Raw genomic sequence first — 72,089 nt, 5'->3', positions numbered from 1 at the left:
GGTGGGCTGTTTGAGCAGCCCGGGCCCTCCACTCTCTGTTAGAGTGGCCGGGCCTGGCACAACTGTAAACAGGGCACCCCCTTGATGGCGGCCCTGCCCAGCACTCTCTTTTAATAAAGAATCTGGGCAGGCGGTGAGTACCAATAGACTGCAATCTTATGAATCATGTGACAGGTGCACTTTAAAACTGCTATACCTGGCAATAAAGCAGTTTCTGCATCAAGCATGGAATATAGCTGCAGGTTCATTTTAGTATTTTTGTTCTATAAACACATTTTATGAAAGGCTCTTTATTTATACAATTGCCAGCTAAATATTATGTGTCAATGAAATATGTACATTGGGTTGTGTCTCTGCATGATCTTAACACAACGATACATAATCAGGCAAGCACTTCAGTGTAGGCTGAAAGACAAATTGTGGTAACGTGCTATTCTCACATTCACCGAGAGGCCACTGGCAATTGGACACCATGCTAACAGGAATTCATGTCAAAGCCTTTTAATGTGAGCTTCGGATTGTGGTAAAACCCGGTGTCTGTGTACTGTTCCCAAGTGTCCTATAATTCTGTGCTAGTCAGAAAACAGAATGTTCATAACACATGATGTCAAATAATATTTATTACACTGCTATGAAGCTGTAGGAGAGGGAAGCAAGATACTGACTAGAAGAAAAGTCTTCAATGCAGGGGCATAACCAGAACTTTGTGGGCCCCATAGCAACATATTGAAGGGGCCCCTGTCCCATTAATTCTTGACAGTCATCTCTCTGCAGAAGTTAATTGTATGCCCCATAATAGTGCCCTAGTTAATTTTTTGAACCGTAGTAATGTCCTAGTTAATGTTATGCCCCATAGTAGTGCCCTAGTTTATTTTGTGAACCATCGTAGTTCCCTAGTTTATGTCACATTGTAGAGCTGCCAGTACATATTATGCAACACAGTACCCCCAATTCACATTATGACATACAGTTTCCCCAGTTCATATTATGCCACATTACAGTACCCTCCAGTTGAAATGATGCCACGTTACAGTGCCCCAGTTCATATTATGCCGCACTATAATGCCCCCATTTCATATTGTGCCACATTACTTGGCTCCAGTTCTTTAATGTAACATTATGGTGCCCTCCACTGTACAATGAGCAGATCCGATTATGTTACAGTGCAGTGTTGAAGGAATAGGTCAGGCTGTATGGATTTGTATCACCAGACACTAGTCAGTTGGTAGTAAAGAAGAATAACTACCCCAGCCAATCCACCTGAGTATTCTTCTGTCCTGGGGCAATGAAAGAGGCTTGGGTATCATTTTAGACACTACTCTTCAACCTCCACCCAATACACCTTCAAATACACAGGCAATCCTATTTGCTCTACTGCTAGGTGGCTGCAGCTTGCCCTTCACGTCAAGAGCAGTGTGAGGTGGGATATACCTCCAAACTGTCCATGCAGTGGTACATAGGTCCTGACTGAGAGGAGCGGTAAAAAGCCCAATATGGGGGCTGGCTATAGCAGTTGGCAGACTGACCCTCTCTCTCCTTCGTGTACTTGAAGATTTGCCCCTGCTTGTCTGGATCCTGGAATGTTGGGGGCTTATACACTTAGAAAAAGAAGTAGTATATTGGTGCACTTCTTCTGAATGTCTAAGTATACACCTGGTAGTAGGACCTCTCCATTATTGCTACAATTTGGATTATATACTATATTGGAGAGAGTGTAAATTAGAACCGGGGTGGAATGTTGGGGGTCTGTATGGAAAAACGGGATTTGTGCATGAAATATGAAAGGCTAGCAGTGAATGACCACTCTAAGAGGCTTACACGGTTGGTCTCCTTTGTCCACCCCAGCCCTGATGTGAAATCAACAGCACCCATATTTTATAAAAGTCCACACTACCTGCAACCAGCTGGCAACTTAAAATTAATAGCATTCAAATTAAATAAATAAACCCATGTGCCCAACCAAAAATCCCCAGGGAAAACATAAACCCACTTGTCATCGTCCATAGACCATCAACGGTTGCAAACTAACGTTGATCAACTGCCATCCCTATGCCAAGGTGCAAAGTTACTTGTTTTGGGGGGGATTTCTTTGCTTTGTTCCCAACTCAGTCAGCTCCATGTCTTGTCTTTGGAGAGTGTTTTGACACAGAATAGATGATTAGGGATCTGCCCCCAGGAGAGGTCCTAAGTAAGGAAAGATCTCTTGTACCTAGTATATTGCTGGTGCATCACTGATGCAACTAGTGATGATGATTACGGATATCAAACCAAGCATACAGATAGGGTGAGTGCAGCCACAAAGATGTGCACAACTTTGGGGTGAATAATCCTTACTTAGTTCCGCCATGCTGGTCCAACTGTGGCTGGCTTGCATGCTACTCTGCATTGGCCCTACAGTGTAAAATGGCTATTCCATGGAATTGCAAAGCAAACGTTCAAAGACTATCATTGGAACTATACACCAGCTTAGCTCATATGAAGTGAGCGCACATACAGTATGTGTTTTTTGTGCATCTTACGAATTTATCTGGGGTGTGTTCTGGTTAGTTCAGAATTGAAATTTCTGTGGCTGGCAATCTTCTGCTCAAACAATTCAATGACAGAACTCAAGAGTTGTGATATGCATTGGCCAATAGCATTTGCGCAATAGACGACTATCAGTCAAAGAAAAAGTGTTTATTATGGATAAGTAAACTTCCTAGTAAGTGTCCTTTTTCAGCCTAAAAAAATCTGGAAGGGTTTACATTTTGTTGCTTATTTTTAGTATACTGAAATAGCTTTAAAAAAGTTTGAGTAAAAAGAACAATTTAAACATACTCTTTGTAATTAAGACGTATTATTTTTCTGTAAGAGTACAGTAAAGCAACCCTATATTTTATTCTATACATCAGAATATCTTATCCCAGGACAGGTTTAGTCTTCCATATCCGTAATTCTGTTATCTGAAATATTCTGAAAATTAGAATAATTTGGAGTGTCCTGAAGTCACAAGTGTCAATGACCAATGACTGGGGACGTTGGCAAGGCTTTGCAGCCATTACCCCATCAAGAACTGCTTTTAAATCTCAACCACCCTGCTAGATCCCCAACCCCCGCAACACATTGGACCCCTTGCAACACACACCAGATCCCCTGCAGACCCGTTGGACCCTCCAGCAACACCCGTTGGACCCTCCAGCAACACCCGTTGAACCACCGGAGCACACATTGGACCCTTCTGCAATACCTACCGGCCCCCTTCCCCTTGACACCCTGCAAAAGGTATTCCACAAACCGATAAACTCCAATATCTGAAATGCTTCAGGTCCTGAGTATTTCTGATATGGGAGCCTCAACCCAAATGGCCTAGCAGCTAACCCGACTACGCTCGGGCAAATAGAGCCAGCAGGTATGCACTTGGACCCAATATCTCAGCCCAGTAATCATACAAATAGCACCAGGCAATATCAGCTATTGGGATGGACTTGTCAGTATCTTAATCAGATGGTGAAATCCATAGTGGAATTGCAGCTTAACGGACAAAGCTATTGGTAATATTACCTCCTTCAAACAGGAGGGCGTGGCACCTGGGGGGCAATGCTGGGTCCTCTTAACACAACATTTAAGATGCTTCTGAGACGTCCTTCATCTACATGATGTTGATGGCTCCACACTCCCAGTATCCAGTGGCAGTGAGACTGAGCTACAGGACAGAGGAGAGACGCTACCAGATACTGGAAGGAGGAGAGCTGGCATAGCTAGCCAGCTCTTCAGTGTGGGCGCTCTACACTCCCAGCGCCCAACGGCAGTGAGACTGAAGGTGGGGGTAAGAGTGAGAGGAGAGCCGCATTCCTACAAAGCAGACCAGTGCTGTGATTCCAGCTCTCTCTGCTCCCTGCCCTGACCATACTGCAGCCCCGTGCGAGAAGACTTGGGGCCGGATGTAATGACGCCCGCGTTCGGTGGCCGTGCAGGATGCCGGACGAACTCGGATGATGTTTTAAAGGGGCAATCACTTACAAGGCATGGTTTAGCTTTGTAAGTGATTTCCCCTTTAAAAAAAAAGTCTGAGGGGGTAATTCCAAGTTGATCGCAGCAGGAATTCTGGTAGCAATTGGGCAAAACCATGTGCACTGCAGGGGGGGCAGATATAACATGTGCAGAGAGCGTTAGATTTGGGTGTGGTGTGTTCAATCTGCAATCTAATTTGCAGTGTAAAAATAAAGCAGCCAGTATTTACCCTGCACAGAAACAAAATAACCCACCCAAATCTAACTCTCTCTGCACATGTTATATCTGCCCCCCCCCCCCCCCCCTGCAGTGCACATGGTTTTGCCCAAATGCTAAAAACTTTCCTGCTGCGATCAACTTGGAATTACCCCCTGAGTTCGGCCAGCATCTTGCACGGCCGCTGTACTTGGGCGACATTTCATCCGGCCCAATGTGAGGGCACTGCTGTTTTTGGCTCCATCAGTAGGGAAAAGCAGGGACAGCTGTAGAACCTGCCTGATTCCCCATTACAGTATGAGTCAGGCCCATCACATCCCTTCGGAATGGAGCTATATACATTATACACATTTACTATTTATTTTTAATTGGTTTTTGGGTTTTTTTTTATTAGTTTTTATATTTATTTCTTTATTATTTTTATTTGTTTTTGTGTGCAACTTACTGTGTGCATATGCTTGTGAGTCTACATTAATTGCTGCTGTTCGAGCATACGTTGGTTTTATTTGCTGTCTCACTATATAGCACTTTATTGTCTAACTTATGATGTTGGTGGCAGCTGCTGGCTTTACAAGCTGCAGCTGCTGCTATCTTCAAGATTTGCCCCTACAGATCTGCTCTTTCAGGTCCAGGACAGGCTGGCCACACAGTACTGACAGTCACATGATTGACATGTCAGGCACTGTGATGCAACCAGTGCTGCTTCTGCAGCTGGACCTTGCTGTTTAATGATGAGAGTATATGTTTGTCACAAAAATGTTCTCTGTATTGTCTGGCGGGTCACAGAAATGCTCGGTTTTGTCTAGCAGCCACAAAAAATACTATCTATATTGTCTGGCATCCACAATAATGCTAAGTGTATGCCAGCTGTTAATATTGTGGGGCAGTCACTAAAATGCTGTCACTATTGTATGGTGGTCAAAGTAATGCTCTACATATTCTCTGGTGTTCAATAATTTGCTCTCTGTATTGTCTGGTGTTTACTTAAAAGCTCTCTGTATTGTCTGACGGTCACTGAAATGTTCTCTGTATTGTCTGTCGGTCACTAAAATACTCTTCATATTGATTAGCAGTCACTAAAACGCTCTCCATATTGATTGACAGTTCCTTAAATGTTCTCCATATTGTGTGGCGGTTATTAAAATGCTCTTAGTATTACACAATGCTCTTCCAGAGAGTATTAATGTTTCTGTTGCTGTTAATATTTTTATATTTATCTTGTTCATAAATCTAAAAATGAATATTATATTTAAAAAGTAAATTATGTGAGTGGCTGGGCAAGGGTATTGGGGTGAGCAGGGGCAGTATTGTGTATGTTTGCCTAGGGTGTTTAGGAACCTTGCACCAGCCCTGGGTAAGCCTATGTATGGTCAACTCTGAATCAGGCACTTTGTGACTGTAGGACAGAGGTTCCCAAATGCGGTCCTCAAGCCAACCTAATGGTCCAGGTTTAAAATATATCCATGCTTGGCCACAGGATACTTAATTAGTACCTCAGTCAGTTAGATTTAGCCATCTGTGCTGAGCCATTGATAACTTTAAAACCTGGACCATTAGGGTGCCTTGAGGATCGCGTTTGGGGACCACTGCTGTAGGGTCTCACTCTTTACCACTATCATGACTCATCTAGTTTTTGAGGTTGAGTTTGTTTCATTGGATACATTTTTATTTATCAAAGGTTTTTTTAAAAGCCACTGTCTGAGATTGAATACATTTTGGAATAAATATTTTTTTAGTCTGTTACAGAAGGAAAATGGGGAAATGTACTAAATTTTCAATTCTCTGCTTTGTGTATCTTTTATAGTTAGTGTAAGCAGATTAGGCCAAAATGTTATTAGCTGTCTCTCTCAAGTATAACTATGCAAAAAATAGGATATTAAGTGCTAATAAGTAATTAGATGGAAACTATATATAGTTTTATTGTATTCTTTTTTTTCTAAAATGTTATTATATATTTTTTTATTATTATTCTTACCTTTAATGTGTTGATCCCCTTATATATTTGATAGGTCTCCTGAGGCCAGCTGATGAGGGTCCAGTGTAACGTGAATTTGACACTCTAGTTTCCATTAGCTCCAGTTTACATAAATGTAATAGTCCGAGTTCATATGAGAAAGTAGACCACAGATGTTAGTTTGAACATTATGGGGGAAATGTATCAAACCTCAGAGAAATATAAAGTGCAGAGAGATAAAGGGGCATATGTACTAAGGCTGGGTGCATACTGGAGTGACGAGCATTCATTCCGACATTGGAACAAATGGCCTTGAGTGGGGATTGACCATATACTTTACGAGTTTAATGAAGTACAGAATGATCATGATCCATTCTTCATTAGCACAAAGGTAGCTAGCGATATTGCTGGGTTTGATGTGCAGGATATAAAACCTAGCCACCGTCTCCCGTACGAACTGAGCGATGTAGACAATTATTCATTACAAAACAGCAAATTGGTCCAACATCTCTCCAGTGTGTTCCCAGCTATAGCCTTGGAGAGAGATAAGGTGGAGAAATAAAATACCAGCCAATCAACTCCTAACTGCCATGTTGCAGGTTGTGTTTGAAAAATGAAGGAGCTGATTGCCTGGTACTGCATTTCTCTTCACTTTATCTCTCTCTCCAACATTTAATACTGTACTGTATATCTCCCGCTATGTGCTGCGACTGAACGTGAGAGTGCCGTCAGGGCAGAAGGCTGATACTCTGCCTTATCAAAGAGTAGAGTGAGACCCAAAAAAAAGGTCCATGTCCTCACCCATTATTGTACCGGCAGTGGGCTAAGGAAGAAAGGAGATGAACCAGTTCCTAGTGCCAGGAGAGATGATCCTACACTTACTGTATCTGCTCTAAATGAACCTGTATCTCCAGGGATTTAGTGCTTATTCGCCCATCAAAGCTTCAGGTGAGAAACACTGAGCTCAAGGCTGGTGGTAGATCTGTTCCACAGGTACTGTAGGCTCTATGGAGAACTCTACCAACTTACACAAAATATAAAGCTGGAGTAAGGATAGGTCCAGGGTCGGGAGAGGAAATAGGAAACGGACCATTTGAATAATTTTGTTGGCACTGTCGAGAAGTGTGACATTCTGGCATTAATAAAAGACACAATGGCTAACGTGGCTCTGTTGAGCTGGGGTGACAGTGTTTTTTTTAACAGATTAATTTACTTTATTTTTAAAGGAAACCTTATGACAAGATCAAGCAATATTAGAGTAGTTGAGGCAGCTCAGAAGTGCTGTTTCCCATAGCAGCATCATGGGTCAGATATGGTGAGGGTGAGAGAGAAGTGAATGAAGTGGAGAGCCTGTCGTGGGGGCAGGAACTAGGCAGAAAGATTCTGAGAATGAGTTCTGTGTCAAGATAGACCAAAATGGAGACAGCAGTTCTGAAAAGATAGAGTACGGAACAGAAGTTTCCGTGACCAAAATTCTAAAGATAAGATTTTTCAAACCTTCTAAAGAGGACAAATGGAGGCGCTTACCCATAGCAATCAGATTCTATCTATCATTTATCTAGTATTGTAAATAAAACAGCTAAAGTCTGATTGGTTGCTATAAGCAACACCTCTATTTGGCATCATTAGAAGGGGTAATATATCTGTTGTACAGAGAGATGAGACAGAGAGTGATGCCAGCTTATGGTAAGAGTAGTACCAGGGTCCGCTGTACAGAGAGATGAAACAGAGAGCGATACCAGCGTATGGTAATAGAACCAGAGTCGGCTGTACAGAGAGATGAGACACAAAGCGATGCCAGCCTATGGTAAGAGTAGTACCAGAGTCTGCTGTACAGAGAGATGAGAAAGAAAGCCATACAAACCTATGGCAAGAGTAGTACCAGAGTCTGTGTATGGTAAGAGTAGTACCAGAGTCTGTGTATGGTAAGAGTAAGGCAGATACTGTAATAACCCATTCCAAGGTTATAGTAGGCCATAAGTTAGGTGTGAATTTTTACCCCAAGGGAAATATGCTGCTGTATCTACTGTACATGCATATAGATTTATATGCCTATACAGGTTGAGTATCCCATATCCAAATATTCCGAAATACGGACTTTTTTGAGTGAGAGTGAGATAGTGAAACCTTTGTTTTCTGATGGCTCAGTGTACACAAACTTTGTTTAATACACAAAGTTATTAAAAATATTGTATTAAATGACCTTCAGGCTGTGTGTATAAAGGCCCTCTTTCCGAGTTGTTCGCTCGCAAGCGGATTTTAGCAGATTTGCTCATGCTAAGCCGCCGCCTACTGGGAGTGAACTTGGCATCTTAAAATTGCGAACGATGTATTCGCAATATTGCGATTACACACCTCGTAGCAGTTTCTGAGTAGCTCCAGACTTACTCGGCATCTGCGATCAGTTCAGTGCTTGTCGTTCCTGGTTTGACGTCACAAATACACCCAGCGTTCGCCCAGACACTCCTCCGTTTCTCCGGCCACTCCTGCGTTCTTTCCGGAAACGGTAGCGTTTTTCCCCACACGCCCATAAAACGGCCTGTTTCCGCCCAGTAACACCCATTTCCTGTCAATCACATTACGATCGCCAGAACGATGAAAAAGCCGTGAGTAAAAATCCTAACTGCATAGCAAATTTACTTGGCGCAGTCGCAGTGCGGACATTGCGCATGCGCATTAAGCGGAAAATCGCTGCGATGCAAAGATTTTTACCGAGCGAACAACTCGGAATGAGGGCCAAGGTGTATATGAAACATAAATGAATTGTGTGAATGTACACACACTTTGTTTAATGCATAAAGTTATAAAAAATATTGGCTAAAATTACCTTCAGGCTGTGTGTATAAGGTGTATATGTAACATACATGCATTCTGTGCTTAGATTTAGGTCCCATCACCATGATATCTCATTATGGTATGCAATTATTCCAAAATACGGAAAAATCCCATATCCAAAATACCTCTGGTCCCAAGCATTTTGGATAAGGGAGACTCAACCTGTATTATTTATATGTCTGGCAGAAACAGAATTTGACGTCAGATAAGAACCACTTGGCCCATCTAGTCTGCCCCTTTATTTACCATAGTTTTATCTCAAACCTTATTTAATCATCTCTTTGTAAAGATATCATTATGTCTATCACATGCATGTTTAAATTGCTCTACTGTCTTAGCCTCTACCACCTCTAATGGGAGGCTGTTCCACTTGTCCACCACCCTTTCTGTGAAGTAATTTTTTCTCAAATTTCCCCTGAACCTACCTCCTTCCAGTTTCAGTGAATGTCCTCGTGTTCGAATACTCCTCTTTATTTGAAGAATGTTTCACCCCTGGACTTTGTTAAAACCCTTGATATATTTGTTAGTTTCTATCATGTTCCCACTTTCCCTTCTCTGCTCCAAACTATACATATTAAGATTGTTTTAGTCTTTCTGGGTAAGTTGTGTGATGTAGGGCATGCACCATTTTAATTGCCCTTCCTAGGACAGTCTCTAATGCAGTTGTTCTCAAACTTTTTTGAATCACAGCGCATTAGATTATCAGTATTTTTTTCACAGCACCCCTAGGCCATATGTTTCTTACTGAGAAATGTAGAAATAAACACAATTTACTTAATTTAATATTTCTATGTCATCCTCAGGTTCAGTTACATGGTGGAGGACAAGATTTGCTTCTGTTTGTCCACATATTTTATAAATAGCAGCCACCAGCACTGTTAAAGCAGCAAATCTTGGTTTGTGTTTATTGTGTTGCTTGTCCTAGGTTAGAGCACACTAATAGCGGATATATTGCTAGGAGTCTCAGCCCATGCACAGCTTTGTGCTGTACCAGCGCATCATTTTCATATAATTTTCTACTAATCACTTTTTTAATTACACTTTTCATGTGTATCTTCTTTTATATATAGCCTATGCTTCCTAATATTCACTTACACGTTAGCCTCACACTGATGTGCTGCCCTGGGGTGTCTGGCCCTTGCCGGTTTGTGGGGTGTCGCTCCCCGGACTTAGGGGGACATTTACTAAGCAGTGATAAGAGCGGAGATGTGAGCCAGTCGAGTAGTGCCCATGGCAACCAATCAGCACTGAAGTAATATTTATAATTTGCATACTATAAAATGATACAGAGCTGTTGATTGGTTGATGGGGCCACTTCTCCACTGGCTCACTTCTCTGCTCTTATCACTGCTTAGTAATACCCCTTTTCCACTAGCGTAGCACGGGTCGCAGCCGTGTCACAGCCCCCTGCAGACAGCGCTCACCAACCCAGCAATTGCCAGGTTGGTGACGCGCTAGTGACGCGGCAGGGGCGGCGCTGGGAGATCACATGATCTCCCAGCGCCGCCGTCCCTATGCACTGTGAATGGGAGCCGTGTCGCCTCGACACGGCACCCGTGCACACTAGACAGCTAGCCGGGTTGAACACGTGTTCAACCCGGCTAGCTACCAGGGTAGGATTCCCGGATCACTTGATCCGGGAATTTGCCGGGGGACCCGTTTCCACTAGGGAAAAACACAGATAAATGCGCGCCCCCGCGTATTTACCCGTTTTTAAAAGAGCTAGTGGAAAAGGGGTATAAATGTCCCTCTTTGACTTGTGTTAGATACCCCCAGTACTCATGGACACCTTCTAGTGTGAGATCTCTGAAATTTCTACCACCATGTAGTTATCCAGTCCTGTTGCTGATGTCATCCAGTGTGCTGGGGATACTAGTGTTTCTTGTACAGAATAACCCTCTACCTTTCATGCACCTGGATAACATGACTAATTGGATAGGAGAAGTTACCAAACTTCTTGTTGCTAATCATACATAGGAACCAGCATTCTATGTGTGTGTGTGTGTGCGTGCGTGCGTGCGTGCGTGCTCAAGCACTGTCGTAGGCCTGTGGTACAGGTGTAGGGTGACCAGACTATCCCTTTAACCTGGGACACTCATGAATTACACAGGTTCTGTGGCTGCTTAAAACCAGGTGAAATGCAGGCTTGTAATCAGCCAGCCACAGAACCTGTGTAATTCATGAGTATCCCAGGTTAAAGGGATAGTCTGGTCACCCTACCAGATGTGTCCTCATACATCTTTGCTGCTGTCGTGCCAAACAGCCTCTCTTGGCACGCCAGGTCTCATGAGACTCTGCTAGTGTCGGGCATATTTTTTTTGCGTCTTTTTGCCAACAAATGTGTCTTAGAAGCAATGCAATGCAGCTAGAACACTCCAGGAGACTATACTGATTAACTTGCTATTTAACACTTGTATATCTGTGTGCAACTGGTCTCTGAATCTGCATATGAAATGCTACGATGCAGCGGCTGTGACTTTTTTCTATGTCAATTTCAGTCGCACACAGATATAAAAGTGTCGCATATCAATAAACTAAGGATCAAATAGGGTTGAGGTTACCTAAAGGATAAAAAAGGGGCAGACTACATGGGCCAATTGGTTCTTATCTGCCATCAAATTCTTTGTTTCTATGTTTCAAATAATCAGCACAGTCTCCTGGTGCATCCTAGATGCAATGCGTTGTGTGTAAGACGCATTTTCAGCAAAATATACACAGAAGCTAGCGGAGTTGCATGGCAAAGCATCTAACGCTGTGTGACGTATTGAGGCTAGATGGATGAACACACATCTGTAGTTTTAATTCACTACTGATGCAATGTTTTTTTGTTTGTTTTTCATTTACAATGTGATTATTGCATGTAAAATGCCTAAATCTATGTTATGCCTTCTGGTTTGACACTTCAAAATAAAAAATTAGAACAATACAGTCTAATTTACTGCACATTAAACATGGATTGTTTTCAGTCTTTTTTTTTTTTTTTTCGTTTATGTACTCTGAAACCTATAGTATGAATGCATTTTTTTTTAACGAAAAACAAAAATACATGCCTTTTTCTGGAAGAATGAAAACATAACTTTGTGCCCAATTACGCATAGCAGAACACTTTTAAATAAATATTTATTTTTTCTATGCTTATTGCTTAAAAAATATTACAATTTTTTTTATTATTATTTTCAAAATGTACCACACATTTCAAACTTGCCTCTGAAAGATCCAGTATTTGTGATGTGCAGACAATTTTAGAAACATAAAACCAAAAAATGAAGAAAGAAAAAAGACAAGAAAGAAAAAAAAGAATAAAAAAAAAAAAAAGATAAATTAAAAAGTATAATACTTTTCCCCTTGTCAATATTCGTAAAGATTTATTAGGTTTATTTTGCAAGTTATTGTTTGAAAAGAAAGATTAGGGTGCTAATAATGTTTTATGACAGTTCACGCCGAAAGCAATTTCCATAAGACAGATCTTACATTGACCCCTAGAAAGGTTGCATTTTCTGGTAGAGAGATACTGGGTACACAATTAGACATTTTTACATACAAGAGTTTAACCCGTTAACCTGGGTCTTGCATTATAATATCCACCACATGTTATTTAAGCTTTAGCAAGAATATGGGGCAATCTATAGCTGCTGTGTGACATCCATTAGCCCCATAGACATTTCCTATATAGCTGTGAAAAAAAGGCACCTACATTTGATTTTACTGCACAGAGCCTTTAACTATAACAAAAACATGAGATTATTATATCGTGCTCCTTGGAAATTTTCTAACAAATAGAAAAAAAATTTGTAAAATAAAACGACAATAATTTACCATCTGTTCTGTAATATGTAATAAACAGGTAGATTATATATATATATATTATATATGAATATATAGTAAACCTTTAGGTGCCTCTCAACAGCAGGTAAGTTTGAAGATGGTGGAGCAATATAAGCCACTTATTGGAAAGGAGCTTTCCTTTAAGGTTACAGCATCAAAATTGGAAGCCCGGATCTGTCTAACATGATCAATGGAGTTTAACATTTGTGCAAGTGAATACTCGAGGGATGGAAGAAATAACTCTCAGCACAGGGTAGGCCCCCAATGTACTGTAAGATCCTCCATGCTGAAAGTTAATTTAAAAAAAATATATATAAAAAAATTCCAGTCTCGCTTAAAAAACAAAAAAAACAGCCATGGGTTACAATTTGAGAAAACAAAAAGTGCAAATGTGGGTTCGCACAGTCCTTGTGTAACTCATGGCTGTTGAAGGATATGAGCGACAAATTAACAGCGAGACCAATAGCGGCTTATTCAGTAACTGTAAATCAGCGGATTCCACCTGTCACTGGGCCCAATGATATTTTTGTTTTTATCCACATGCTTAAAGATCAGCTGATTTAAAGTTACTAGAATAAGCCCATAGGATGTCTTACAATGTGGCTGCACTTTAACAGAGTAATGGACACAGAGTAGATTGTCACCTTGAGGGTCATTAGTTGTTTTTTTTTTCTCTTTAATCCATGCACCTTAATAATAAACTTGCATGAATTTACCACAGGTTCATAATGGCCTTGAACAGATAATGCTTACAGAGCCTAAAGCTTCGAAAATGCCTATCTGGCCTGTACATATTTCATTAAAAATAAACTCTATATAATAAATAAATATATAAAATAAATATAATGTTGCCTTTGGAATTTCTATAAATAAATTTAAGGTTTTTTTGTATTGTTTGTTTTTTTAGTTTTTTTTTAAACTTTTGTTTCTTTATTTTCTTTTCCTTTTTTTTCTCTTCACTAAGAGGTCTTTGATTTAGGAACGGTGGGATGGCACCTCAATGAGCAATTAACCGAAAAGTTTTTTTTTTTTTTTTTTAGTAAGACTGCACCCATCCATGCCTTGGTAAATGAGCGTACAACTTGAGCAGGCCTTCAGCCAAAAATCCTGATGAACCGAAGTATGGCAGTTGATATACGATGACTTAAGGGGTGATCAAAAATTTAAAAGCTTGTCTATTTCCCAGCATGCATCAGGCCTCATTCCTCCTTGCTTTTGCTTCTAGGATTTTTTTTTAATGTATTTATTTATTTATTTTGCTCTTTGCCTTGTAATAAATCAAGCACGAGTGGGCACAGACTTTCCTTCAGGAGAACAGTCCTGTAAGTGCAGAACAGAATCAGCATGTTCGATCCAAGCCTCCATCATATATTATGCATGCGACAAAGTTTGGCAATAGTGCAGCTGATGTGATGAGCCTGCTAACCAATAGGAACCCACCGGTGAAACTTTTTGATTTAATATAGTGGTTACTTTTTAAGGGCTTGAGTGAAGGAACTGTCTTTGTCAACTTTGGCTTAGAATATCTTTATAAAGTTCAGGTACTTTTTCTGGGTCCACTGGTCTAGGTAAAAAATGTGTAAATTTCTGATGCCGTTTAGTCCTATTGCCTTCTCTTGGAGTACCATCTTTATTTAATGCTACATAGTATCGACGTCCTGTATCCACGTGTTTATAGAGGTTCGATGAATACGTGTTGTACCAATTTTCTTCAAACTGCTCTCGGAACACACACTCCTGGGTCAACTTTTCCTGCAAGGAATAGACAACAAGCATCCATCAATGACTTTGGTCATACATAAAAATAACATAAACTATACAGTATCACTTCAGTGTTCAGACCCACAATGGTTCCTGGTGCTAGCACGCAAAGCAGCATCTTGCCTAAACTGTAATGCAGCTATGCATACTCTGTATTTCCATAGCTAACAACAGGTAGTGGTTTGCAGGCCAAACACAGGTTTTTACAGATTTAGCCTGGAACGGTTTAACCTGTCCTTTGATATTGACCAATTGATCAGTGCTACTTCTGATATGTCATCTGGTGAGCGCAACTCAAGGTCAGCAGATCATTTATTCATACAAATTATAATTTCTTCATGTACATATACTTCTGATCAGGGGTGCTTCCACCATGAGGAGTTAAGAACAAAGTGCTAGGAGCCGCAGGCAAAAGGACATTCCACACAACCAAAAATAACTGCCCAACTTTTGGACACAATCTTTCCACCTTCACAGAAAAATCATCATCATTACTCTATATCTACTGTACACTGTTTTCCAAACAATGGGTGGTGCCACCGTATAAATGGGGCAATGTCGCCAATATAAGCAATAGCATCACCCCAACATTATAAAGACAGACACTGTGCCAGTATAGTCAATATGGGGCAAAATGTATCAATGTGGTAAGATCTGGTATAATTAATGAGTGTCTGACAGTATGCTCAATTGCGCAGTTATGTATAATCCGGATAAAAAGCGGCTGCTTGAGTTAGATGAGGCGGTCTGTTATATACCACACTTATGTTTTTCGAAAATTGCCAAGATTACATCACACTTTTCACATACATTACAAGACTCTGACTGCACAACTCTACATAAATTATGCAATGTGCCAATTTCACATCCTAATTAATTATAGAACATCTGCTGTTTGCGTGAATTCCTTTTACTTCAATTTATGAGATTGTAAAACGAAAAAATTCCTTTATGGGTTTTTTTTTTTTTAAACATTAAATAACTTTCCCCCCACATTACTGAAGCTAAGTGACTCACATGTTTACATTGAGGTTTGCTATTTTGGTGAATTGCTCTAAATGTGCTAATTTTGCATCGGTGTGCAGATTTATTTATGTGTGAAGAACACAGCTAGCGATTTCCGTGCTACTTACAGACGTGGGAACTAGCTATAAAGCCTCGTTACAACCCCAAATTGTAAGTATTACACTGCAAAAACGAAAAACCATGTTTCTCAGCAAAAATCCATATAAATATCTCACATCCATAGTTTTTTTTTTGTATTGTTCAACAAGATTATAACATCTTGTTTTGCATAGTAAGTGACAACTTAAAGCCACAAACCCAGGCTTACAATTACAGGTTGGGGTATCTGTTATCCGGATATCCGTTAACCGAAAACCGGCATATTTTGGCGCAGTAGTGATGTCACTCCACGGACCTCCGCGCCAACATGTCGGCCGCCCGCTGATGTGCCAGATCGTAAAACAAGCACACACCTCCCCCCCCTCATTTATGTTATATAATAAAAGGCTAACACTACCCCTCACCTCTAAGGGGGGAATTCAAGTGTTTTGTGCACTGACATTACTTTTAGGCTGTTCCGTCAATTTGATGGGCTGGTAACTAGTAAGGCTATTAAAAAACCCAAAAAACCTACAGCTGGCGAAAACTGGAGTTTTGGAGCAGCAGGGCTTCTGGCCTTGCAATAAATCTGCCGCTTACTCTCTTGTAATATAAGTGCTTTTGTTTGTAAAAAAAAAAAATACAAACTGCCTTATATAAGATTATGTATTTAGGGTATGTGGGTAAAAGTTGGTCTCTAGGGAGGGGAGTTATGGGAGAAATCTTACGTTCAATCAATGTGTATTTGAAACTTAGAGGTCCTTTAAAACCTGCAAATATCAGGTACAATAAATGAATTCCGCGAGATAAATTAAAAAGGAGTGCCAAGACTCAGGGGATGTTTATAAAATCTCTAGAACAGAATAATTAATTCTTATATGCAGCAACCAGACAGTTCTAATCCAATAAATTACAATCATTTCCACAAATTATGGTTATCAGGATATTCAATTGATGCCACTACAAACAGTGTGGCATGATTTGTAACGTTGCTTTTATAGATGACTGTGATGTCAAAAAGGGATGAAGCTTAATGTAAGAAACAACAAAGCCACAAATCGCAAATGAGCTCTGGATACCAATGACCATTACACCTTGAATCTGTTATTTACAGTCCGACGCTGTGCAAGCTGTATGGGCTCTTTAATAACTCCTGCTCCTGAGGCTTTTATAATGTGTACTGATCAGAGGACTATTTCAGACTTTTAATTATTTATCTGTGTGGATGGTAAAATGCATTATTTAATATCACCCGAGGAATCTCTTAACTGGGAGTGACATGTACAGTGCTTGGAAGGCAAACAAAGAGCCCATGCACTCTAATACCCCCCCCCGTACAGACCTGACTTCAGTTGTCCTACAAAATAATGGTCTGTTTGAGGACGTGTTCCATACTATCCCAAGTAAAGGCTACTAATGTGTGGTAAAACCTGTTGCATGCATATCCTGTAGGGTACGATGAGCAAGACTTCAAATCTGGAGCGCAGGATTTTCTCTCATCACTGAGGCAGAATTTCATCCGTTTCTCCGACGAAATTTCCCTTCGTCATTTTTTTCCACCTGGACTATTCCCTCGTTTTACACCAGGCACAACATAGTCCAGAATGAGTTGACACGGTCACACTTCCAGTTCTATTTATTCAGCAAAAATCCCTGCCGCTAACGTTCCTGAGCAGGAGATCTCTGTACAATGAGGGCTACTGTATTTCCTCCGCATTCTCTGGGTACACGCTGGGGCAACTTGTCCTCTGACCCACTGTTGTGCCGACAGAGCAGCCGATTAGGTAAGCTATACACACTTACCAATCAGCCACTTAATATGTCAGTCCAGACATCACAGTTGGGGCGTGATAGCCCATACACACAACCAGATGTGCCGATAGATCTACAGATACACCGGCTGTGCTGCAGGTCCAACGTCTTATGTCTATGAACGACGTCTACTTCGCCGTACAGAGGAGAAGGACTGCATAGAGTCTGCACATGGGCCAACTCCTCTATTAAACTGCCCCTGCATGGGTGGAGTTTTCTTGAAAATAACGAGTAACATATTTCTATATAAACAGAAAGGTACTAAAAAGAAGGAAATGAAAACAATGAAATAACGTTTTATAACAAGATCGGTGCAAATGTAAAATATATGTAAGTGTAATGGATCATTCTCTGCTCACTGGACCTTCTAAGTGAAGAACACATGGGTGGGAAAATAAAAAAAAAATTTTTTTTCCCTCTTCTATTTGTGACAAGTAGAACTTTGCTGGCTGACACAATGGAACGTTTAATGTAGTGTCTGCGGCACAATCTAGTTATTGTTTTGATTTTGGAACACTGAAGAGATGCTTGAAATTGCTAGGCCCCTTACTAGACTAGAAATAGTGACACGTCCCGAATGTCAAATAATTTACTAACATAGCGCTCTGTTTGTTACCCTTTGTTTACTGTTCCTACGTTCTTGCTTTTATATTATTTTCTGCAGTATATTAGATTACTATAAAATACTCAATATGGTTTGTCACCAATAAAACGGCTACATGCCTTTACAATACCAGACGATTTCTGGACTTCCAGACATATTTTGCATTAGTGCATGGACAATACTGTAAGTTTTAACTACGGGCATAATTCACAGTTGTATGTAAACCCGATGATTTGTGCACAACTCTGATTGTGGTTGTAGTACTGCTGATGCGCAAGACCCTACAGCAGCAGAAAACCTCCTATCCCCAGAGCCGCTGAGTAATGCTAGCTGGCAGGGGTAAGAGTACGCTTTCTGTTTCGCCAGCCCTGGATGCCAGTGCACATATGCGGCCAGACTTTGCCAGTTCGCAAGTGTGCAGTGGACATGGAACCCCTGCTTTGGGCTTACAATTTCACTTTCATCTTAAAAAAATAAATAAATTGTAAACTATACAAAGATATATAAAAAATATAAACAAAACACTTTGCCGCCATTCCGAACAGAAAAATACTTTATTTATATAGTGGTATATTCTTGCTATTGCCATCTGTATTGTCCAACTCAAATCAGACACTTCGTGTGGATACAAAATGAGGGACATATGTATTAAGCCTGGAGAAGTAATAAAGAAGTTATTTGCGGAAGGTGATAATGCCAGTCAGCTCCTAACTGTCAAGTTACAGGCCGGGTTTGAAAAATGACAGTTGAAAGCTGATTGGCTGGTGCATTATTACCTTCTATTTATCACTTCTTTGTAACTTCTCCAGGCTTAATACATCTGCCCCTTTAGTATGGATAATGCTTTATATGTGTATTTAGTATGGAGCCAACACTTTATGTTTATTTAGTATGGATCCGACACTTTATGAGTATTTAGTACAGAGCCGGCTTTTTATGTGTATTTACTGTAGTATACTGTAGATCCGGCACTTTATGTGTATTTAGTATGGATATGGCAGTTTATGTGTATTTATTATGGATCCGGCACTTTATGTGTATTTAGTATGGATCTGGCACTTTATGTTTATTTATTATGGATCCGGCACTTTAGGTGTATAATTATTTAGTATAGATCTGGCTTTTTATGTGTATTTACTATAGTATACTGTAGATCCGGCACTTTATGTGTATTTAGTGTGGATCCAGCACTTTATGTGTATTTAGTATGGATCCGGCACTTTATGTGTATTTAGTATGGATCTGGCACTTTATGTGTATTTAGTATGGATCCGGCACTTTATGTGTATTTAGTATGGATCCGGCACTTTATGTGTATATAGGGTGGGATGTACTAAGCGGAAAATGCGGTAAACCCCCTGTTTACTGCATTTTCTTGATGTACTATCCCCCGGCCGCCAGGTCAGCGCCGCGGCGGGGTACGCCAGCTTCAGCTGGCGATAGTCCATAGAAGCCTATGGGCTTCTCTCCGTGGCGCTGTGTGAGGGATCTGATCGGATCCCTCCCAGCATGCCCAGCGGCCGCCCCCGTCACCCCGCGCATGCGCAGACTGACTTCTTATCGGAAGAGCTGTCCTCCGCAATGCTGATCGCATATGTTAGTACATATGCGATCAGCAGGGCGGCGATGTACATTAGTACATCCCGCCCATAGTATGGATCCAGCACTTTATGTGTATTTAGTATGGATCCGGCACTTTATGTGTACTGTACTTAACATAGTACCGAAAGCCTTTTCTGTGTATGTAGTATTGAACCCTGTGTATATGCACACAAATAAAACGTAAACTGGGCTCTCTGGGACCCTGTATCCTATTAGCCCCTGAAAATTACCTTGGCACTTATTGGGAATTTACAGATGCCGGCACTTATTGGAGATTTTGTTTTGCTTGCCTCAGGTGGACGAAAACTAATTCTGCATTAAGAAGCCCTTTTTCCCCCAATCGCAGCCGTGAAAAAATACATAGGTCCATGAGCTGCGGCAGCCAGTCTGCATGACCTTCAGTGTTACTCACCCTGCGGATGGTGTCGCAGGTGATCTGCTTTTCGGGCGTAGCACTGGATCACACATTTATGCGCCTCCTGCTGCATTACCATATGTAATCCTTCCAAGGAAGCAGCAGCGATTCTTACTACAACCACATGTGACTCAGGACCAGTATCCGTACACACTCACAACTCACCTTGTCCCATTAGACTGCACACATTCAATGAAAAGCGGAACAGTGTCAGGAAATTGGCTCATACCGTACAATCATTTCCTCATGATTACTTTCTGCACAGATATGTGTTAAAGGCTCTTTACAGTAGGCCAACAACTATGTGTTGTTCTTTGTAACATTAAAAGCTCCATTTGCAAATGCTGTATTCAACAAGTTTACATGGCGGCAGGTTTGCTAAGTGATTTGTAGAGTACACAAATAGGTGTGTGAGAACTATTGTTCAGAGGTACCAATTCACACACACAGATGTGAACACTTCCTGGCCTCAGTGGGGGAAAGCTGTGTCTACAGTACACAAGGATGTGCCACCTTCTCCCAGGTGGGTCAGTGGGGACCAAAATATCTAGATGTCTGTATACAAAATACAGGCACATTGTTCTAAATGTGGTCTGAGGTAAACATGGTTTAAAGTTCATGTAATGGATTTTCTCATAGTCTATGCAGAATACTTACACAGCATCTTACTCTGGGCAGAGACTTTGTAATATAAATGGATGCTTTAATCACATTATTATTTACAATCTTATTATCCAAGTCGGAGCTACGGCACACAAAAAAAAAAATCTTAGGAAATATAATTCGGGTGGCGGCGGGATTCAATTATATTCAATGTGCTGGTAGGGATATAGTCTTAGGTCGACCACTATTGGTTGACATGCATTAGGTCGACATGTACTAGGTCGACAGTTCAAAAGGTCGACATGAGTTGTTGTTTTTTAAATAACATTTTTGAACTTTTTCATACTTTACGATCCACGTGGACTACAGTTGAGAATGGTAACCTTGCCCGAAGCATGGCGAGCAAAACGAGATATCTGAGGGGACACGGTGCACTAATTGGGGTTCCCCATCACTTTACGAAGAAAACAAAACAAAAAATGTAAAAAAACTCATGTCGACCATTTGACCTGTCGACCTACTACATGTCGACCTAAGTTGTGTCGACCCATACCCGTGCTGGTGGACATCATTACATACCACATATGATGGTAATCAACCGTTGATCATTTTCCTGTGCACCTCAATGGCGTGCAAGGAAAAGAGAGTGAAGATACATCACTGCGGAATCCATTCATCGCCATAATGGAGGCACTCCGCGACACATCAAGGTGAAGACTTTAATATAATGTGTTCTTTTATGTGTCAACTATTTCATCCAATGTTAAAGACAAAAATGCAGTGGAGCGTCAGAATTCACTAAATCAGGACTTTAATGTGTGTCTTTCGTACACGTGAAAATAAGTATTCTCATAATGCACATGGGGTAGATGTATCAAAGCTTGGAGAAAGATAAAGTACTAACCAAATGGCTCCTAACTGTCATTTTACAGACTTGTGGGGCAGATGTATTAACCTGGAGAAGGGATAAAGAAGTGATAAAGCAGTGATAAGTGGCAGGTGTAACGCACCAGCCTATCATTACAGATTTAAAAAATGATAGGAGATGATTGGCTGGCGCGTTATCACTTTGCACTTATCACTGCTTTATCACTTCCTTCTCCAGGCTTAATATATCTGCCCCTGTGTTTGAATAATGACAGGAGCTGATTGACTGGTACTTTATCTCTCCCTCTACTTTATCTCTCCCCCCCCCCCATGGTTTTGAAAAATACTGCCTTCTGGACTATGCATTCCTCATGGTTTGAACACTTTAAATGCACTATGGCCCTCATTCCGAGTCGTTCGCTCGGTAATTTTCTTCGCATCGCAGCGTTTTTCAGCTTAGTGCGCATGCGCAATGTTCGCACTGCGACTGCGCCAAGTAATTTTGCTATGAAGATAGTTTTTTTACTCACGGCTTTTTCTTCGCTCCGGCGATCGTAGTGTGATTGACAGGAAAAGGGTGTTACTGGGCGGAAACACGGCGTTTTATGGGCGTGTGGATAAAAACGCTACCGTTTCCGGAAAAAACGCGGGAGTGGCTGGAGAAACGGAGGAGTGTCTGGGCGAACGCTGGGTGTGTTTATGACGTCAAACCAGGAACGACAAGCAGTGAACTGATCGCAGATGCCGAGTAAGTCTGAAGCTACTCTGAAACTGCTAAGTAGTTTGTAATCGCAATATTGCGAATACATCGTTCGCAATTTTAAGAAGCTAAGATTCACTCCCAGTAGGCGGCGGCTTAGCGTGTGTAACTCTGCTAAAATCGCCTTGCGAGCGAACAACTCAGAATGAGGGCCTATATACATTAAAAGTCGGTTTCAGCCTACATTTTTTTATTTGTGTAATTGGGAGACGCAAAGATCCTTGTTTTCCTGAAAGACGTAGCTGCATCCGAGCCCCACTGAATACTGGGATGGGCTGAGAGTGCTATGTTTGCAAATCCCTTTCAGCAAGCCTGTGTGATCTCTGGCTGTGTCCCCTGACAGAAACGTTATGTCTGGTGCGTATTGCTGAAATGCTCAGGGTTGTCCTGTGTGGAGCTGTCCTCACTCACTTTGTTTTGAAAGCCCTCAGGTTACTTTATTATGCAAGTTCTGCTTCCCTTTCTGAGAAGGCCTTAAGCCGTCTCACCCGTAGGACATTATCAGATACATCAATGAAGATCTGTATAGACGGGGGACACCAGCAGGGGTCTGACAGGTTTGATTTATGGTGCTCTCCTTACAATGCGGAGTATTCTTGTACGTTTCAATTCGTTTTGAGTACTCATCTGACTTTTGTACATCTATCACACATTAACTCGTCCAGCGGCACAATCCTGTGGCTACCCCCTCAAACCCAGACATCATAATTTTCCTTTTCAATATGCCCAACAGTTTCACAAGTCTTTCATAGAGCAAACGGGCATCCAAACACATAATATCGGACATATACTCTTTACATAGTCATTTCTGTTATTTCTTTAATGAATATGTGATAGCCGTGTGTACAGCAGGTGTCACATGCAAAATTCTATACATGCATCCATAGACAGTAAAAGTCAGTTCTCTGTTTAGCCATGATACTGAAAATAAATATTCACCTATTTGCTAAACAAAAACACTGGACTACTGAGTTGTATGGCTAGCTACTGTGAGAAGTGTAGAGACTATTTGGCTTATTTACTTAAGGTGCATACACACTTGCAGAGAAAATGAACAACGTCACTCATTTTCACCCTTCCTGAGCAACGTCGTTCACTGTCGTGGCAAGTGTGTATGCCGGGGACGACGACTGATGCGTGGCCCTGTGGGTTGTTAATGACCCTCGCTATCGGCGGTGCATGTAGCTCAATCGTACAAGAGCTGCCTGCACGGCCCGGCCGGGCCTTGACGTCACTGAGCGATATGGTCATCATATCGCTCAGTGTGAATGGCCTGCAGTCGACCGCCCGGCCCAGGAGCGGGAAACACTCATAGAGCACGCCGTCTAGTGTGTACCCACCTTAAGCTTTGGAGAGAGAAAAAGTGGATGGAGATAAAGTACCAACCAATCTGTTCATAACTGTCAAATGCGGCCTGTAACAGGACAGTTAGGAACTGGTTGGTTGGTGCTTTATCTCTGTACACTTTATCTCTCTCCAAAGTAATAATTTGTAGCAGCATTATTGGTGGTTTTCTTTTATTAATCAATAAAAATAAAGAACATATAGACATATATTGCCAGCTGAGGCAGAGTTGAATGCAAGTGGTGGCTAATTGGATGCACCGAACTAAGTAGGAAATTTACTAAGCAGTGATAAGAGCGGAGAAGTGAGCCAGTGGAGAAGTTGCCCCATCAACCAATCAGCAGCTCTGTATAATTTTATTGTATGCAAATTATAGATGTTACTTCAGTGCTGATTGGTTGCTTCTCCACTGGCTCACTTCTCCACTCTTATCACTGCTTAGTAAATGTCCCCCTAAAAATGTTGCTACTCGCCTGTATGCGGAGATGTACGCATTACTGCGGCCGGACCACCCCTATCCGTGTGCATGCTTTCAAAGCCATCATTATCAGTGTCACTTCCAGCCTCCTTATCCTTTGCACAAAAGATACATCTGAAAACAGACGTACACACAGCCCGCGTTCTCAACGACGCATCCTGACTGAATTTAGCCTTTGCACCACTGCCGGGTTACACCACGCCCCTTGTAATTGCATACACTTGGCTCCAGATCATACTCAGGGGTAGACGTTTCAAGCCTTGGAGAGAAATAAAGTAGAGAAGTTGCACAAAGCAACCAATAATCAGCTTCTAACTGTCATTATCTGGCAAAGGGGTCTATGTACTATAAGCCTTGTAGAGAAATGAAGTACCAGCCAATCAGCTCCTAACTGCCATATTACAGGCTGTGTTTGAAAAATGACAGGAGCTGGTTGGTTGGTACTCTCCGTCCACTTTATCTTTCTCCGAGGCTTAGTACATAGACCCCACAATTTTTGAAATGACAGTTAGACACAGGTGAGTGCTTTGAGCTACTACGCCACTTTTTGCACGTGAAAGTGAGAGGATGGGATTGGTGAAATATGAACACATAAAAACCATTAAGAAATGTGGTGCAAAACGAAACTATTTGGTATAAGCTGTGACAGAAGCGCAATGTTCAGCGTGTGTGTCTGGGACATGTGCTGCTGCAAGTGGTGAAAGTTTAAAAACTTACCGACCCATACAGCTCCCCTTTCTCGTTCATTCCCAGGTACAGTCCACTCTCGACACCTCGAATGCTGACCAGGCCAACTGCTATACTAATAAATTCCAGGATTCCTAGAAACAGAAGAGACAAGTGATATAGCCAGGACTGATTTTTATACAAAGGAAACAACTCAGTATTACACAGTGCATTATTATTCCTGTTATTAAAGGGCACAACCCAATATTATTTGTAACAGTTTTACTGGACATTTAGACAGCACATAGGCCCTCATTCCGAGTTGTTCGCTCTGTAATTTTCTTCGCATCGCAGTGATTTTCCGCTAATTGCGCGTGCGCAATGTTCGCACTGCGACTGCGCCAAGTAAATTTGCTATGCAGTTAGGTATTTTACTCACGGCATTACGAGGTTTTTTCTTCGTTCTGGTGATCGTAATGTGATTGACAGGAAGTGGGTGTTTCTGGGCGGAAACTGGCCGTTTTATGGGTGTGTGTGAAAAAACGCTGCCGTTTCTGGGAAAAACGCGGGAGTGTCTGAAGAAACGGGGGAGTGTCTGGGCGAACGCTGGGAGTGTTTGTGACGTCAAACCAGGAACCAAACTGACTGAACTGATCGCAGTTGCCGAGTAAGTCTGGAGCTACTCAGAAACTGCTAAGAAGTGTCTATTCGCAATTCTGCTAATCTTTTGTTCGCAATTTTACTATGCTAAGATTCACTCCCAGTAGGCGGCGGCTTAGCTTGTGCAATGCTGCTAAAAGCAGCTTGCGAGCGAACAACTCGGAATGACCACCATAATACGGGTCACTACTGGGATTAAAGCATCCTGTCACACCAACAGAAGAAATACAATAACCAAGAAGAGAAGGTCATTCTGTTGCCAGAGGCCAAAATGTGCCATTTATATAATACTTACAAGTATATATAAACACTATAACACAAAAACACAGACAGCTGGGGGGGTCATTCCGACCCGATCCCACGCTGCACTTCCTTGCAGCGGTGCGATCGGGTCGGAACTGCGTATGCACGGCGTGCGCATTGGCCAAGCGTGACATTGCCGTCGCCGGGCAACGACGCCGAGAACGAGGAAAGCGGTCGCAGCGGCGACCGCAAGAATATTGACGGGAGGGAGGCGGGGCGTCAACTGACCGTTTTCCGGGAGAGGTCCAGCGAACGCAGGCATGTCCAGGCATTTTAAGGGCGGATGTCTGACGTCAAATGCGGGTCCTGCATTACTGGATCCGTTGCAAAGGGTAAGTAGGTACAGGGCTAGTCTTGTTTTGCTTGAAACTTTTTTAGCATAGCAGGGCTGCACAAGCGATCGCAGCCCTGCTATGCTAAAATACACTCCCCCATAGGCGGCGTCAAGTTGATCGCACGAGCAGCAAAAAGTTGCTACGTGCGATCAACTCAGAATGACCCCCTGTATCTTTATTACATTAACCAGCACTGTGCAATTTAAAATTATAGGATGAAATTATTGGCTGTTAATAAATGTATATTTTGGTACCTGAGGCACCTGCGTGAATATGCTCAGTGACTGTCTGTTATATGCGCATAGTCCACCTTGCATTAATAGTACAGTATTACCACCAAGAATAACCGATCCCTGTGAAAAATAAAATACAGGAAGTACCGCTCAATGGACCTTATTCAGCAGAATGTACAATCCTTTTGCTCGCATGCTGGGGGCTGTCCATCGCAGGGCAAGGCCGCCCAGCATGCAAACTCCCGCCCAGCGATGTGATCATGCTAAAACGGCGATTGAGCCGCAATTTCAGCGTGATGGCTGAAATTGTGGATGCCTCCTGCCGGCGCAGCCTGGCTAAAACGGCAGGAGGCCCGCTGTCATTTTTTACATTGCAGCCACCCCGATAACACCCACACCACGCCCCCCCCGTTCACACCGCCATGCCTCCGTATCACCAACGCCACCTTCACAACGCTCTATCTTGGAAATGGAGTGCTACTGCTCCGCAAACTCCTCTGCCTGTCAATCAGGCAGATGCGTTCGCAGTTAATGCAAACCATTAGCATCAACTGCACACGCATGCGCAGGACGGGACCTGCGCGTGCGCAGTGGGGGCCAACGGAGAAACTGCGGTTGGATCGCAATGTCTGCTCTTGTCTATTTCTCCAAATAGATCATGGATGTCTAACCATAATGGCCATGCCATTGCCATCCAATCAGGGCTATGGACACATTTGCACTGGTTGCTGTATATCCAGCCTACTGTACTTTTTCCACTAGGGTTTTCCCAGGCTGGTTCTTCCATATGCTCCGGAATCAAACATACGCATGGGGTTATCCTGAGCGTGTGCGGGGCGAAAAACAGGTAGGCCCCACAGCCCCAGTATGTCTAATATAGGCAAAACACTAGTAGAAAATTAAACTGTACAAGGCATTTAGGGGAAGAGATCAAATCCTTTGAAAGAGCTACAGATGTGTCCACTGACATCTCGCCTCTCTGCACGTTACACTCCCCTTCTAGTCACACACGCCACCGAGCATCGTTTTCATACGATTTAAATATGTCTTCGGGTCTGGTAAGTATGATTTTGTTTTTCTTCACAGTGATCAGTGATCACTGTGACCAGACACACATAGCTGATCTCATTGGCCTGATCCCTGTTCGCAGTGAGCCCTGTGATTGCGCTATCTGAAGCTGGCGTAATGATCACATGGCTCACTGCAGTGGGTTTTTTTGGTTTGTTTTTTTATTTTTCAGTAAATTCGTCCAGATCGCACTTCCCATTATAAGCATGGGAAATGTGATCTGTGTTACTGTAAAACTGAGAATTAAAGGGTTTGAGCAGTGTTTTTTTATTTTTAAACTGCTCCAAAAGTGATACTAAAATAATGTGAAAAGACCCTTTTACACATTATTATGCTAAAAACATTTTTAATTAATCTGCCCCTAAAGCTTCTACGTTTGGTGAATAGATTATACTGAGGAGCTAATCTTCCCCAGGACTTTCAGAGTGATGCATTGCAGATAGCAGCACAGTGCCTCAGCCAATGAACCAGCAGCTTCCCAGAAGCCCCTTCTTACCTCACGATGTGACTGTGCAGGAAAAGGCTTCTATTTTTAATCCCAGTGAATTAGCACATAATACATTAATACAACAGAATGTGTTTTATGTCCCAGGAACACAAATCGGGGGTAAGCAACCTGGGACAGCAGAACCAACAAGCCTGGGCATGCTGGCACTTACAGTTCAACAGAAGGAAAGACAAAGCTTGTTTTGAGCGTACTTGTTTTATTATTCACCTTTCCCAATCTAAAGGCTTTGTTTTATATAGAATAATGTCCAGTATTGAGTTTACTAACTCTTAATTTAAGTGGAAAATAGTAGAATTATAAACCGCTACATGCATGTTGCAAGTTGCGGAACCCTACAATTCAAGTTTAATAATGATATTAGGGTTAATAGATTAGTGATACTGAAGGTGAGGGTGTTCTGCTGAAATGTGAATTCACATCTCAAACTAATTATTAAAAAGCAATATATTTTCCTATGCCAATATTTATTTTATTTATGACCAGTTATTTATATAGCACACACATATTCCGCAGCGCTTTTACAGAGAATATTTATCCATTCACATAGGTCCCTGTCCCAGTGGAGCTTACAATCTATGGGCCTAGTTCAGACCTGGTCGCTGCAGCGGCAGCGTACGCATGCTGAAGACCAGTGAAGTGTGCGGCGGTGGTCCGGACAACGGACACGTGTCCAGACCGTTGCTGGGACGGGTCGCGGCGGCTGCGTGAGGTCACACGCTGCCGCTAAAAACATGGCGGGTAACCATCTGTCTTCGCAGCTAGGCAGGGAGCTACTCGGCAGGTGCGAAAGCATCGACTCCGTGCAATGCTTTTGCATGTCAGCAGGGAAGGGGGGGTCCGCACCCGGCATGTGGGGCGGACTTTGATCGTAGATGTGCATTTTTTGCGCACATCTACGATCAGGTCTGAATTAGGCCCTATATTTCCTACCACATCACACACATTAACGCAAGAGTTAATTTTCTCGGGAGCCAATTAACCTACAAGTATATTTCTCTTACGTCCTAGAGGATGCTGGGGACTCCGTAAGGACCATGGGGTATAGACGGGCTCCGCAGGAGACATGGGCACCTAAAAGAACTTTCTAGTATGGTGTGCACTGGCTCCTCCCTCTATGCCCCTCCTCCAGACCTCAGTTAGATCTTGTGCCCAGAGGAGATAGGGTGCATTACAGGGAGCTCTCCTGAGTTTTCTGTCAAAAGAATTTTGTTAGGTTTTTTATTTTCAGGGAGCACTGCTGGCAACAGACTCCCTGCATCGTGGGACTGAGGGGAGAGAAGCAGACCCACTTCTTAAGAGTTTAAGGGCTCTGCTTCTTAGGCTACTGGACACCATTAGCTCCAGAGGGAGTCGGAACACTGGTCTCACCCTGGGGTTCGTCCCGGAGCCGCGCCGCCATCCTCCTCACAGATGCTGGAAAAAAGAAGCCGGGTGAGTATTAGAAAAGAAAGAAGATGTCAGGCGGCAGAAGACTTCAGATCTTCCTGAGGTAAGCGCGCAGCAGTAAGCTGCGCGCCATTGCTCCCACATAACACACACACACATGGCACTGATGGGTGCAGGGCGCAGGGGGGGCGCCCTGGGCAGCAATAAACCTCCTTTTGGCACAAAAGGATGTTATTAGGCTGCTGAGGCAGTAAATAAATGATTCCCCGCCATTATTTTCAGATACAGAACGGGACCGAAGCCCGCCGCTGGAGGGGGCGGAGCTTGATCCCTAAGCACTAATCAGCGCCATTTTCTCCACAGAAGCTGCAGAGAACGCTGGCTCCCCGGACTCTCCCCTGCTGAAGAGCTCAGAGGGCTGAAAAAAGAGAGGGGGGCACATAATTGGCGCAGTGAGTGGGGGAAATCAATTTATATATATATATAAAAGCGCTGTCTGGGTTTTCCTGGGTCAGTTTTGCGCTGGTGTGTGCTGGCATACTCTCTCTCTGTCTCTCCAAAGGGCCTTCTTTAGGGAATTGTCCCCTTATAGTTATATCCCAGTGTGTGTGGGGTGTCGGTACGTGTGTGTCGGCATGTCTGAAGCGGAAGGCTTATCCAAAGAGGAGGTGGAACATATGAGTGGTGTGTCACAGTCGGCGGTGGATTGGATGGATATGTGGCATATGTTAAATGCAAGTGTAGCTTCACTACATAAAAGGCTGGACAAAGCAGAGTCCAGGGTGTCGACAGGTGTTCAATCTACGGATGGCACCAACTCACAGGACCCGTCGGGGTCTCAGAAACGTCCCTTCTCACAAATAGGGGACACAGATACCGACACGGACTCTGATTGCAGTGTCGACTATGATGAAGCAAGATTGCACCCCAGGGTGGCAAAAAGTATTCAGTGCATGATTATTGCAATAAAAGATGTTTTACATATCACTGATGAGCCCTCGGTGCCCGACACGAGGATACACATGTTTAAGGGAAGGAAACAGGTTATGAATTTTCCTCCTTCCCATGAACTAAATGAGTTATGTGAAAAAGCTTGATAAACTCCAGATAAGAAGCTGCAGATTCCCAAAAGGGTTCTTATGGCATACCCTTTCCCTACACAGGACAGGGTACGTTGGAAATCCTCTGTCACAGTGGACAAAGCCTTAACACGCCTTTCCAAGAGGCGCTACCGTCCCCTGACACAGCGGCCCTCAAGGACCCTGTGGACTGCAGGCAGGAGATAACATTAAAGTCTATTTACACACATACTGGTACTTTGCTTAGACCGGCAATTGCGTCGGCATGGGTATGTAGTGCAGTAGAAGCGTGGACACATACCCTGTCAGCTGACCTTGATACCCTTGATAGGGATACAGTTATGTTAACATTAGCTCATATTAAGGACGCAGTCTTATATATGAGGGACGCTCAAAGAGACATTGGATTACTGGGTTCGAGAGCCAATGCTATGGCTATTTCGGCAAGAAGAGCCTTATGGATCCACCAATGGACGGGGGATGCAGAATCAAAAAGGCATATGGAGGTTTTACCTTACAAAGGTGATGTATTGTTTGGGGACGGCCTTGCGGACTTGGTCTCCACAGCTACCGCGGATAAGTCTACCTTTGTACCTTTTGTTCCCCAACAGCAAAAGAAACCACCACAATATCAGATGCAGTCCTTTCGGTCGCATAGATCCAGAAGTGGTCGGGGCTCTTCTTTCCTCGCCAGCGGTAAGGGTAGAGGCAAGAGGACACCTGCTGCGGCTAGTTCCCAAGAGCAGAAGTCCTCCCCGGCTTCCGCTAAGTCCACCGCATGACGCTGGGGCTCCCCTGCGGGAGTCCGCACAGGTGAGAGCACGCCTTCGACTATTCAGCCAAGTCTGGGATCAGTCAGACGTGGACCCTTGGGTGATAGAAATAGTCTCCCAGGGTTACAAGCTGGAATTCGAAGAGGTGCCCCACGTCGATTTTTCAAGTCGGCCTTACCAGCTTCTACCCCAGAATGGGAAGTAGTGCTGGCTGCAATTCAAACGCTGTGTCAACAGCGAGTGGTTATCAGGGTTCCCCTGAGCCAACAGGGGAAAGGATATTATTCAACCCTATTTGTGGTCCCGAAGCCGGATGGTTCGGTCAGGCCCATTTTAAATCTAAAATCCCTAGACCTGTACTTGAAAAGATTCAAATTCAAGATGGAATCGTTCCGAGCGGTGATAGCCTGCCTGGAAGGGGGGATTTTATGGTGTCACTGGACATAAAGGATGCTTACCTTCCTGTCCCCATATATCCCTCTCATCAGGAGTACCTGAGATTCGCGGTACAGGATGGTCATTATCAGTTTCAGAAAATGATGGTGATCCTGCGCAAGCAAGGAGTCACGATTATCCCATACTTGGACGATCTCCTGATAAAAGCGAGGTCAAGACAACTACTGGAGAACGTGTCACTCTCTCAGAGAGTGCTTCAGCAACAGAGTTGGATTTTCAATCTGCGAAATTCACAGTTGGTTCCGACAACTCGACTGACGTTCCTAGGCATGATACTGGACATGGAACAAAAGAAAGCTTTCCTCACGTGGGAAAAGTCCAGGACCTCCAGAACATGGTCCGAGACCTGCTAAAGCCGAAAAGAGTGTCAGTTCATCAATGCACTTGGGGTCTGGGGAAAATGATGGCAACTTACGAGGCCATTCCCTTCAGCAGGATCCATGCAAGGACGTTTCAATGGGATCTTCTGGACAAATAGTCCGGGTCCCATCAAAAATAACACTGTCCCCCAGGGCCAGGGTGTCTCTTCTATGGTGGCTGCAAAGTGCTCACCTTCTAGAGGGTCGCAGGTTCGGCATTCAGGACTGGATCCTGGTAACCACGGACGCGAGCCTCCGAGGATGGAAAGCAGTAACCTTAGGCAGAAATTTTCAGGGACTGTGGTCAGACCAGGAGTTCTGTCTACACATCAACGTGTTGGAACTAAGGGCCATATACAACGACCTTCGACAAGCGGAGGGTCTTCTTCGCGACCTACCGGTTCTGATTAAATCGGACAATGTCACAGCAGTGGCAGTGAACCGCCAAGGTGGGACAAAAAGCACAGTCGCAATGGCGGAAGCCACCAGGATTCTTTGCAGGGCGGAAAATCACGTAAGTGCTCTGTCAGCAGTCTTCATTCCGGAGTAGACTTCCTCAGCAGACACGATCTCCATCCAGGAGAGTGAAGACTTCATCAAGAAGTCTTTGCAGACATAACGAGTCTCGGGGTAGTTCCTCAAATAGACATGATGGTGTCACGCCTCAACAAGAAGCTGCGGAGGTATTCTGCCAGGTCCCGGGACCCTCAGGCAATAGCAGTAGACACTCTGGTAACACCATGGGTATTCCAGTTGGTCTATGTGTTTCCTCCTCTTCCTCTCATCACAAAAGTGTTGAGGATCATAAGACGAAAAAGAGTTCAGACAATTCTCATTGTTCCAGACTGGCCTTGAATGGCCTGGTACTCAGATCTTCAGGAGATGCTCACAGAAGATCCTGGGCCTATTCCTCTGAGAGAGGACCTGTTACAGCAGGGGCCCTGTCTGTTCTAAGACTTACCGCGGTTACGTTTGACGGCATGGCGGTTGAACGCCGGATCCTAGCTGAGAAGGGTATTCCGGAGGAGGTCATACCTACTCTAATAAAGGCTAGGAAGGAGGATATGGCAAAACATTATCACCGTATCTGGCGGAAATATGCCTCTTGGTGTGAAACCAAGAATGCTCCTACGGAAGATTTCCATCTGGGTCGTTTTTCTCCACTTCCTACAGACAGGAGTGGATATGGGCCTAAACTTAGGATCTGTTAAAGTACGGATTTCGGCCCTGTCGATATTCTTTCAGAAGGAATTGGCTTCTCTTCCAGAACTCCAGATTTTTGTAAACGGAGTGCTACACTTCCTGCCTCCTTTTGTGCCCCCAGGGGCACCATGGGACCTAAACAGATCCTTAAATCACACTGATTTGAAACCCTTCAAACGGTGGAGTTGAAGTTCTCACCTGGAAGGTGGTCATGTTGTTAGCCTTGGCATCTGCAAGGCGTGTGTCAGAATTGGCGGCCTTGTCTCACAAGAGATTGTGAAAAAGAAATCTCACTTGATTTTTCATGTGGATAGAGCAGAAGTGAGGACTCGTCCTCAATTTTTACCTAAGGTGGTGTCTTCATTTCATATGAAACAACCTATAGTGGTGCCTGTGGCTACGAGTGATTTGGAGGATTCCAGGTCCCTGGATGTAGTCAGGGCCTTAAAGATTATGTGGCCAGGACGGCTAGAATTCGGAAAACAGAAGCATTGTTTGTCCTGTATTCTGCCAACAAGATTGGCACGCCTGCTTCGAAGCAGACTATTGCGCGCTGGATCTGTAACACGATTCAGCAGACTTATGTTACGGCTGGATTGCCGTTACCGCATTCAGTAAAGGCCCATTCCACTAGGAAGATGGGCTCTTCTTGGGCGGCTGCCCGGGGCGTCTCGGTATTACAGCTTTGCCGAGCAGCGACTTGGTCGGGTTCAAACACTTTTGCTAAATTCTACATGTTTGATACCCTGGCTGATGAGGACCTAGCATTTGCTCAATCGGTGCTTCAGAGTCATCGCACTCTCCCGCCCGATTGGGAGCTTTGGTATAAACCCCATGGTCCTTACGGAGTCCCCAGCATCCTCTAGGACGTAAGAGAAAATAAGATTTTAAACCTACCGGTAAATCTTTTTCTCCTAGTCCGTAGAGGATGCTGGGCGCCCGTCCCAGTGCGGAAAATCTGCAAGACTTGTATATAGTTATTGCTTACATAAGGGTTATGTTACAGTTAGAATCGGTCTTGGACCGATACTGTCGTTTGTTCATACTGTTAACTGGTTATGTGTATTCCAGGTTATATGGTATGATTGGTGTGGGCTGGTATGAATCTTGCCCTTAGATTAACAAAATCCTTTCCTCGTATTGTCCATCTCCTCTGGGCACAGTTCTCTAACGGAGGTCTGGAGGAGGGGCATAGAGGGAGGAGCCAGTGCACACCATACTAGAAAGTTCTTTTAGGTGCCCATGTCTCCTGCGGAGCCCGTCTATACCCCATGGTCCTTACGGAGTCCCCAGCATCCTCTACGGACTAGGAGAAAAAGATTTACCGGTAGGTTTAAAATCTTATTTTTTTGGATTATGGGAGGAAACCGGAGTACCCACAGCAAACCCACGCAAGCACAAGGGGAATATACAAACTCCACACAGTTAGGGCCATGGTGTGAATCAAACCTACGACCTCAGTGCTGTGAGGCAGTAATGTTAACCATTACGCCGTCGATGCTGCACATCATCTCTTAGCTGCACACAGGCAAGGTAGCCATCGAGTGGGCTGGAATTATATAGAAAAGAGTGCAGCCTTTAAATCCACTAAGCAATAATGATATCACAGAGGCCTCACTAGTCACTATTGGTTTAGACCAGAAATGGCTGTCTCAGCTCTACCTTGCATGACAGGGACACTTTAAGACATAAGACTATTTACCAGCACATAAACAAAAGGCACATATGATTAATACATAGTTAGCAGCAAATTACTAACAAGCAGACTGGCTTGTTAGTAATTGCTTTTTCCTGCCTTTTGCGCAATTTTTTCACAATGATTTTACTAATATAAAACAAATGTAAATCCTGGTGTATAAATCTCTATAAAGTAACAGAAGATAAGAAGAGACATGTAAATGAACACTGCTAGAAGCACAAGAAGAAGTAACACTAGAGAAATGCAAAAAAGAAATAAGAACAAATCAAGCATTGAGAAATTGGTGAGCCACGGGGGCTTGCAATCTAACTGCAATAACCTCTGGAGCCACAAATCCTTATAAAGACGCAATATACGCAAATGTTGTATTTTTCATCCAGTATAAAATGAGTAGCCTGCAGCCGGGATTGTTCTACAATGACAAAGGAAATGCACAACTGGGGCATGTTAGGTGTGTGACGTGTGGCCAATGTATTGACACAACTTGACCCTATTTGCCAAGAGCAATTTTAAATCTGACTCCGAAACACTTCAGAAACCTTTATTGTCAACACTTCACCTTTCGTTCCTGTTGTCTCATGAATGATTCATGTGCTTTGCACATTTTATCTAAGCGCTGGAGACACATCTCAACGGCTGGCTCTGCGATTCCAGACCCTTACACACAGGCTTCACATTCATTTTATCAGCACGGACTGGATATTGTGTCAAAGCTTCTGCACTTCAAGAGCCTAGCACCTAAAAGCCACCCAATGGCATTTACAGAGCCACATGGAGAGCTAAATTTAACCTGCATGTTGTACATTTATCTCACTAAGAATACGTGTGTTCTGGACAGAAACATGCACCAAAAATGAAAGAAAATCCCACAATCAGTATAATCATTGTATAGAAGTTAATATGTCAGAAAGAAAAAGGTTTGTAAAATAGAATGTGATATAGAGTATCCATGAAAAGCTGATCAGAGTATACTATACGTCATAGAAATGGTACCGTATAACAAAAGTTATAACATCACTGCCTGTATTGCTCGACACTGAGCAGTCTGGAAATTAAAGAGGTTAATGGAGAATATAATGAGAATACAGCTCTGCAGGGCTGCACTGAGATCTGCTGTTCAGTGCAACCCTGTATAATTGTTGCAGTTGTTTGTTTTTCCCCTAATGGGATTCTAACAGTATCAGAAACTGTTGTCTGTGCTGGATGTTAAGCTCAGTATCTGTTTTTCTTCTATAGATCTATGGATAATATAAGACTGCATACAAGACTAACATTTTTATGTTTTAAATCACTCATACCGTAAACATAAAAAGGAAATAGAGTCTAATACATAGGTAAATTAAATTATCCAAATATATGAGATTATTACGGGGTTGAATGGCAGAATCTTACCGTTAGTATGGCTTGGGATAATCGACAAACGTACAATGGATGGTCAGAGCTACAAATACAGCCCTTTTTGCCCAATAATTAAAAAATAGGGATTTACTGAATCCAAGATTGGGTATAGCATTCCGATGACTGTCAGCTGTTTCCATTACAATTCAAGTACAGTCAGAACCTTAGAATTCAGCCAAGTGAATTAGAATTCTGAATTACTTGCACTATCAGCAAGTGAAACACACAGCTACTACTTACAGCAGGCATTCCCAACCTCAGGACTCAAGGCACATTACCAGTGCAGGTTTTAGTGATATCCAGGCTTCAGCACAGATGGTTACATCAAAAAAACTGAGCTACTAATTTCACCTGTGCTCAAGAATGGATATCCCTAATACCTGGACTGTTGGTGTGTGTTGAGGACTGATGTTGGGAATACCTGGCTTACAGGAACTAAAGTTATCGATATATCGATAAAATAACATGTATCATTTAAATTAGATAAAACATATCACTTGGGCCCAAAAGACAATATTTTAATATGTAGACTAAGATCTGATTTAATTTTTGGAATGAACAGAATTTTTTTTCAGAACAGATCAGAATCTGGCTGAACAGTGAATTATGGATACAACACATCCTTATTAAAAATCCAGTAAATGAAAACATGTAACCAGGCTTGCCCTCATACTCTGTGTTCAGCCACGGTTTTCTCTTTACCCTTGAGCATTATGCAGCATCAGGCATTGCTTTGCCTGCAGATGAGCAATTTCACTTTTTATTGGAAGATGTAAACCACTTTTGGAGGATTTATCAATTTATAGAATTCCTCGGATTAAGAAGCAGCATATCTGTCCGGCAATTGCCACAGCTTGCAATCACATATTACAATCGAATTGCTCCCTTCAATATTACAGGGTCCACCGTCTCTCGAGCCTCATAAAAAAGCACTTACATGGATTTTTACACAATTAATTTTGAATCTCTTACAAAATAGACTATGTGCTAATCAATACCAGTCATGTGCTGTGTAAATCTAATAAAGGCACAGGTTAAATCCCCAGAGAAGAACATGTGCTGCTCAAAAAATGCAGAGATGAAATAGAGGGATGCATTCCTTAAATTGGTCGATGCATTATTCAGGGAGTGAATGGCCCGTGGTTAGCATTGCTTGACTGGAGACCACAGTCAGTGTATGACTTAGAACTGTATTCAATATTTCTACTAATGTAACTAGAAGTATTCAACACAAGAGATAGATAGATAGATAGATAGATAGATAGATAGATAGATAGATAGATAGATAGATAGATAGATAGATAGATAGATAGATAGAGGGTGTGACAAAAAAAAAAACTCCCAGATTTTAAAGGTTAGCAAAAAAGTGATGGTAAATTCTGTTAGTACATAATGTAAAAGTGCATGGAATACAGTTTATTTTCACTTGGTTTTGAATAGGATATTACAATTTCTTGGCATATAGCAGCCTTCAGTTCATTAATGGTTCTTGGCCGATGCCTGTAGACCTCAGCTGTCAGATGGCCGTTGGCTGTGTAGAGGTCTTTCATGAGGCCAGGTAGATAATTCTGCTTGTTAACGTGGCCAGACAAATGAAAGTGGGCTTCGGCAGGAACTTGCAGCGATAACACCGGAAATGACCCGCCGAGTAATGTGAAACTTCAGACTACAAATGTGTATTACGAATGAAGGCCGCCTTCTGGACAATATCGTATTTAAAGCCAGTAGAAAATAAACTGAATTCCATGCACCTTTAGCTTATGTACTAAGATTGTGAATAGCATTTTCCATGCCTTTTTTGTTTACCGTTAAAATCTGGGAATTTTTTATGCCTCACCCTGTAGGTAGATAGATAGATAGATAGATAGATAGATAGATAGATAGATAGAATCGGGCATCTGTATATACAAATCACAAATGTGACCATCCTGGTACACCAGTGTCAGTGTGAAAGTACCACACACACACACGCACACACACACACACACACACACACACACACACACACACAAACAAAACAGACACGTGTCACCCGTGAATTAAACACTTGTCGGGGAAAAAAAAGAATTTTTTTTTTCATAAAGTACCACATAAAACTATTGCAGTCATGCCAGGAGGTAGATTTACTAACGCTTCTAAAACAAATAAATGATGTTGTACCCATAGCAACCAATCAGATTCAGTCTATTATTTTCTAGAATGCAACAGAGAAATGATAGCTAGAATCTGATTGGTTGCTATGGCCAACACTGTTTATAGAAGCTGTAGTAAATCTACCCCTCAAAACATTTGCGATTTAGCCGGGCAGAGCATATTCTGGGGGACTTTCCCTGCCATCCTGACAACCAGGCATTCTGCCCCGACTGCCAGGAATGTTGGGATAAATGCCCATTTCACCATGGCCAGCGGAACCTTTGTAATACACTGTGCGTGCAGCAATCCAAAGTGATCTTTAGGGGAAAAGAGCTGGGGTGGCCTAGCAAGACCAAGGGTCACAGTGGCAGGGAAGATAGATCCCATTGTGACACGATCCCCTTATCAGACTGTGGGGTCTATTTACTAAGCTTTGGATGGAGAAAAAGTCGCTGGAGATAAAATACCAGCCAATCGGCTCCTAACTGCTATGCCCCAGGCTGTGTTTGAAAAATGACAGGAGCTGATTGGCTGGTACTTTATCTCCAGCGACTTTATCTCCATCTAAGGCTTATACCCCTTTTCCACTAGCACGGGGGCGCGCATTTACCCGTGTTTTTTGCAAGTGGAAAAGGGTAAACCCGGATCAAGTGACCCGTGAATCCTACCCGGCTATTTACCTGGGTAGGACACGGGAATGATCCGGGTAGGGTTGTAGTGTAAACGGGAGCCGTGTCGATGCGACACGGCTCCCATTTACACTGTATGGAAGGGCGGCGCTGGGAGATCATGTGATCTCCCTGCGCCGCCCCTGCCGCGTCACTAGAAGCGTCACCAACCCGGCATATGCCGGGTTGTGACTGCTGATGGGAAAGGGGCCGAGCACGGGTCGCAGCAGGGGGCAGCTCCCGTGTCAGGCTCCCGGCTCGTAAGTGGAAAAGGGGTATTAGTAAATAGACCCCTGTGTCCCAATTCAGACAACGGTAACACCAAGAGGTAGGGTCTCAAGCATACTAAGAAAATCTTCTATAGTTTATTGCATTTATAATATTTCAAAGAGAAATACACACAGACACTAAGAACCAAAAAACAATAATCAATTGAGCTGCAATGATACGAACACAGACTTCTAGACACAAATAAAACCTAATTAAGTTAAATGAATGAATGAATACATAAATAAATAAAATAAATGAATTAATAGTGCCATAAACCACAAAAAAAATTACATGCAGGGGTTAAAAATTATGTTCATTTAAAAAAAAAACACCCACACGCACTTTAGGAAGTCAGAATGGCTGTGAACCAAATGGAAGTGTGTAATTATTACATCTGAGATGTGTTTTTCTATCAGCGCAACTGAATGCACCCGGAACAATGGAACACAGGCGCTGTTTATAATGTTTATATGCCCTAAGGCAAGCTAAGGGAACACAGACTGGTCAGAGTACAAGGAGGAATATCCTGTGTGCAATAGGACAAAATAAATCAATGCACTTTGGAAGCAACATTTTTACAAAAAAAAGTTATTAGGATAAAAAAAAAAAAATTATTGAAATGTCCATAAAATGAATAGAAGGATAATTTATAGTATTGGAGAATGCAGACTTCTCATTACGGCCACTAAATCTGCTCCAACTACAGTAGCCATGGTTTATTAAATAAACAATTTGTTCTACTGTATATAAAATGTAAGAGGGCATTTCATGAAACTCTTTATGCCTTTAACACTGTTTCACATGTAACTGATTTTCTGGTCTTTCCTTTGCCTCCTGTTGTCCCTTTTGTTCCTCGATTTGTGCTGCCTGTGGACCACACACTGATCTCCAAATGTCTCACGAATAATGGAATCCATAAGGATGAAGGGATGGAGTAGAGACCCTTTCAGGCTTAGTTTGGTTCATTCATGCAAATATCCTCAATATGTTATACTTGGAGAGCGCTGCATGTCACTTTTGGTTTTCTTTCTATAGTCCACCTTCCTATCGCTGACCTGTTCTGGAGCCAAACATTGCAGATGCACACGGAGGTCCACGACATATAGGTTACACAACCACACTGAGCATCCAGTGTCTATTCATTAAGAGAAACTAGAGGATAACTAAGCAGTAAAGTTATATCTGTTTACATTTATCCACAACTTTTTTAAATGTTCTTATACATCACAGGCCATACGTCATTTTTGTCTTGACGTCAATACTTTCCACATCAAACAGCCTAAGCAGTTCTACACTTGGTGCAAAAAATAAAAAATTTTGCCACTACATATTTGCTACTCTGGTAGACACGCAAGACATATTTAACATGGACGGCTGTTCGCGTTTTCCATGTTCCACACAGTTCTACTTATCCGGAGTTCTACTTGCATGTCCGGATTGCTTGGTTACATATGGAGAGATTAGAATAGCATTCAAAAAATGTTGAGCTCCAAACAAAAAAATTTGAGGGAGCAAATCAATTAGCAGCGATGGCCACAAGCGTTTGGCATTCTGACACTTTATCCAACACCTCTCAGCAGGGCAGTCATCAGGGGGGGACTGTGGGGCCTGGTGTCCCGAGCCCTTACAGAGAGGGGCGCCCCTGGCTCCTTCTACCAATACCTGTAGAGCTGCTCCAAGCTGTGAAACAACAGTGGGTTGATGCAGTGCAGAATGAAGATGTCTTAAAACAAACCTGTGCATCAGGTCTCTGTGAACAGTTCCTGTAGGTCCGCAACACTCCATCTACAGTAGATCTAACATCACAATGTATGACATCACATAGGGGTGGAGTTGTACGTCAGAATCTTATTTGGGGGGGAGGGGCCCTGTGTCTTTTGTCAGTCCCGGGCCCCACAATTTCTGATTGCAGCCCTGCCTCTCAGCCACCAGCATCACAGATCTGTCTATGCACCCCATTAAAGGCGATCGGGATAATCTGCAATTTCTGGGTATGGTAACAAGCGGCAGTATGCGCGGCCGCACATCCCCTCTAATTGGATAGCTCCTTGGAATCAAGGCTCAAGTGAAGATATGATCCCCAGAGCCCTGATCTCAAAATCATGAAGTCTGTCTGGGATTACATGAAGGAGACAGAAGGATTAGAGCAAGCCTACATCCAAAGAAGATCTGTGGTTAGTTCTCCAAGATATTTGGAACAACTTCCCTCACATTGCAGCATTTGCTCCACAGCTGCCTAAAACATTTGCTTAGTGTGTATATATATATATATATATATATATATCCTGATAGGGATTACAGTACACTAGATATAATATATAATGAATAAATATCAGTACAAATACCTATCGTCTTCAGTCGGAGAAGTAAGGTAATGTACATTATTACTTAGTGTAGTGGTTTCCAAACTTTTTTTAATCACGGCGCCCTAGATATCAGAATTTTTTTCACGGCACCCCTAGGCCAAAAATTTCTCATTGAGAAATTTAGAAAGAAATTACATTAAGTAGATCGCGTTTATATGTCATCCTTAGGGTCAGTTGTGTGGTGAGGGACAAGATTTGCTTCTGTTTGGCCACATATGTTATGACTGGCAGCCACCAGCACTGGTATTGCCTATTATATTGACCATGAATAATTTGAATTGGTCCTGGACCACCAACCCAGGGCACCCCTGCAAGTGTCCCGAGGCACCCCAGGGAGCCACGGCACACAGTTTGGGAACCTCTGACTTAGTGATTCGATTTAGTAACTTTTTAAACATTTTTGTCTCCTTATTTGTCTTTTTGTGTGTTTGCCTCCTGTCTGCCTTTGCGCCTTAGGATTTGGTATATGTATTTTTATATGTCATAAGTCAAAGGTATACATGTGTGTATACATACATTGATTTTTTTCCTCTCTTTTTGACTTGCATTGTATACGCAGATACCATGTGCAAATATGCAAATGCTGCACCACCTGGATTTGTACTGACACCTCCACTGGCGGCTCTGCGAGTCCCATAATCTGCGTACTAACATGCGGCATCGGTCGCAGATCAGACAATTATCGGAAATCCATGTGTGCCGCCACTCCCCGTTACCTCCTCTGACTGTCAATCATTTTGCAAATAAGTCCTCTCTGCGATCGCAAGACCAGCGCGGCCATGTGCAGTGCGACTTAGATACATGTGTAATCAGCTGTAATCGCGCAACATAAAGAAAAATCGGGGTAGCGTACACCCTAAACCCGGTCCTGTGTCAATGTCAGAGCATTTCTGAAAAGTTTAAAAAACAAGGCTGGAAATTTTAATTATGATAATTATGATCTCATCAAAAACAGGTGCAGCTACTGTCCCCCTTCCAGCAAGATGGGCCAGAAGTGATAAATGAATGCATTCTGGAGAGCAATTTACATGGGAAGTATCTGCATTATTTAGTTCAAGCCAATGTATGCATCAGCATGCAGCAGTACAGTCACTGAGGACCACGCAGCTGTTGCAGCTGAAGCAGAGGCAGGGGAAGGAGCGTGTAGTCAGCATTTACACTATTCCAACCAGCCAAGATCCTTCCCACTGTATTACATGTAGCACTGCTCAACAAGCAACTGCAGCTCTTCTATACCTGCCGTTCTCCATCATCTTTCCCCTTGGTACCCATGGCAGCCTATTTGCCTTATCTGTACCAACAATATATGCATAGCAATACATGTGTATTGAATATAATTGCTATTAGATAAAATGTTTTGATGCTGCGAGACAAGACTTTAAAATAATGAACACAAGAGAGGAAGGAAGGAAGGGCACATAATACAGGACATTCTTACATCTTACTATTTATTAAGTTACAAGAAAACTCTAGTCCACATACAGTACAGCTGATTATCACCAGAATATCCCGCCCGCCATTACAGGGACTTATCAAATACCCCTGAACATCACAGCCAGTACCCGTGGGGATAACAGGACCCCAGGTTGAGAATCACGATCCTATATAGTCATCATACTCCGTCACTCAGAGGCACTTTAAGGCAGGGATGTACTAAAGGGAAAAATGCTGTAAAACTCCTGTTTTCGGGTGTTTTACCGCATTTTCAAATGTACTAAGACCCGGCCGCCGGGTTTACGCGATACCCTATAGAAGCCTACGGGCTTCTTACCGCCGCTGCTGCATCCCGTCGCCGCCATCCCGCGGCGCTCACAATGGCCTCCCACCCCCCGGCATACTTGTGTGCAGTAAGATGCTGGTGCAGGCCCCCTCCTCCTTCTCCCCCGCACCACAGCCTTGTCTCCTTCCGGCTGCAGGGGGAGGAGGAGGAGGAGCCCAGGGACTCCCAGCACACGTCACCTCCCGCTGCTTGGAGGTGACGGAGGCCGGCACAAACCCTCTCCTCGGTAGTAGCACTGATCGCAGTGCACCCCTGGCATCGCATTGCAATACTAATCGCATATGTTAGTACATATGCGATTGACATCGTTGCGATTCCGGAACGGCATTGATTTAAATTCCCCCAAAGTACATCTGTGCTGTACATGAAGTTTGATTTATGTTTGTTTTTAGAAATGAACTGGAGGGACAGAGACAGATCCAAATCTGGCATGGCGGAGGAATGCACCTCACTTATTCTGTCTGTATGTCTAAATATTGTAGATGTAATTGTCACTTACTATTAATGTGACAAGTTGCACAGAAGCAATACATTGCAGGGCTTAACCAACAATTATCCATATACATTGTTACTGTTTTAGGGGGTCATTCTGACCCGATCGCTCGCTGCAGTTTCTCGCAGCGCAGCGATCAGGTCGGAACTGCGCATGCACTGGCGCATGACAGCTGTTGTTGCCTAGCGATCGCCTCTGAGACAGAGGCAGTCGCTGGGCGGGAAGGGGCTGGACGGCGGCGTTAAGCCGCCGTTTAGGGGGGCGCGGTCCGGCCAACGCAGGCGTGGCCGGACCGTTGGGGGGGAAGCGGTACACGGCGGCTGCGTGATGTCACATGCAGCCACTGCGGGCCGGGGAGCGATGAGTAGCTCCCGGCCAGCACGCTAAAGCTGCGCTGGTCGGCAGCTACTCTTGAAGTGCAAAGGCATCGCCGCTGTGCGATGCCTTTGCACTTCTGCGGGGGGGCCGGCACTGACATGCAGGGCGAAGTAGCCCTGTGCTGGGCGTCCCCCCGCATGTCAGTGTGAATGATCGTACTTTAGCACAGCTATGATCAACTCGGAATGACCCCCTTAGTTCCTTAATTTGCACAGCTATTCTGATAACAGATTATATTGGACACAAGAGATTCTCACAGCAATATAAAACAAAAATAGAAACCTTCCACTATCAAAATTCCAAAATATTCAGTCTATCAATTTTGTCATTAAGGATAAACACAGTTTGCATAAATGATGCTGGCTGATGGGTAATAAATGCCAGTGTCAGCAAGATTTTAACAGGAGCAACACAAAACCCAGACGCTCAGATGGGATGGCGATCATTAGGTCGACATGCATTAGGTCGACATACATTGGGTCGACCACGTTTGGTCGACATGCATTAGGGCGACATGGTCACTAGGTCGACATGAGTTTTTCACAATTTTTTTCATTTTTTGACCTTTTTCATAGTTGACGATCCACGTGGACTACAATTGGGAATAGTAACCAGTGCCTAGCGCAGCGGTAGCGGAGCGAGGTACCTTGCCTGAAACATGGCGAGTGAAGCGAGACATGTGAGGGTACACGGTGCACTAATTGTGGTTTCCCGTCACTTTATGAAGAAAACGACACCGAAAACAGTCAAAAACCTCATGTCGACCGAATGATCATGTCGACCTAATGCATGTTGACCAAACGTGGTCGCCCCAATGTATGTCGCCCCAATGAACCACACCCGCTTAGATGATTATAGAAGTTAGTACATATCTCATACAGTATGTTACTGGTATATTCCTATTCCATGCAATCCCTGGTTAGTATTAGCACAATGGAGAGCAACAAGTTGCCCAGAACCAGCTTTCTGCTTGGCAGCACTTATCTGCCTGGACAATTGGCAGCCTATTTATTAAGGGCCGTCTAAAAACCTTCTTAATTATCATTTGTTATTGCCACTATTTGCAGCAATAACAGATGGCTTAATAAGCAATTTACCATTGAAGACAAGCCGAGAGTGGATCCGCTCAGTTGCAACACCTGGACCGACATATCGAGCTGCTGATTGGTGTATGCGTACCTAGGGGGTTATTCAATTGTATTGTAGATTCTGCTAAAAAGCAGACTCTGCAATCCTTTCTTTCACATGCTGTGGTCCGCCCATCGCAGGGCAAGGCTGCCCAGCATGCTGAATGGCCTGCACCTCGGCTGCGACTGCAATTTAATTGCGGTCGCAGCAACTGTGGATAACTCCCTGCCTCCTAAGGCAGGCGGGCCGATGCCATGTTTTCCATCGGAGCGGCTGTGTGTGACGTCATGCAGCCGCGCCGAAAATGCAGCCGAGCCGCCCTCGTTTTCCCTGTGCCGTCCCCGCAAACCCCACAAACACCTCTACCTGTTGCGGCCAATGCCGGGACCTGCGCGTGCGCATTAGCACCGGGACGGGGATACTGCGGCCACATCCCTGAATAACCCCTCTAATGGGCTGCTCTGTCGGTGTGACGGCAATCATAACTCCCAGGTGTGTACCCAGCCTTAGACATCCCTCTGTAGTATCTCCATCTGTAACTTACAGTCACTGGTGGTAACAGGAAATGTGTTTTCAAGGGCACAGTGTGAATGATGCAGGAATGCTGCCATTTAATCACAATGTTAGTGCCCATAAAACAACTATTTATGGCCTGATGATGCGACAATTCCATCACAGTAAAAGTTATGACCTTAAATCGTGCACTTGTCTCACTTTCTTTATTACCATTAATATACATAAGGCTAAACGTCATTACAGTGTAACATACTGTACATTGGCAATAAAGATGATTCTGATTCTGATCGGTTGGTACTTTACCTCTCTCCACTTTATCACTCTTCAAGGCTTAGCACATCTTTTCCAATGTGATATGTGTTCTAAGAAGAAGCCAGGGTACATACTAGCCTTTCAATAGGCCCATTTATCAATGAGTTTTAGCTATTTAAAACTTGTTACATATAAATGGTGCTCCAGCCAATCAGCTCATGACTGTCATTTTTTTTACCTGACAGGAGCTGATTAGCTTGAGCACCATTTATTATACACAACAAGTTTTAAATAGCTAAAACTCGCTGAAAAAAATGGGCCCCATTCTTAGCAAAAGACCCTCTGGAGGGTCGCCAAGGTCAAGTCATAGGCCTATTTAGCAGTTTTCATGGAAAAACAAGGGAAAGTCGATCTAATGCCTTCTGACACCACACAATAATTTAATAAAAGCTAAATTTAGAAAATGTGCCTTTTCCATAATGCGAATAAGACGCACAAGCAGACTCTGCTGATTAAAATGATATGCAGCATGCCTATTTCTCTTACGTCCTAGAGGATGTTGGGGACTCCGTAAGGACCATGGGGTATAGACGGGCTCCGCAGGAGACATGGGCACCTAAAAGAACTTTCTAGTATGGTGTGCACTGGCTCCTCCCTCTATGCCCCTCCTCCAGACCTCAGTTAGATCTTGTGCCCAGAGGAGATAGGGTGCATTACAGGGAGCTCTCCTGAGTTTTCTGTCAAAAGAATTTTGTTAGGTTTTTTATTTTCAGGGAGCTCTGCTGACAACAGACTCCCTGCATCGTGGGACTGAGGGGAGAGAAGCAGACCCACTTCTTAAGAGTTTAAGGGCTCTGCTTCTTAGGCTACTGGACACCATTAGCTCCAGAGGGAGTCGGAACACAGGTCTCACCCTGGGGTTCGTCCCGGAGCCACGCCGCCATCCTCCTCACAGATGCCGGAAAAAAGAAGCCGGGTGAGTATTAGAAAAGAAAAAAGACGTCAGGCGGCAGAAGACTTCAGATCTTCCTGAGGTAAGCGCGCAGCAGTAAGCTGCGCGCCATTGATCCCACATAACACACACACACATGGCACTAATGGGTGCAGGGCGCAGGGGGGGCGCCCTGGGCAGCAATAAACCTCGTTTTGGCACAAAAGGATGTTATTAGGCTGCTGAGGCAGTAAATAAACGATTCCCCGCCATTATTTTCAGATACAGAACGGGACCAAAGCCTGCCGCTGGAGGGGGCGGAGCTTGATCCCTCAGCACTAACCAGCGCCATTTTTTCCACAGGATCTGCAGAGAACGCTGGCTCCCCGGACTCTCCCCTGCTGAAGAGCTCAGAGGGCTGAAAAAAAGAGAGGGGGGCACATAATTGGCGCAGTGAGTGGGGAAAATCAATTTATATATATATATATATATATAAAAGCGCTGTCTGGGTTTTCCTGGGTCAGTTTGGCGCTGGTGTGTGCTGGCATACTCTCTCTCTGTCTCTCCAAAGGGCCTTCTTTAGGGAATTGTCCCCATATAGTTATATCCCAGTGTGTCCATCCAATTCTGAGTCGGCACCGCCGACTGTGACACACCACTCATCTGTTCCACCTCCTCTTTGGATAAGCCTTCCGATTCAGACATGCCGACACACACGTACCGACACCCCACACGTGTGTGTCGGCATGTCTGAAGCGGAAGGCTTATACAAAGAGGAGTGGTGTCACAGTCGGCGGTGCCGACTCAGGATTGGATGGATATGTGGCATATGTTAAATGCAAGTGTAGCTTCACTACATAAAAGGCTGGACAAAGCAGAGTCCAGGGTGTCGACAGGTGTTCAATCTACGGATGGCACCGACTCACAGGACCCGTCGGCGTCTCAGAAACGTCCCTTCTCACAAATAGGGGACACAGATACCGACACGGACTCTGATTCCAGTGTCGACTATGAAGATTGCACCCTAGGGCGACAAAAAGTATTCAGTGCATGATTATTGCAATAAAAGATGTTTTACATATCACTGATGAGCCCTCGGTGCCCGACACGAGGATACACATGTTTAAGGGAAGGAAACAGGTTATGAATTTTCCTCCTTCCCATGAACTAAATGAGTTATGTGAAAAAGCTTGGGAAACTCCAGATAAGAAGCTACAGATTCCCAAAAGGGTTCTTATGGCGTACCCTTTCCCTACACAGGACGGGGTACATTGGGAAACCTCTCTCACAGTGGACAAAGCCTTAACACGCCTTTCCAAGAAGGTGGCGCTACCGTCCCCTGACACAGCGGCCCTCAAGGACCCTGCGGACCGCAGGCAGGAGACTACATTACAGTCTATTTACACACATACTGGTACTTTGCTTAGACCGGCAATTGCGTCGGCATGGGTATGTAGTGCAGTAGCAGCTTGGACAGATACCCTGTCAGCTGACCTTGATACCCTTGATAGGGATACAATTATGTTAACATTAGCTCATATTAAGGACGCAGTCTTATATATGAGGGACGCTCAAAGAGACATTGGATTACTGGGTTCGAGAGCCAATGCTATGGCTATTTCGGCAAGAAGAGCCTTATGGATCCGCCAATGGATGGGGGATGCAGAATCAAAAAGGCATATGGAGGTTTTACCTTACAAAGGTGATGTATTGTTTGGGGACGGCCTCGCGGACCTGGTCTCCACAGCTACTGCGGGTAAGTCTACCTTTGTACCTTTTGTTCCCCAACAGCAAAAGAAACCTCCACAATATCAGATGCAGTCCTTTCGGTCGCATAGATCCAGAAGAGGTCGGGGCTCCTCTTTCCTCGCCAGAGGTAAGGGTAGAGGCTAGAGGACACCTGCTGCGGCTAGTTCCCAAGAGCAGAAGTCCTCCCCGGCTTCCGCTAAGTCCACCGCATGACGCTGGGGCTCCCCTGCGGGAGTCCGCACAGGTGAAGGCACGCCTTCGACTATTCAGCCAAGTCTGGGTTCAGTCAGACGTGGACCCTTGGGTGATAGAAATAGTCTCCCAGGGTTACAAGCTGGAATTCGAAGAGGTGCCCCACGTCGATTTTTCAAGTCGGCTTTACCAGCTTCTACCCCAGAACGGGAAGAAGTGCTGGCTGCAATTCAAACGCTGTGTCAACAGCGAGTGATTATCAGGGTTCCCCTGAGCCAACAGGGAAAAGGGTATTATTAAATCCTATTTGTGGTCCCGAAGCCAGATGGGTCGGTCAGGCCCATTTTAAATCTAAAATCCCTAGACCTGTACTTGAAAAGATTCAAATTCAAGATGGAATCGCTCCGAGCGGTGATAGCCTGCCTGGAAGGGGGGGATTTTATGGTGTCACTGGACATAAAGGATGCTTACCTTCATGTCCCCATATATCCCTCTCATCAGGAGTACCTGAGATTCGCGGTACAGGATGGTCATTATCAGTTTCAGAAAATGATGGTGATCCTGCGCAAGCAAGGAGTCACGATTATCCCATACTTGGACGATCTCCTGATAAAAGCGAGGTCAAGACAACTACTGGAGAACGTGTCACTCTCTCAGAGAGTGCTTCAGCAACAGAGTTGGATTCTCAATCTGCCAAAGTCACAGTTGGTTCCGACAACTCGACTGACGTTCCTAGGCATGATACTGGACATGGAACAAAAGAAAGTTTTCCTCACGTGGGAAAAAGTCCAGGACCTCCAGAACATGGTTCGAGACCTGCTAAAGCCAAAAAGAGTGTCAGCTCATCAATGCACTGGGGTTCTGGGGAAAATGGTGGCAACTTACGAGACCATTCCCTTCGGCAGGTTCCATGCAAGGACGTTTCAATGGGATCTTCTGGACAAATAGTCCGGGTCCCATCTACAATTATCAAAAAATAACACTGTCCCCCAGGGCCAGGGTGTCTCTTCTATGGTAGCTGCAAAGTGCTCACCTTCTAGAGGGTCGCAGGTTCGGCATTCAGGACTGGATCCTGGTAACCACGGAAGCGAGCCTCCGAGGATGGGGAGCAGTAACCCAAGGAAGAAATTTTCAGGGACTGTGGTCAGACCAGGAGTCCTGTCTACACATCAACGTGTTGGAACTAAGGGCCATATACAACGGCCTTCGACAAGCGGAGAGTCTTCTTCGCAACCTACCGGTTCTGATTAAATCGGACAATGTCACAGCAGTGGCTCATGTGAACCGCCAAGGCGGGACAAAAAGCACAGTCGCAATGGCGGAAGCCACCAGGATTCTTCGCTTGGCGGAAAATCACGTAAGCGCTCTGTCAGCAGTCTTTATTCCGGAAGTGGACATCTGGGAAGCAGACTTCCTCAGCAGACACGATCTCCATCCAGGAGAGTGAAGACTTCATCAAGAAGTCTTTGCAGACATAACGAGTCTCGGGGGAGTTACTCAAATAGACATGATGGCGTCACGCCTCAACAAGAAGCTGCGGAGGTATTCTGCCAGGTCCCGGGACCCTCAGGCAATAGCAGTAGACGCTCTGGTAACACCATGGGCATTCCAGTTGGTCTATGTGTTTCCTCCTCTTCCTCTCATCACAAAAGTGTTGAGGATCATAAGACGAAAAAGAGTACAGAGTCAGACAATTCTCATTGTTCCAGACTGGCCTCGAAGGGCCTGGTACTCAGATCTTCAGGAGATGCTCACAGAAGATCCTGGGCCTCTTCCTCTGAGAGAGGACCTGTTACAGCAGGGGCCCTGTCTGTTCTAAGACTTACCGCGGTTACGTTTGACGGCATGGCAGTTGAACGCCGGATCCTAGCTGAGAAGGGTATTCCGGAGGAGGTCATACCTACTCTAATAAAGGCTAGGAAGGAGGTGATGGCAAAACATTATCACCGTATCTGGCGGAAATATGCCTCTTGGTGTGAAACCAAGAATGCTCCTACGGAAGATTTCCATCTGGGTCGTTTTCAGACAGGAGTGGATATGGGCCTAAAGTTAGGCTCTGTTAAAGTACAGGTTTCGGCCATATCGATATTCTTTCAGAAGGAATTGGCTTCTCTTCCAGAAGTCCAGATTTTTGTAAAGGGAGTGCTACACATCCTGCCTAATTTTGGGCCCCCAGTGGCACCATGGGACCTGAACGTGGTGTTACAGTTCCTTAAAATCACACTGGTTTGAAACCCTTCAAACGGTGGAGTTGAAGTTTCTCACCCGGAAGGTGTTCATGTTGTTAGCCTTGGCATCTGCAAGGCGTGTGTCAGAATTGGCGGCCTTGTCTCACAAGAGCCCTTACTTGATTTTTCATGTGGATAGAGCAGAAGTGAGGACTCGTCCTCAATTTTTACCTAAGGTGGTGTCTTCATTTCATATGAAACAACCTATAGTGGTTCCTGTGGCTACGAGTGACTTGGGGGATTCCAGGACCCTGGATGTAGTCAGGGCCTTAATGATTTATGTAGCCAGGACGGCTAAAATTCGGAAAACAGAAGCATTGTTTGTCATGTATGCTGCCAACAAGATTGGCACGCCTGCTTCGAAGCAGACTATTGCGCGCTGGATCTATAACACGATTCAGCAGGCTTATGTTACGGCTGGATTGCCGTTACCGTATGCTGTTGCACACAGAATATAGGGCCTGATTAAGAGTTGATCGCACAAAGCTGCTTTTTGCAGCCCGTGCAATCAACTATACTCCACCTATGGGGGTGGATTTTTTCCCATAGCAAGGCTGCGAGCGTTGTGCAGCCCTGCTATGGGAAAAAAAATTGTGCAGTTTCTAAGTAGGTCTAGACATACTTACCCGCTGCGACGTTTTCAGCCTGTTCGGTCCTGGCTCTGACGTCAAACACCCGCTCTGGACACGCCTGCGTTTCTTCAAACACGCCTGCGTTTTTCTTACCGCTCCCAGAAAACGGCTCCGAGCGCTGTATTGCCGCCCAGGAACGGCCACCGCCTGTCAATCTTCAAGCGATTGCCGCTGTGATCACTTTCTTCGTTCCCTTCATCGTTGCGTCGCCGGGCAACGACGCGTGTGCGCATTACGGCCCCCATGCATGCGCAGTAGTGACCCGGTCGCAGCTGTACGAGCGAAAGCACGCTGCGATCAGGTCGTAATGACCCCCATAGGCATGCCGCATATCAGTTTAATCGCAATAAGTTGCTTGTGTGTTCTATTCACATTTTAATGGAGAAAGTCGCACGAAAAGACGCCCAGGGCTACCGAATTATGTCACGTCATAGCGCAACTGGAAGGGCTGTTTAATGTTCCAGGAGGCTACATGTACAGTATGTGGATGCAGGGGCGTAGCCAGAACTTTGTGGGCCCCATAGCAACATTTTGAAGGGGCCCCACGTCCCATTGCTTCTAGAGAGACACTTCTCTGCAGCAGTTGCTACTTTATGCCCCATAATAGTGCCCTAGCTCATTTTCTGAACCATAGTAGAGCCTTATTTAATGTTATGCCCCATAGTAGTGCCCTAGTTTCTTTTGTGAATCGCAGTAGTGCTTAAGTTCATCCTATGTCACATTTCAGAGCTGCCAGTACACATTATGCCGCACAGTACCCCCAATTCACATTATGATATATAGTGCTTCCTATTCATATTGTGCCTCATTACAGAGCCCCGGTTCATATTATATAACATTAAAATGCCCTCCAGTTCATTTTATACCACACTACAATGAGCAGGTCCAGGGGCATACCTAGATATATTGCAGGCCGAAAGGAAAAAGTTTGAAAGGAACCCTACTTTATTATTTATTTATTAACAGTTTCTTATATAGCGCAGCATATTCCGTTGCGCTTTACAATTAGAACAACAGTAATAGAACAAAACTGGGTAAAAACAGACAGACAGAGGTAGGAAGGCCCTGCTCGCAAGCTTACAATCTACTTACCACCCAATGGCGAAAAATTTATATAACACATGTAACATTGACAGGGAAGGTGGCCCCTCTCAGCTCTGGGCCCCATAGCAGCTGCATTCTCTGCACCTATGGTAGCTACGCCCTTGTGTGGATGTATGTGGACACATCTATACTCTGAATAGTATGCAATGTAACCTGTACATAAGTAAAAATTCTATGTCATTTTCTCACGAGGATGATAAACCAAATGACTGAACAAGCAGCATTCATGTTACATCACCCATTCGCACAAAATAAAAAAAAATAAGGGTTTTCATTTTCTGTCTTCGTTCCACTTTAGTAATTAGGTCAGTGGCTTTGATTCACTTGTGTTCTTGTGTTGAACGAGCGACCATCGGAGCATGACTTATAAATCACTAGTCGGAAACAAAACAGCAGCGAGAAAGAAGTAGTAGACTCTGTGGTATTTTCTAGGCAGATTTTTCTGTTACAGTTAATTCACCGGGATCTGCAGCAGAAGATTAGGCAAAGACCTCAGCATGGGTTACAGGCTCTGTGAGGGGGGCAATGACCAAAGCTGGCTGCACAATCAGTGGAGGAATCGGGCAAATGTCCAGACATTGCAGTACGTGTGGCCCGAAATCAAGTCCAGTGTCCACTTTCAGGGTGAGAGGTATTAGACCTAAACCTTCTACGGAGAACAAGTGGGAAAGCTGCCCAGAGCAACCAATCAGATTCTACCTATTATTTTATAGAACGTACTTGATAGATAATATCTAAAAGCTGATTGATTGGTATGGGCAACTTCATAACTTGTCCTCTTTACAAGATTTGACACATCTTCCCCATAGTAATAATCTGATTGTGATCGTTCAGTTCAGTTCAAATGTGTCTGGAAGTCGGCGACTATCGACCAATAAATGTATCTTCTCATGGCACTAATTCAGGCCCCTGTACTCAACTGCTGCACCGCGTCTGAATTGGGCACCTACATGTGCCAGGAATTGGGCACCTACATGTGCCAGCCATTACTCAGGTGGAGTGTCATAAGCAGCGACTCCGTTTTGTTTTGTTCCAATGTTTATGGAAAGGGACGAGCCACACAATTGGCAGTAATAATCTAATAATGATATTTTCCATGATTACCAGAGTCCATCAAACAAGTAAATGGCGTTTTTCCTGGATATCAATGAAAAGGCCCATTATACGCTACCAAACTGACTGACACATGCATGGACCACAAAGCCGCTGTCTTGAACTTGAACTACCAACCTCTGTCATGATTGTATCACATCACAATCCCAAATCTATGCAATCCCCATGCACAGATTTAAATGCACACAGTAGAAATAACCAAAGACCGGCAAAAGCATTGACCCGTGTGTGGTACCTTTGGCTGACAGGTAACAGTGAGCACTTCTGCTCAGTTCTGCTCTATCCAATGTAGCCTAGAGGTGCATACACACTGGCCGATATATCGGCCTTCTCTGTGGTCAAGGCCTAAGGAACATCACGTGTGGGAATATACACTAATGCCCCTTTCAGATCTCCAATGCCAGATCCCACCCTGGAATTGGAAACGGGTCCTTCCCAGGTGGGATCCGGCATTGGAGCCTCAGCGCTGGCTACCCAACCCAGCAATATGCCGGGCCGGTTGCTATAGCTGGGGGGCGGAGGCTGCGCTGGGAGATGAGCCTCTCCCTATGTAGTAAATGGGTCCCAGGTCGCATCAACCCGGGAACCCAGTTACACTGCCACAGACCCGGTATTCAACCCAGGAATAACCCTTCTTATAACCCGGGTTGAATTACCGAGTCAGGCGACCTGGGAATTCTCCAAGGCCCCTTTCACATCACACACTGACCCGTGTCAACTCGGCACGGGTCAACACTTTTTTAGTGGATATGGATGGGGGAGGGGGTTGCTAAATTATAGCTATCATTTAGTACAGTTTACAAAATGATATACTGTAACTAGAATCTGATTGGTTGGTATGGACAACATTCCCTCATGTCCTCTTCAGAAGGTCCGCTAAATCTCCCAAATGGGCTGTTATGCCTATAAGTGAGAAAATAAACAAGTACAGAAAGACTTCTGTGATCGACACCCCTTTTATGTTTGTTCACAAACTACGGTCATGTTGAAGGCAGATGTCCTGGGTTTCACTTTTGCTATACTGCATAACTATGAACCTTGGATCCAGGAGCTGTCCAAAGTAGTTCTGTCACACGACAAGAGATGTGAATTGCTTAATGCTTACACATGACCAGACAATGGGCGTCACAACCAGTGATTTGTAGACTGCTATTCGCTACAGTCCCTAAATAATCTTGGATAAATATCATAGGTTTTGATGGGGATACAAAAATCAACCTGGGAAACGAGGAGTTAAATAAAGTCTTATCATTTAGCCTTCACCTACAGTACAGCTACTATCCATTCCCTGTTATTTTTCACACACCTGAGAGGTCTTATCTACTACTGTCATAAAGCTCTCTGGTCGGCAATCTAACCACGGAAAAGATGCCAATGGGGACAAGAAACTTGTAACTATATATCGCACATGTATGGACGCAGTTGCCCGCCATTCCAGCTTATGCTTTGAAATTGCTGCAGATATTTATATATTTTTTGTTTTGGAGTTTGGTAACCAAGGAATTAATACTGTAACTAATGCAGGCACATATTGTCACATGATATGAGGGATTGTTATGGCTTAACTATCTAAATCAATTTTTCATATTATGAGTAACATTAAGGTTTATTGCTCAGCAGTGATGTATTAAAGGCCAGTGATACCACATGTGCTCCTTGTGAACATCCCCATGAGCCATACTCGCCTACAGTAGAATTTATGGAAGTTCTCCCAGACGTCGTCCGGGAGAGTTAGAGGACTGGGGCAGATGTATTAAGCCTGGAGAAGTGATAAAGCAGTGCTAAGTGGAAGGTGATAACGCACCAGCCAATCAGCTCCAATATGTAAATTGACAGGAGCTGATTGGCTGGTGCGTTATCACCTTCCACTTATCACTGCTTTAGCACTGCTTTATCACTTCTCCAGGCTTAATATATCTATCCTACTGTTGCAAATACCATCCACTTCCCCGGTGAAGTAGGTGGGGCAGTGATGAACTGTGAAACACTGCATTTCAGAGCATGGTCGGGACTGCAATGGCGTAAAAGGCGGCACTACACCCCTAAACTTGCCCCCCCTCAGGGATCTCCCAAAAGCTATTCGTAAAAAGTAGGGAAGTCTGCCATGATCTGGTCTTGACCGGCTGTCTCCAACAGTCGGTGGCACTACTGCACCGCACTGAGAACAGCGTAATGGCGAGAATATGGGAATGCTAGGTTCTGTCTACGTTCTCCATTTGTCAGCTGGGAAACTGTCACTCTCAGGAGTCCAGGATATCCCCCATTATTTTGGTAGACTCATATTCTGCTTTTAATCCCCGAGTGTGCCTTGATATTTAAAGTGATTGCTCAAAACTTAGCATTTTTACTGAAAACCAGCGTCAACCAGACTAAATAAAGCAGATACTCTGCAGAATCCAGCACATATCTTACAATGATCTCACAAACCCCCCCAAAAATGAAACCGCTTGAGAGCTGCCTCTAACCGTACATGTGAAAGTGATTAATGAGTAATCTATACTGACATGCATCTGATCTGCAGTCTCTACAGAGAGAGCTTATAATTATCGCTTTTTAAAGTGGGTGTCAGCGTGCTAAGAGAAGGAAAATTGTACGATGATCGGAATATGCATAAATTTGTATGTGATGCATAAACAGGGATACGAAATAGGAAATAGAAAGCACTTATGCAAAGAATTCTGCACAGTGGCCCGTGGTAAGGCATAGGGACAGTCTTAGGAATAAGCCAGTGTTTGGTAACAAATCCACTTTCGGGGTTTAAACGAGTCTTATATAACAGTGAATTTAATAAAGTGCAGCTCACCCGTCTCTACAACGTTGTAAAATATAATTGTCACATTTAGTTCTAGTCTTTACCTGCATTGGCGGCGGATCTCCGTTAATGAGAAATGCCCTGAAAATGGCAAAATGTTGATTAGTGGCAAACACTGAACAGCAGAGACAGCAAGTCACAGAGCTTAATCTTCCCCCCAGGCCTTTCTTGTGTGTTTCCCATGTATATTGTTGTTTCGGGTCTGCTAAAGGGATCCACCAAGGGCACAGGGATTCAGTAGGATTTTCCGACAGTCGGGATCCCGGCGGTCAAAATTCTGACGCCGGAATCCCAACAGTCAAAATACCGACATGGGGTGCAGCGTGTACCCTCGCTTCGGGCTCGGTGGCGAGCTTTGCTTGCCACACTATTATATTCCGCCTTGGGTGGTGGTGTGGACCACCACCCTTGTGGGAATACCGGGCGGCAGGCGGGATTTTGACAGCCGGCATTTTTAATGCTGTTGGGATTCTGGCGTCGGTATTTCGACCGCCGGGATTACGACTGTCGGGAAATTAACTGCATCCCGGCCACAGACACAACTCTACTTGTACAAGACAAGAGTGCTATGTGGTGGCTAAAGAAGACCATTTAGCACATACTGTAACTATGATAGATTATATTGTATATATGTATGCATGCCAATGGTTATATTGTAGGTACCTTTGAAAAGCATTAATACTGTTACGCGGTGCTGCTGTTTCCATTTACTCTCTAGAGTGTTAAAAAAGTACCCTCATTTCCTTTAGGTGTCTTATGTCATTTTACATAGCCCTGTACACATTATTTTCATGCATGGCATCCCTGCCCTTTTCAGCTGTGACTCCAGAAAGTCGCTCAGTGTAAATGTTAGGCACTTAACCACTGACACTGTTGCTGAAAACACGTCCATAGTCAGGAACATTGAGTAAGTTTATGGGGTATAATTACTAAGCGGCGGCCTTTGGAAACTGCCACTTGTCAGCTGTTTTGGCCACGGGAATTAAAAAATGGTAATATCGAATGCAAAACATTCCTCGTTTTGCATTTATACTTTAGTGTTGTCTTATATCAAGTGGCCAGAAGCGCCAACAAGTGGCGACTTTGAAAAAGTGACACATAGGGGGGAATTTAATTGCCGACACATCCCTTCGCCTGGCCAGCCGCGCTGTATGGCAGCCCGAACTCGTTCAAAAGTGTTTTCTGCCCCATAGGGCGAATCTGGCATTCGATCAGCTGGTGGAAGGGTGCGAGATGTGGTGTCGTTGCCGGTATGTAAATGCCACGGCAATGACAATTTGCACCCTTTACCAGCAATTGAACTCCCCCCATAATAACACCCATGCAACTAGCAAAAAAAAAAAACATACAACACAGCTTCTTTATAGATTACACAAGGTTCTTAAATGAAAGGAGCTCATGTATGAAAAAAACCAACCTATATATGATCTAATAAAAAGAATAGACAAAAAAAAGTGTACATAGATTTCAATAACAAAAAGTTTTAAAATATAATTATATTAGAATTTAATTAGGCAACACAGATTAACAAAGCACAGTACATTGGCCCTCATTCCGAGTTGATCGCTCGCTAGCTGCTTTTAGCAGTATTGCACACGCTAAGCCGCCGCCCTCTGGGAGTGTATCTTAGCTTAGCAGAAGTGCGAACGAAAGGTTAGCAGAACTGCTACTAAAAAATGTCATGCTGTTTCTGAGCAGCTCCAGACCTACTCCTATCTTGCGATGATTGCCGTCTGTTTAGTTCCTGGTTTGACGTCACAAACACGCCCTGCGTTCGGCCAGCCACTCCCCCGTTTCTTCAGCCACTCCTGCGTTTTTGCCTGGCACGCCTGCGTTTTTTAGCACACTCCCTGAAAACGCAGAGTTGCCGCCCAGAAACACCCACTTCCTGTCAATCATACTACGAACACTCGAGCGACTGAAAAACATTGTTCGAGCTTGGTTAAAACTACAACGTTTTGTGTGAAAGTACTTAGCGCATGCGCTCTGCGTACCATGCGCATGCGCAGAATTGCCGCTTTTTCACTTGATCGCTGCGCTGCGAAAAACGGCAGCGAGCGATCAACTCGGAATGAGGGCCATAATCTACATATTACATATAAATGCTCCTTAGGGCAAGAATAGACAATCACATAATTCTAACCCAAGGCCTAAAGTTCCTGATTATGATTTGGAAGTAAACAAAAAAAAGCAAGTAACTTTGTATCTGGAACAAACCTTGTTGCAATGCAAGGGGAGCAAATATATTTATATTTTTTTCTGTCCAGGGTAAATACTGGCTGCTTCTGCATGTAGCCCACAAATGTTAGACAGCAGCACTGCAATACAGATCTCAGTTTGGACATACTCCACCGAAATCTAAATCTCTCTGCACATGTTACATCTGCCCTATCTGTTGTGCATCATGGTTTTGCCCAAATGCAGTTACTTGCTTTTTTGCTTTACTTCCAAAACAGAATAAGGCCCAAAGAGAATAAAATGGAGATTCCAAAAAAGGTAATCCATAGTATTTTCCCAATTTTCCCATTCTTATTTAAAGTTGTTGCTATTTCTCTTTTTTTTATTACTTTCATTGTTTTATGTGTGTGTGTGTGTGGGGGGGGGGGGGGGGGGATTGGTTTTCTTTTAATGTCACATACTAAGACAGCTTGAAGTCTGAGCTAAGTATGTAGAGCCAAGAGGAGGTTCTTTGAAACAGGTTTGCACAAGTTACGGTAAATCTTTAAAGAGTCTTGAGAACCTATCAGGGGGCAGGTTTTACGGATACAATGCAACAATAGAACACGTACAGGACAAATGTGTGATCAAGGCGAGAAATCCCATAATCTGTCCAAAATACCTGTTCTACAGACACCGTCAAGTGAAAAGCACATTTGTTCTTACAAACACATACTGATACAGAAACATACAACTTTTTTCTATATATAAATATATATATATATATACACACACACACACACACACACACTGTCAAGTCACATTATTATGACCTTTGAAGTCGGCATCGCGTAGCCCATGAAGTACGTCACGTGTCGTGCACTGGCTTGGTGGGTATATAAGGTGTGCGATAGTCCGCCTGTATACACATCACTCATTTCTGTCATGGGTAAAAGGGGCGATTTATCAGAGTTGCAAAAAGGGCTGATTATCGGCTTTTGGATCAAGGGTGGCAGCATTTCTGAAACAGCGCAGTTTGTGACAAGACAAATGGCACCATTGCGAATAACTGATGTGGAAACTGCGGAGCACCATGTGCCATTGATATGAGAGGTGAACGTCGGCTACAAAGGTGCATGATTGTCGACCAACAGCTCACCATCAGAATGAAACCTAGGAGCTACCACATGTGAGTCTAAAGGGCCATATACACGGGAGAGATGTGTGCTGAGCGAACCGCTCAGCACACATCTCTCCCGCCGCTCAGCACAGCGCGATGTGTGCTGAGCGATGCGGGGGAGGACGGGGGGTGAAATAAGGGTGAAATGAGCGATGTGCGGGTGAAATGAGCGATGTGCTAGATTGAGCCTGCATGCAGGCCAATCTAGCACCGGCGATAGCGATGTGCGGGGCTGCGCATCGCTATCGCTGAGGGGGGTACACACGAGTGATCTGTGCTTAAAATCTAACAATCTAGTCAGATTGCTTAGATTTTAAGCATGGGTACCCCACTTAAAAAACAGTTCAGCCCGTCTATCTGCTGTCCGTGCTGCACACAGTGGTTACTCTAGCTATTAGCTGGTGGTCATAATAATGTGACTTGACCGTGTATATACACATATTCATACATACATACACTGGCCTTTCAATCAACAGCAGTAGGCAACCCGTACTTGACTCAAAGAAAAGAAGTCAAACTGGCAATAAGGTTTTTAGCCATTCCATGAAGATGTACCTAAAAGAAAGATGTACTAAGAGGGAGATGTACTAAGCAGTAAAAAAGAGTGGAGAAGTGAGCAGGTGGAGAAGTTTCCCATGGCAACCAATCAGCTGTTCTGTATAATTTTATAGTATGCAAATTATAAATGTAACTTCAATGCTAATTGGTTGCCATGGGCAACTTCTCCACTGGCTCACTTCTCCACACTTTTCACTGCTTAGTACATGTCCCCCAGTATGGAAGACATTCCAGTATGTTATACTTAAAATAGCAAAAGAATAACAAAAAGAACAAGGATTTAATAACTGTATTATTAATTAGAAAACCTTGTGTTTTATACAAAGGAGTATATACAGTATGACCCTATTAATATCTCTTGTGTAATATCTACATTAATTTTGCATAGTGATGTCATCATCTGTGACCTCGGGGCTTTGAAAGAACTTCATAATATTCTTCTTCTTGATCGCAAAAGTATTTTACTAAATACAGTCCCCTAAATCAGTAGGATGAGGGTGCCCTCAAAAATCGGAGTTCTGTGCTTCACTTCTAGGTAGCAGCAGCTGCACTAGACTGTTAGCAGGGATGGCACTCAGGGGCTCACCAAAAAATGACATAAAGGGAAATACAAATAAAAGACCCCTCTGATGGCAGTGATGGAAAGCCCTCTTTCCGTTATATAATGACACTCACCAGCATAGGTAAGTCAGTCAGCTATCAGGCGAGTCGGCTTTACGTCTCCCGAAAGACCACTGTGCAGCAACAGTAGGTCTTCCTGTTCCAGATTTAATATAAAGAATAACACAAACATTTAAAAACGCTTAAAGGACAGATATACTAAGCCTTGAAAAGCGATACATTTCACGGTGATAAATTACCAGACAACCTGCTCCTGTCATTTTCCAAACACAGCCTGTGACATGGCAGTTAGGAGCTGACTGGCTGCTATTTATCACTTTCCGTGGCTTAGTACATCTCCCCCTTAAACTAAAACTGAAAAAATGCCTTTTTTTTTTATAAATGTTACATTTTTTCCTGTGGGTGCCTGTGTCTGGCCCATTAGTCATCGGAGGACAGTGGCAATACTTGTACCACCACTGTCTGTGGTAACTAGGGAAGCATCGCAGGAGCCCCCTGGTGAATGAGAAGTCGGTGAAAGACATCACCAGTGGTTGGGGTGGTGGGGCACTTTGGGGCAGATGTATTAACCTGGAGAAGGCATAAGGAAGTGATAAACCAGTGATAAGTGCAAGGTGATAAAGGCACCAGCCAATCAGCTCCAATATGTAAATTAACAGTTAGGATCTGATTGGCTGGTGCCTTTATCACTTGCACATATCACTGGTTTACCACTTCCTTATGCCTTCTCCAGGTTAATACATCTGCCCCTTTGACAAGAAACCCTAAAGCCTGGGAAAACGCCCGATTTTGCAGGGTTGAGGGCTTTCTGCCTGTAATAGATACAGTCTAAAGTGTACAATATAACTTAAAATATTATATTCTCTGTATTGTTTGGAAAAAGATGATCCTGCGTTTTTCACGGTTTGTTGGATTGATTTTGCAATAAATAATGTCCAGTTTTACTATGCTTCTCAGCAAAGCATTAGGAGGAGCATTCATACCTTCTGGGTTTCTGTATTACATACATGAAAACCTGCAAGCTCAGTACGTGTTTATGGGAAATATTTATTAAGCATATAACAGTACCACAGTATCCTGTGAGTCACTGAGACACATTAGAGACAGCCAGTCACGCTGACCATAACACTGGCACCAGGGCTAGCAGTGAACAGCATTGTACTATAGCACTGAAGCAATATTTTCTATCTCACAGAGCAAGGGGGCAACTAGGGATAGTACATTGTGGTACAGCGTATACCTTCCATCCTACAGTACTTCCCATATAGGGTCATATTTATTAAACTGCTTTCACGGAAATGACATTTCCCAGGAATGTATTAAGATGGTACCGCAGTAGATCTCTGAGGTAGCTGCTGCGGTCCATCTAATTTCAATATCAAAAACATAGGTAGCCAAGCTTTTTGGTCCTCGGCCCCCGTTATTTAATGTTTGGTATATAGTGCTCCATAATAGGGATCATTGGTGGAGGAACAGAAGATGCAGCCAGACATAATAAGAACAGTACATATCTTTAGATGGAGAGAGCAACTGCAGCCTACAGGCTACATTAACACAATTCTAAGTGATCCATTGACCCCACATGCACATTTAGCAAGCCAGGTCCAAGCCTGGAAGCAATGAAAGTGCTAGCTGTCACTTTACCTTTCTTCTCTCATCAGTGTCAATGTCCCTACAAGAAAATATTCATACACAGTCCCGATAAATCATTTCTTTTTCTCAATACAAATCCCGGCAGCTGCAACATTTGCATATTTTCGCATAGTCGCTGCGTACACATTCTCAGCTGCGGTGGCATTAGTGTATATCTCTGAATCATGTCTATAGTGATGTACAGTGATACTCTACTTCTGCTTTTCACACTTGTTTTCCTACACTTTACTTTGCGGAGTTCATTTCCCAGACTGGACTTCTCACCCTAATTCTACACATAATGAGAGGTGCTACTAAGTCCCGTGCTCTGGACTTGAACCTTAGAAATGTTAGGGATACATCTGATGATGTCTTTGGTCGCGGAGGTGGGCCCATATTTTTGGCCAAAATTATGATAAGCACCTCATTTATACTCTATGTTAAACTGCAGAGTTTATTATAATTGTTCTGATTAGCAGTGTTCAGTACTTCAGAGTGTGCCACTGCATTTTCACTTTTTTTCCAATGTTTTAGCATCATTTAAGAAACTCTACCAAAGCTGTTGTCATTGGAATATTAATGCAAAAAGAAAATAGCGTATTCACTCACTGTGAAACAGAATAAGGTCATCGAGTAAAATACATATCAGATTTATGCTATGCATAAATGCCATACTCTCTCCGTTCACATAAAACGCAGCCTTAGATGTAGAATTGGATCTTATGATAAGTGAATTGGATCTTATGGTCCACAAAAAAAGGTATAACAATTTAGCAGAGCAGCTACTGGGCATAGGCCATATGGGTGATTTACTGCTTGGGGAGGGGGCACTCATCAGGCACAATGTCTTGTAGCGCCCAGTACTCAATGACAGGAGATATTGAGCGCCATCAGATATGAACTCTCAGCGGTGATGTTACAGTCAGTGTTTTTTTCAGGTAATGTCACAATCCTAATAAAAAAGGAGTGACTATTGCTCATCTACTGGAAGAGGTCACATCTGCTGGCTGCTTCTCTGTGTGACTCTCTACCTCGCCAGTGACGGACGGAGGAGCCACCAGCGGACCATGTGATCTCTCCCGCAGCGTAACCAGTCTCCAGTGAGAAGAGGGGGGCGGGCATCTATTTGTAGCATATTCATGCAAGCTGGGGGCACCAGCTAACATACTGCCTACAGAACCAAAGTGGAGCCGGCTCTGCAATTTAGAATGCAATTAGATTCTGCTACTTGAGACAAAAAAAGGAAAAGAAAGTTGTCCGTGTATATAGCAAGTATTGTTGATGAAGAGACGGTTCTATAAGAAAGGGCTAGTACTGGACACCCAGCTTATTTCTCTGCTCTGCACATGGAAGCTTTGGCAGGTCAAACACAGTAGGTGTCATGGTTGCTAATAACATGCACCAATGCAACCAAATCAACCCCCCACCTCATTCATTTTTAGAACATACTTTGAAAGCTGACTTTCCACATTGTCAGTGACACCCATCATCGCTCCCTGCTTTTCAACTTGGCCAATGTTTTAACCGCAAGAAAATAGAACAAATCTTAACCGCATCAATACATTCGTCCTATTACTATTACTTTGATCCTCAAATTACCTGCGATGCTGAAGGAGCAGAGTTGGGCAGATAAAAATCTTAACAGAAAAACAAAAAGACAGCCTTCTGATGATGTGATGGCAGAATCAAGCCATTGCTTGTATATGAAAGCTTGCGCCATGATAAACAATCCTGGAGATTAGATGTGACAGAGACTTCCTTCTCACCTTGTCTGCACTGGAGGCTCTGCCCTGCGCTTATATATCCTCCATACTACAGTAACACACTGCAAAGGTCTGCATGCTGTGTCACACTACAATTGTGTACTGCTGTAAATGTGCATAGAATATTCTACTGCTGGGTAACTGCAATGCTTCTGTGGATTACTTACATCCTATCTTGCCCTCTACCCTTCCCCATATATGTACTTCTATTACTGCAGGGTTACCCTGGCCACATACATGTAGATCAATTTATGTGATGGGTCACACACAAAGCACCGAGACACATCTTGTTAACAAACACTGTAGGTTTTAGTGGTCTTAAAAATTCCTGAACACCGCCCATTGCAGTCCAGATTTTCAGGATATCCATCCTTGAGTCCAGATGGTTAAATGAAATAGACTGAGGTACTAATTAAGGACTTTATTCAGAATCAGCTTCAGTTGCAGTTTTGCTAAAATAACAAAACCGCAACTGCTAGCACTCGCATGCTGGGGGGCCGCCCAGCACAGGGCAAGGGTGCCCAACATGGTAATCCCCGCCAATTCAATTGCGATCGCATGGCAGAACGGGAAATGAAGGTTGACCTCCTGCGTGTATGCCATCGCAATGCTGCCATCTTTTTCATCGCAGCGCAGCCGCTCCAAAAAATGGTCCGGACACACCTCCGTTATCCAGACCACTCCTCCCCAACACCACATTATGGCCCCCCACCTGCCGCTGTTAATCATATAGCGATTGCATCCTTCCAATTGTTTGTGATTTTCGGACATTTGTGTCCCTACTGAATAAGGTTCTAAATCACCTGTGCTCAAGCATGGATATAGTAAAGACACATACTGTAATGGTGGAGTTTTTATAGCATTCACCAGCTACAGTAACTAGATTTACCCAGCCAAGCCAGATTATTATTTGACAATCATTTATATGGGGCTCACACCTGAGGTGATGTCAGGACAAGTTTGCCAAATCCAACGGACAGTCAGTCAGCAGAAACGTGACAAGGGACAAAAGTCACATGCCTTTCACACTGCAGCGCACCTGGGTTGAACCCGAGAATAACACTTGTCATGACCCAGGTAATGGATCCGAGATGGACCCGGGATGCATGACCCAGGTTGACCCTTCACACCAAGCCGGAACCCTTGGATTGCCCTGGCAATAACCTCGGCTCTCCGCTCGCTGTGAAAGGGGTAATAATAGCTGATTGGGTGGTACGTTATCTCTCTCCGAGCTTTGATAAATCTCCCCCACATTCTGGAACTGCAGGACAGAAAAGTAAGCAGCGGTACAAAATGTTAGGTAGGTTGAGTACATAAGGAGTACCATACTTTGTTATTATACTGGAGCAAACTTCCATCATGAACGTTCAGCTATATATATACAGTCCAGTGACATTTAATAAAATATTAAAGTACTTTACATATTTAATGGTAAACTAAGAATAACACTATTTGTCATTGATCACTTTTAAAATTAAATCTGTAATTGCAAATATATGATGCTATTACTGTCCTCGGACATGTTTAATACTATTGTATGCTTTAAGAAGACTTGAGAGAATAAATCGGGCGTCCCATCATTTCGGTACGTTAGAGGGCATCAGGGACACCACAGCACCATCAAAAATTGCATTCCTGGCAAGATCCTGTATGCAAATCCACTTTGAGTTCATCTGCAATGTTCTGCAGTAGGAAGCAGTGTGGCAGTACGGAGGGTGGCAGTGCCCAGTGTCCGCATGCCAGGTTTCACCATGTGCCTACAAAATGCAGCATTAAAACATTTTCTGTGCCATGCGTCAACGGAAGAAGGTCACCTCCTGACGTGACTTTGCCTTCTGCCTGCTCTTGGGGTTTTTCCATCTGATGCACATGCAGTGGTTCTGCTGATGTAAGAGGAACGCCCACATTATAAGGAGTCACTGAATGAAAAAAAAAAGCCTACCTTTGTCCTACGCTAAAGGAGACTGCATTACACAATGTGCCCCTCATCCCTGCAATCCCACCTACACCTGTACACCTTATTACATGAGTCAGCCAATAATAATATAGAAAGATGGGGATTACCGGCACTGCAGGCACGGTGTATAAATGATCTTTTGGAAAGAGGCCAAATGAGCTACAGGAACATGACATAGTGACGTAACATTGTTTTACACTACAGATATGGATGCATTAAACCCAAACATAGACACACAGCCTGTGTGCATGTTACACTGTATCAGCCAGCAGCCACTGACTATGCAGCAAACCTTATCCTTGCTATTAATTAATTCTGACATGAGGCACTCAGGATTTTCACAGCGACAATTACTTAAACCAATTAGCACCCATACACATGTAAAACAAGGAGAGATAAGCAGTTATATCTTTCAAGTTGGAAATGCAGATTTTACCGCTGCTCCAGGGCAGAAAGTCACAAGAATGTACAACACTGAGGGAAACTTCACAGACTGCTCTCTGCCACTGAGTGGCTGCTGGAAATCCATATATACTATGATAAATGGGCCCAAAAGCACGCTTAGGGGAAGCAGGAAACTATCACCAGTGGCCATAATATGACATTCTTATACTATTATGGAGGCGGCTCCAAGTTTTATGATGTGTGTGTATTTGAAAGTTAACTCTTTCACGGCCGCCGACCAACCTGCACCCTACTGGAAAGCATGTATAAGGGATACTGAATGCTTTATTGAAGTCTTTTCAAGCTTCTTCTTCTTCTTCACATCTAGAGGCTATGCCCTAGGGAAAAACTAGGGTAGCTCTCCTATGTGTGGTTAATAAATTGTCCATCATGTGTGTGTGTGTGTGTGTGTGTGTGTGTGTGTGTGTGTGTGTGTGTGTGTGTGTGTGTGTGTGTGTGTGTGTGTGTATGCATATGTTTATATATAGATATATGTGTATATATATATATATATATATACGCGAACGTATATATATATATATATATATATATATATATATACACGCACACACACACACACACACACAGATATATCTATCCAGTAATTGTAGCACTGATTTCAGGGTTTAGGAGTGGGACATGATAGGCTACATACAGCTGTGACTTCCAAGGGATGCCTGGGATCTGAAGTGCGATCATTACAAGATATGGGGGTATTATCTATGGCTACATACAAAAACTGCCTCATTCCCTTATCTACAACAGCCGAGTGCTGCTATTCTGTTCTTCTGGAAACAAACGCATTAAGAAATGTCATGTCTTTTCCAAAGCCGGGGAATTGAGTGATTGCCTCAATGCACTTATCAGCGCTGCGGATGCTGCTCCTTCTCTCTCTGCTGCGGGCTGCCCCCATGTGCTGTGGAAGCCGGCGCAGCTTAGGACCAGCCCGTAGACATAGGACATACACAAGACACCTGCTGGAGGCGTGGAGCCCAAGCCTGGGCGATCAGCAGCACATGATAGGGAGCAATGCAGACCCATTCCTTCCCTAATACACTGCACCCTGCCTGATCCTAATGGGGTGGGATGTGCATGGCTCACCCATGGGGAGATCCACAGCCTGGGAGGTCCATAGTCAAGTAAGTAATTGTATATGCCCCCAGCACTCTGCACTATATTATATGCAATACAAGATACCCCTTCACACATGGTGTTATATAGTGTCCCCATATAAACATTGCACAATGATCTATACAGTAGTAAGGGGACTGGCATCACCAAGCTAGAGGATAGCAATCTAATGGAGGGATATAATATTTTAATACTCCCCACCAGTACTTCCCAGTCACTGCAAAGCTGCCATCCAGCTCTGCTGCAGTGTCTCAAGGCTGAGTGCACCGGCTGCCACCGGTGATCTCACCCACCTGACTAATGCACCAACCCGACTAATGCACCCACCTGACTAATGCACCCACCCGACTAATGCACCCACCCGACTAATGCACCCACCCGACTAATGCACCCACCTGACTAATGCACCCACCTGACTAATGCACCCACCCGACTAATGCACCCACCTGACTAATGCACCCACCTGACTAATGCACCCACCTGACTAATGCACCACCCGACTAATGCACCCACCTGACTAATGCACCCACCTGACTAATGCACCCACCTGACTAATGCACCCACCCTGCAGGACACTAATGTATCTTCTTATTGAATACAACAAGCTGACAATTAATTTTCTCTGATCTTCCTGCTCCCTATCTGCATTACCCAGGGCTCTCCCAGTTCCCCACTATAGTCCTATACATAGTTGAGTTATTAACTAGGCAATGCCTGCAAACATCTCAAATACTAATCCAAACCCCAGTGTGGTTTCTAATTTTATATTAAGAGCTTCTTGCCATCTACAACCCCTGCACAGGCTATCTCCCTGTTGTAGAACTGTCACAAGTCATTCAGCATCTGGACCACACAAAAAGCACACCCCAACCTGCATTCTGTACCACTGGTGGGGTGGCATAAGTTGGCACTGGCTCACTGGCAGTTTCCCTGCAGGTAGCACAGCTGGGCACATGGTCCATCGCTGCCCAGCTCTGGAGTTTGCCATGTGTGCCTCTGTCATTGGGGATGTGTGGGTGACTTTACACTTGCAGCAATGCAGAACAATGTCCCAGCAGCATCCCAAGGGTTAAATGGCAGAGAAAGAGGAGGGGGTACGCCATGCGCCCTCCAGTCTCCAGCTCTTAATGCTGAGTCACAAATAGCACCCTATAGAAAGAAAAGCCAATGGTATGCTTTTTATTTAAAATGAGTCCAGTCTATGGATTTATCCATGCATGCAAGCAGATGGGACTTCCATTCCCCTCTGCAATCATCCAGGAATTTTGGAAGCAAATTGGCACATTTGTGCTTCCCATATTATCACCCTGCACCACGCCTCTGGAAAATACAACTGTTTTATTTCCAAAAGCGGTGGGAGGAATAAAAACCACTGATCAATAGCCAGGAGTATCAGCTGCCAATACATGGGAACACACTGGCCTATGACAAAGTATCACCCATCACTTCTGTTCTCTGGTTGTAGCATTCTGACAACTAAGAGCAACAACTGATTCTCTTGACCATCACACACACAATAATAACTAAAAAAACACACACAAAAAACAGTTATTTTCAGAATAAGTTTTCTTTCCACTGGCCAATCAGTGTTAAGACATGGATATGTAAATCATACAGTACCTGCATTGGATGTCTCTGCAGTCAGCAATATTTTCCATGTATTGTATATTAAATTTGTGACTGCATGTTCATGAGGGATATACCTACCAAATCTGTTGTGGTCTTGCCTTGTCCCCTGGATAGTGCCATTTGGAAATATCTCTAAGTGGTATCCAGTCCTGCAGTAGAGCTGCCTCCTCCTGAGGATCCCCTTTAAGTGTTCCAAGTCAGTGACTGCAGACCCTCTAGGCAGTCCCCCTGCCTCAGACTGGCTTAAGTGGTCACTTAACAACATAGGGTTATCCACTGGCAAAACGGGTACATTCCCAAAGGACACCGCATCCTGCAGACCAAAATAGTTCCCAACTTCACCCAAGGGAGCCATCAGATATCTCTCTGCCTTTCCTGGTGCTGGATAAACAGATGAAAGAGGAGCAGCAGGTCAGGTATATGTATATATACACACTATCCTCTGAATCACTCACTGGGGTGGAAAGGGGGAGGATGGAGTCTCTCTCTTCAATCCATTCAGTGCATCAATATAAAAAAAAACAAAAAAAAAAAAAACTAATATTCTGGGCTGAGAGCTTCAGGTTCAAGGTCAAACCTCTGTGAGTCTAAGGAAGCAGCACTTGGAGCTCATCCACTGGCATATTGCTGCCCACACATCCCCAGCTCTCAGCAGCAACAACAGCAGCAGCAGAAGCAGGCAAGGAGGGCTTCAGCCTGTCCAGCAGCAACCAGGGGGGGAATCCAGACTTTCTCCATTGGGGGTCAGATCAGCTCTGCTCATGTCAACTTCCAGCACCCAGGAGAGGTGTGGGGTTTGTTTTAGGATGTGCAGGCTACGTCAGAATGTATGGATCCTGACTCCAGGAAGACACATGCGCTGTATAACAGACTCTGCACACATCAGCATGCATCCAGCAAGAGGGGATGAAATAAATAAATGCAGAAAAAATAAAGAGGAAACTTTTCAGGTGCAAGGTATGTTATTCCAGTATTGCTGCTGCTGTAGGTAGGGGGTGCGGGACCAGGAGAGGTGCAAGTGCTGCTGCTGGTGGGCTGCTGGCTGGGAACAGGTGTCTGTGCTGTGCAGGGTTCTGCTTCTGATCTCCAGCTCTGAGGCTGTGGCTCTCCATCCAGCTCGCAGAGTGGCGCAGCAGCAGGCATTGGGCTGGGTTTAAGGTAGCCTTGCTGCCTGCCAAGCCGCGTCCTCCCGGGTCCTACAGCCCGCTGGCTTACCCCCAAACACACTGCTCTGCGGCAGCGCTTGCAGCCTTCGTCCTGCCCCACAGAGTGACCACAGGCACTGCAGCAAGGGTGGCCGAGCTCTCCGCCGCTCCCCCATTACTGCTCTTGTCTTGGCTACAGATACATATGTGTGTGTGTGTGCATATACCTATGTGTGTATGTATATATATATATATATATATATATATATATATATATATATATAAAAAATACTATTATTTTAAGAGGTGTCCAACTTAATGTGAAATAAATTGCAAGAAGGGGAGAAAAAAATTGTTAGGGGCAGATGTACTAAGCCTTGGAGAGAGATAAAGTGGATTGAGATAAAGCGACAGCCAATCAGGTCATAACTGACATTTTCAAACCCAGCCTGTGACATGGCAGTTAGGAGCTGATTGGCTGGTACTTTATCTCTCTCCTCTCTCCAAGGCTTGGTACATCTCCCCTTCAAGCTTTCTAACATCAACTATTCTGCATTTTCATGTCACTTGGTTTTTGATAGCTGCTAGACTAAAATTGAATATAATTATAAACCCATTCTTAGGGGCCAATTCAATTAGCTTACACACTCCCTACCACCGCACTTACCGTAGCGGCAATCACTGATTTTTGTTCACCGCTCCATAAGGCTGCGTATAAAATCTGCAGAATCGGGCCAAAGGAGGGCGAGTCGACTTCTTAGATTTCCATGCCCCAAAGAGCTCTTAGGCCGCCCCCCTCCGCCCCCCCTGCACCTGACCGCACCCACCAGT

General features: G+C 43.9%; 1 protein-coding gene across 1 annotated transcript; it reads right to left on the bottom strand.

Moving 5' to 3' along the window:
• Positions 1–12,347: 12,347 nt before the first annotated feature.
• FGF9 (fibroblast growth factor 9) lies at positions 12,348–71,262 on the bottom strand. Its single transcript, XM_063951668.1, has 3 exons — positions 70,192–71,262; positions 24,888–24,991; positions 12,348–14,572 (listed from the first exon to the last, which is right to left on the bottom strand). Exons 1-3 carry the CDS (start codon positions 70,466–70,468, stop codon positions 14,327–14,329), a joined length of 627 nt encoding a protein of 208 aa, XP_063807738.1. The 5' UTR covers positions 70,469–71,262; the 3' UTR covers positions 12,348–14,326.
• Positions 71,263–72,089: the final 827 nt, after the last annotated feature.

Source organism: Pseudophryne corroboree, chromosome 2 (genome assembly GCF_028390025.1).
Source record: "Pseudophryne corroboree isolate aPseCor3 chromosome 2, aPseCor3.hap2, whole genome shotgun sequence".
NCBI classification, from domain to species: domain Eukaryota; kingdom Metazoa; phylum Chordata; class Amphibia; order Anura; family Myobatrachidae; genus Pseudophryne; species Pseudophryne corroboree.
This window is presented reverse-complemented; position numbering and strand designations above follow the sequence as displayed.

Coding starts and splice junctions, on each gene's coding strand:
- FGF9 (XM_063951668.1), bottom strand. CDS start 70,468: ATGGCTCCCTTGGGTGAAGTTGGGAACTATTTTGGTCTGCAGGATGCG. Junction 24,992..70,191: donor GCAAGACCACAACAGATTTG/GTAGGTATATCC, acceptor TTCTGTTTCTAG/GAATCCTGGAATTTATTAGT. Junction 14,573..24,887: donor AAGGGGAGCTGTATGGGTCG/GTAAGTTTTTAA, acceptor TATTCCTTGCAG/GAAAAGTTGACCCAGGAGTG.